The sequence below is a fragment of the Theobroma cacao genome, chromosome 9, assembly GCF_053813885.1.
Source record: "Theobroma cacao isolate CCN51 chromosome 9, ASM5381388v1, whole genome shotgun sequence".
In the NCBI taxonomy this organism is placed as follows: Eukaryota; Viridiplantae; Streptophyta; class Magnoliopsida; order Malvales; family Malvaceae; genus Theobroma; species Theobroma cacao.
The window spans coordinates 33147146-33219234 of record NC_142647.1 but is presented as its reverse complement, the minus strand read 5'-3'; the positions used below and the strand labels follow the sequence as shown (position 1 = coordinate 33219234).

Below are 72089 nucleotides of genomic sequence, written 5' to 3'. Positions count from 1 at the left end.
GATTCCAATGTCCTTTCACACCACAATGGAAACATTTTCCTTTGATGTTGTCTTTTAAAGTAGTCTTTTTTTTTCATAGGCCTTTTCTTTGCTCCCATTAAGGCCTTAGAAGTCTTTTTATTCCCAGTTATCTTCTTTTTACCCTTGGGTTTAGGCTTAGAAGTGGAAACTGCATGTGCTTCAGGTTTCTTTTTCAAATCAAGAACCTCCTCCACATTTTGGAGATCATTCATTAGCCCATTTAAGGTGTAATCCTTAGTGTGTAGTTCCTAATCTAATTTGAACTATGAAAATGACCAATTTAAGCTATGAACGATCATTAATATTTACGTTTTCGCATCTATCTCAGCACCATTTAGTTCTGCCTTATTGACACAAGAGATCATTTTTAGTGTGTAATCTCTAACTAGCTCCCCAGGTTTCTGCTTAATGTCCTTAAAAGCATTGATTGCTTTTATCTTACCAGACCTTGTTTTTGTACCAAACATCTCATGTAGGTGCAACATTATGTCAGCAGCATTAGCCATCCCTTCGTGCTAGTTTTTCGATATATTGTTCATAAAGGCCAATATATAGCATTTGTAACACCCTGTACCCACGTATAGGAGCCAATAAGACCTTATCAACAAGACTAAGGGTCAATTGACGTAAAAAAAAATTGAGTGCTAAAGAGTGGTGATGGGTGTAGGGAATATTTTAATATAAAATATTTTACATACGAGAAACTAATAATTAAATAATAATATTTTTGTCGAGGATGAATTAGTAAGTTAGAAGGCAATTTGGAAATGAACCGAGGCAAAGTGGGGCACTTTGAGGCCCAAGTGGAGAATTTTAGAATAAAATAATATTTTATTAATAAAATATTAATATTTTATTTATTGTCAAAATTAGTTATAAAGGAGGAGTATATGATTAATCTAAGTGGGGGAGAAGAAGTAAGAATGAATTTTAAGGAAAAACAACGTAAGTGAGGCCCACGTGCCTTTATTAAATAAAGGAAGAACGGGTAAGTATATATTTAAATATTATGGTGACATCTTGGTAAAGTGCAAATTTTATATTTTATTTGTACAAGTATGAAGGAAGAAAGATAGAAGGAAATTGGAATTAAAAGAAATGATTGAAGGACCAAATTATAAAGGATGAAAAGTATGAAGGGTCAAATGATAAATAAGGAAAGTTGAGGACTTATGTGCAATTACAATATTTAAAGCTAAATGGAAATTAACTAAAAATTAGATTGTGTGGTAGGATGGAATATGCATGTAAATTTACTATTACATGCAAAAGTATGCATGCAAGGAGAAAGTTAGTGAGGAACATGTGGGACCCCCACCATGTGAAGTAAAAAGAAAAAAAAGCTTAAATCTATTTGCATGTAAGGGGATTGGTGCATTAGGTGGCCAAATGAGAAATAAGATGGGAGAATGCATGAAAGACCATTGGGTACAAATAAGGTGGGATTAAATGGAAATGAATTAAAGAATAGAAGGATAATGAAGAGTGAATATTTAACCAATGTGCAAGAAAAGAAATTGGTGCATGAAAACCCATTGATTGGCAAGGTGGCCAAATGAAAATAAAAGGTGAATTGGTGCATGTATTGTGATTAGTTTCAAAGGGTGGCCAAATGAAATAAGAAGAATAAGAATGCATGTGTTTTGATTGGTTCATGAAGGTGACCAAGTAAATAATTAAAAGAAAGAGAAAATAAAAGGAAAATGGCTCGGGAACTTAAGCAAAAACCGTGCCTTTGGGAGAATAAGAGAGAGAAAGGTGAACTAACTTTGAGAAGTTGAGAGAGGGTTGGCCATTTAAAGAATAAAGGGGAGAAGAGCAAGCTTAAGAAGTTCCGTTTGAGAGGAAGAAAAAAAGAAACAAAAGAAAAGGAGAGAAAAGTGGAAAGCTCGGGTAGTGAGGGTTCAAGGGAAAATCGTGGGAGAAAGGAAGGGTTTTTTGCCTTTTTCTTCCATTTAACCCATACTTTGATGTTTAGAATCTCAAAGGTTCACATGTTTTAAAGAGTGATTCAAGGGCATTTGAAGAAATATCAAGTGGGTTTCAAGATTCAAGGGAAAATAAGGTAAGGATTTTGGTTTTAACTTGAATAATCTTTGAAAATGGGTTGGTAACTATAAGAAATGTTTTGTGGCAGCAAAGATTGGCTTGATTGGACAAGATTTGGTGACATGCAAGCTACCAAAACCATGGGTGCATGGTGGATTCAAAGTGAACGAGAAGTGGTAAGCATAATATTGTGTTTTGAGCCACAGTTGGTAAGATCTTTGAAGAAATAACTTGTGAATCATGTTGCCAATTTGGTGATTGGAGCATTGGAAGGATATTAAGGTTGCATGCAAGGCCTAATCCATCACAAAGGTAAGGCATGCAATGTGAAATGATTGTGTGATGCTTTGAGTATGGTTAGGAAACAATTATGCTAGTTGAAAGCTTGAAAAAAATGAAATTTGTGGATATGTGTTGTTGTGAAAGATTGAAAATCTTAAGAATGTTTATAGAACATGAATGGAAATTGATGTTGTGCTTAGTGGCGGCATGTTAAAAGTAAATATGGTTGTTGAAAGAATCTAACACGCATGAGCTAGTTAGGAATATTAAGTTTGCTTGGTATGTTATTTGAAAGGATGAGGAGGAATAATATGAATGGTGGATTGAGAAATAAAGCATTGAAAGTTTGATAGATAATGATGCATTTAAACTTGCAAATAATTAAGTAAAATGGGAATGATTATTGCTGCCATATATATGGTTAATGTTATGAAAATATAAGATGGATTTGGATGAAAATTGCTTGGAAAGGTTGAAATGGGCACTTAATGACATAAATAAGTTGCCGGTACACATAACGTAAAGAATTACGCAAGTAAGAGCTATGAATTACCTTAGTAAAAAATATGTCAAAATGTACATGAATATGTAAAGATTAAGTGAGAAAGAATGATGATTCTAGCATGATGTAAGTTGTTATAATGATGATTAATGTTTGAATGAGGAAGAAAAATGGGAATGATAAACACTAAGAATATTAAGCTTGGTTTATTGCTAAGAAGTGTGCAAGTGGAAAAGGAACATCGTGGTGATTAACTAAAGGAGAAAATGTAATCGAATAAATGGCGCAGTGATATCCTACCATTGAAAGGTGAGTAAAGGGTGTCTATTTCAAAAGATTCAATATTATACGTAAAGTAATTTATCAATGAATTATTTAATGACATTGTTGAAAGCATGGGTTGTTAGAAATTAATAAGTGATTTGTATACTTGATTTGGAGAGATTTACAAACTGTTATTGTGGAAAGCATAAGCTGGTAAAAATGCTAGGCGATTGTGGATGCAATAATGTTTAAAATTGTTTTGGCTATATATATATAGGTTATATATGTAAAAGGATTTGAAAACCGTGAAACAAGCTTTTTACCACGATTTATATCAAAGTATGCCTTATTGATTTTTGTGATGTGCATTCATGAACAAATTACATATATTCACCATGCTGACTTGATATTTAAAATTCATGCAAAGGTTTTACATTGCAAAGTCTTACAAAAAGAGGTATTATGATGTTACCATGATTGGTACTTTTGAAATAAATTTGTAATGAGCTTTTCAGAACCTAATTTTCTTTTAAATGGTTTTACCAAACCGGGAGATTCGAGAGTAGGTCGAATGTCACATCGAAAAAGTATGACCCTTGGCACAAGTACGCTCTAGCTAAAGAACCTTTGGGTGTCGACTGGCTATTAGACGTAGCTGGGGCCATGGTCTGTGATATGTATATGTGGCTAGGCCACAAGTGATATATGCGGTTGCGATCGCTTGATTTCTCTGATGTTAGCCAACATCGTCAAGACTGCCATGGTTGTGGGAATCTAGTGGAGCGGTGCTCCTGGATTGTTATTATGTCAAAGTGGGTCCACGAGCGATTACTATTATCTACTCGAGAGTGATATCTTTTTGGGGTTTTCACATTCGTAGTTTTTTGCATGGTGAGAAATAACAGTTTTTTCGCAGCTCCCCTACTTATACAATGACATTGGATTTAACTTTTCACGTACAAGGTGATTTACGAATTTGCATATGAGCTTTGTTAATGTTAGATTTTACGGGAGCATGCGTGACTATACTGATTTGCTTCAAGCAAGTTGTTACATGATTTTTTCGGCATAGATATTTAGATGAATTGGATTGATACTTGATTTAAACGATTATCTTGCATTAAAATTTCTGGTTTTACATGTAAGGCACAAATTACCTTTTTGAACTAATTTGTTTTCATATATTTTTATATTTTTAATATTCAAATTTCCTATCCTTGGCTTGTTTCTCATCTACGCCTTGCTCACAGAGCCGATGATCACTAAGTATGGAAATAAGATTTTTCAAGGGTTATTATGAGGAAGGTTATGGAGCTTTCATATCAAGCTTTCATGGAGGATGAAAGCAACGTGAAATGAGAGGAAGAAGGAGAAGAAAAGCTGCTGAAGCATGAAGAAGCTGCTAGAAGAAAAAGATATTTATAGCTCAAGCTTATCTAACTCCACTTAAATTACGAAAATGCCCTCAACTAGTTAGCTTGTTCTCCTCCAACCCTTTATGCAATCTTTTTACTCTTTTGACACTGAAACAAAAGTCCATAATGGTTTAGAAATGCTCGGGTTCGAGGAACTTAAAAATTTTGACTCGAGATGAAAAATGACCATTTTACCCCTACCATGAAAATTATCATCATTTTTATTTCCTTTGTCATTTTACCCTTATTTTATCATTCATTTATGCCTTAGGCCTACTTAGGCCATAATATTGTTTAAAATCTTACTTTTATGGGCTTTTTAAGGAATTGACGAAATTACCCTTAGTCCATATTGTCGCGTCTATTTCTAATTACGAGTCTATAGAGGTCAAAGTCTCACAAGAAACTCCTGTTAATTCACTATACTCGTTCACCAATCCATGTTATTGCTTTAAACCATATACTTTCTTGACATGATTTGAACAATAAGCATAATAAATCAATTTGACCTTTAATCCATATGATCATATGTAAATACATCATAGTCTAAAATCTCTAATTGAATGTTTGTATTGAGACTAGTATTCATTTACAAAAGAAAACAAAGTACAATGACTTGACCTCTAGCAATAGAGCGACTCGAATAAGATGCTATGAGCTGCCTTTACCTATCTATGGTGGACAATGATTACCAATGAATGCACTCTAAGCCGATCGTTTAGACTTGTGGGTGTTTTGGTAGTTGAGGTTGTTCATTCACTTTAGAGCGATTAGGGTAGTGAACATAGATAGCCACCTAAATGGCAAGGGGAAGCTAGCTAAGAGAAAGCTTTTAGAATTTATAAGTATTTGAATTGACATAATGGTGATGCTAATGTGATGGTAGGTTCCAACGAAGCCCTATCGCCCCATTTGGACCATTAGGAAAGTTAGAGTCAACTAAAGGTTCAACAAAATATCGGTGAGTGAACTTGCATTTCAAAATCATTTTGGGAGATATAATTGTATTTGTATGACACATTTGAATGATTTATTTCAACTTTTCTTTAAAAATGTGTGCCGGGGAACAAGCCCTTGATAAGATATTTTGATGTTGTGAAAATGTGAAATGTGTAAAAGGACAGACCTATGTGCTCATATACTGTGTTGATATATATATATATATATATATATATATATATATAAGAATAATGTTGTGTAATGATATTGACCTAGCTATGTGCGAGTAGGAGAGCGCATAAGCCGATTCTGACTCGGCTATGTGCGAGTAGGAATGCGCATAAGTTTATGATGACCTAGCCATGTGCTAGTGGGAGTGTATATGAGCTGATGATGATGGGAGGGTGTGCATGATGATTGATATATATATATATATATATACATACATACATAGATGTGTGTTATCAAAAGCTCATGAACACGGTATAGGGTTGTAATGCATGTGAAAATTTGACATGTTGAACTTTGGGAATTTATTTGTGTTTCATGTTGCTTTTGTCATTTCAGCAGGATGGCCTTTTCTTGAGGCAATGGAGACTTTTTCTTAGTGCTCTGTTTCTCGCTGCAATAAGAAACTCTCGAGTTTTGAGGGGTTTTACCAGACTTGGTTCTCGCTACAGCGAGAAAGTTGTTGAAGCTTCTCGCTGCAGTGAGATTCATTCTTGCTGCAGTGAGAAACTTTCTGTTTTATGGCGTGAATTTCGTTGCAGTGAGAAACTTTCTATCTTGCTTATTATCTTATTCAATTGCTGCCCTATTTTCCACTTATTTGGACCATAGTTAAGCATGGACTTCCAACATTAAGGAATTAATGAATTAAATTTGAAATAAGGAGGTTTGGTGAGAAACCCTCGGCCAGCTAAGAAACCGTTGACCAGTTGATAATTGGAGACCAATATCGCTACAGCGAGAATGCCTTTTTGCTATAGCGAGGACCCGTCGTTTACTTGACTTGAATTGCATGAATGCTATTAAAGTTTTCACTCTTCAAATCCTTTATAGAGCATGGACCCTTTCCATTAAGTGATTTACTCATCTGGGGTTTACATGAGGGGTTTTGATAAGAACAAAACCAAATTGCATTGTTTAAAGATAAATGCATCATAATTTCTTTAAATTTTCCTTACTGTTGCTTGTTCCCTTCTTTATTCACTCACTGGGTTTATACTCATCGTTTTTAACTTCATGTTTTCAGATAATGAGGCAGTCGGTAACTAGGTCAAGGTGTCCTCGTAGATTCGTTTCCTTGGTAGGTATCTCAACATTTAATAGCTGTAGGTCGCTTGGATCTCTCTGCTGGAAGTCGAGTATTCTTTTGTTGTGTATAGACAAACTAATGTAAATTGTTAAAATATATGTATTAGACAATATATGTACACTTTGATTGGTATGCCACTATGAGTTGGCAATGTTTAGTATTTTTTTTATTCAAAGTTATGAAATGTGACTTAGAAACTTTTGATGGAATGATGAATAGGTCATATTAATAGGCTTGCTTGGGCTTAGTGGACTATGTCCATTGGGCCCATGCTCCGATCTTGGCCCAAAATTTAGGTTGTGACATTTCTAATAAGGCTTGTTCGGGACTTGACGGGTTCTCTCGAAAGTCTCGGATGTCGGTAGTGATTGAGGAGCAGTCGTTACAACATTTAGCCAGGTCATTTGCATCATGCCACTTCTTATGAGATTCAATATCTAGTGGAGTTGATCGGGAGTTAATGCTTCAGACTCATGGTAAAAATAATCCATGTGATCTTGTCATAATTAAAAACGATTTTAAGGTTTCTTTTCAACAGCACACAGTAGGGAGTTGTGTGTCATGGTCCACAGATCCCTGACTAGTCTAGCCTGTATGGACTATTGAGCTAGTCCACATGTAGGGGTCCATCAACTGTCACTTCGGCAGCTAAGCAAAGTATTCTAAGGCAACTAGAATACTTTCCAAAAATAAAGTCTCCCTTGTTGATTACTTGCTCATCAATGCAACATAGTTTTAGAACTTTATTTTTCTTATACTCCAAGGAAGTTTAGGTTAGATAGTTCCCTATTTACTTTTACTTGTGCACAAAGTTTAGGTTAAGTAAGGTATTCTAAATAGCAACCTTAGGAGTCATTAGAAAGCAATCAAATCAAGTTTACCGAATCAAGCAATTTACTTTGTGCTTAGATCTTAGGTACTTTTGGTTTTCTCTTATTGGAGCAATAATACTATTTATTCTCCTCAATTTCTTTATTCATATTTATTTACTTTACGTTTTTGCACCAATCATCGAGAAACCTCATTTAGGCTTTCTTAGTCTTACGAATACGAGATTACAGCATCGCACGGAACTTGGCCAAAGTTCCAAACCCTTGACTGTTGGTATCAGAGCAATGTTTTTCAGAGCTGGGTATCACACAATTTGAAGATTGAGAAAGAGAATGACATTAATTTGTCACCGGACCACATCCCGCTTGAACACCTTGGCTCAAGATATTATGAGTGTTGTAAAAAGGGAAACTGTGCACACACGTGCATCGAAGCATTACGAGTTTAAGGACATTTTACAAGCATTGGATAATCGCAAATCTCATCGTGAGACGGTTATCAATCACAAGGTGTGGAGCAACCTCAAACCGGTCGAAGACAACGTTGAGCAACCGGGGTCCAATATTGATGAGCTTCACAAAGGATGGTACAACATGGTGGATTCATTAATTTGCCACGATGTGGGGCTAGATGAATTAATGGCATACAAGTACTAGGAATACATGTTCCGTGACTTCCTTTGTCAAGCCCAGCTCTATTATATACTTGCCATGTCATTCATGTGCTTGATAGCATGTCTGCATACTTGGATGCCTCGAAAAATTGTTAAAAGTCGATATCGTACCTAGTAGTACAATTAAGTTGATTAAAACCTCGAACTAGTTCAAATAGAGACTTTAGGATGTATTTGAGAGTTATTGAACCTTAGAATGTCTTCAAATGGTGATTTGGAGTTCGAGGATTAATTTGGAATCCAATCAAGAATTTTTATAATGTCGGGCCAAAATGGTCATTTTGCCACTCGAGGGAAAAAATTGGAATGTTGGACGAGATTTTTGATCAAGTTTGACTATTTGGAGCATAATTTGAATTTGAGAAGTGAAAAATTCCAATTCTGACATTTTTTCGAGCATAAGGGCAAACCGGTCCTTTGACGTGTCTATGAGGACGTAATTGGAATTTTTAAAATTTTACACTACTGTGACACTTGTCAAGCCCATGAATTTCACCTATTATCATTTTTATACTTTGGATAATTAAGGTATTATATATGGTGGTAAGAAAATGCTTAATAGTTAAGTTTTAACAATGAACCATTCACACGTTGACATGTGTCAAGCTTTAATTCTTTTATAATTTTCTTTATAAACCAACAAAAAGTTCTCCCAATTCTTCTTTCATTGCCGTGCAAGCCAAAGAAAAGGGGGGAAAGAATAGAAACAACCCTTGAGGAAGAAAATTCAAGAGAAATTCATCAGTTATCGAAAAACGAAGTGATCTAAGGTAAGATTTTACGATTTTAGCTTAAGATTCACCTTTCCCATACTTTCTTTTTCATTTTCTGTGGTTGAAACCCAAACTTTCATGAAGGAAGTCATGTTGGCTTTTAGTTTGATTTCATGCTATCTAGGTGTTTTTAGTTGTTTTGTGATATTCGGTATGAAAAACAAGCAAGAAAACTACATGTTCTTCACTAAACCCTCATTGGGCGAATTTAATAGGGGATATATTGATGATGAATTTTGTTATATTTCATATTATTTAGCTCGTATTTGATTATTTATGGTGTCGAATATCGATAATGGTTATCGAAAAGTATAGTGCCTTTAGTAAACAACTTGAACGACAACGAGAAAATCATGGTAAATGGACTTGAATTTGATTTTTAATGATATATACGAACTTATTGGACTGCGTTGACACTGATTAACACGTTAGTTCGAAATTGAAATGAGTTTTGAATGTGATTATTTAAGTTACAATCAAGTTCATTGAGGTACTTTGGGTGTATTTGGAGTACCGAAAGTGCAATGAATCTATTTGGAGTTGAATTGGATGTTTTGGCAAATTAAACAATGTATAGTGCGAGTTAGGTCGAATACAATTTCAGTCCAATAACAATTGAACCTACGTAGAACACCATCTTTAAGTGATTATTCGAACATTTCTCATTCAATTTCATGCATTCATATAGAACCTGGAATAGTTTTATAACAGTTTGGCACAAATGTATTGAATTACTTGTTGTGTATTAGGTATAGGTGGTGAGTCCTCTAGTAAGGGTAAGGATATCGTACCCGAGGACCAGAAGTAGGAGTACTTCCATTATTGTGAGTAATCAGACTATTATCTTAACTATCTAAAGTAGTTTATACTCATTTTCATGATTTTAAAGAATAATGAACTTAAATTGTAAACTACTATGTTTTATAACTGAAGTCTAGGTTAAATGAAATGAGATTCATAATTTGGTTTGAAATTGAATCCTGGTTTTGGAAATTGAGTAAGTGGAGACTATATACTTGTGTTATATATATGTTTTGACTATTGTTAGTTATGCCGACCCTGCTTTGTAATAAATGTATCGGCATAACGGGATTTGCATATGACATATGGTTTGAATTGATGGCTTATGACAATGTGATGGTATGAATGGCTGGATTTGTGTTTGTGTGGAATATATGAACTGTTTTGTTTTACCTTGACAAGCTAGGTAATATCATATTAGCCATGTCATACTGTCAAAATTTTTATTAATTTGGTGGGGTAATTGATTGGCTTACTGCAGTGGGCGGGTTTTCGTGGACCGACCTATTAGAGGGGCAAGATAAACTCCGTCATATTTTACCTTATTATGAGAGGCACGGAGGGTATCTCCTAAGGTAGTTTAGAGTTCACTTCATGCCGAACCACCACGTGAGGGTGAAACTCAACCAACGCCAAGGAACGACTGTGTTTTTAAACGTAAAAACATGTTTTATGTGTATATGTTATTTTCACAGCCTTGACGGACTCGGTTGGATGCCCTACGCAAGGTGTCATAGAGTATGTCACGACCTGGAACCTCCCTTGGGCCCATGACAACCGCCGCGACATACCGATTGACACTCATTACCCGAAATGCCAACCGGAACCCCGCAAGGCTTACATATCAGTTTCTTTCCTTTTTTGTGAGCAATCGTTGTTAAACATTCCATTTAAAACAATTACTAGTCGTTTCCGGCTCAAATAAATCCAAAGAAATTTTTTTTAAAAAGGATTTGTAGACAAATATCACTATTCAAAATATTGATTAAAATATAACATTTTCATATAAAACAATATTTATAGAAACACGTGTAAGAAATATTTTGTAATGTGTAATTAAAATAAATTCATACATACAAAAATTTACTAAATTATAATGTACAATAATGGTTACAATGGTAAGTGGCCCAAAATACACCCAGTGTTGGTGCTAGAAACCTACTGTCTATGTGGTAGAGATGTCAACTGGAATCCTCGACAAAATAAGGTATCTACAAGCTACCACAGACCTGAAAAGTTTGGAAAAAAGGTGGGTGAGATTTTACAATCCCAATGAGTAAATAGACATTATCATAAATATCTAAAGGCGAGTAAAATGGAGGCAAGTTTAAACAACACATTACGAACCATTTCATAATGTTTTTAATTTATTTCTTAAACCATAAAATATTTGTAATTTACCAAAACAGTTGTTAAGGCTTATGTTTTTTATTAAAAACAAGGCTCAAGCCAAAACTAATCCTCAAGGATACCTTGGCCGAGGCATTTAACCGAGTCCGCCAAGGTTGTTATAACATTTACATGTGAAACACATTTTTATTTTTAAAACAAGCCGGTTCCTTGGCGTTGGCCGAGTTACACATTCACGTGGGGGTTCGACGTGAAGTGAGCTCTAATAGTACCCCAGAAGTTACCCTCATCGCCTCTACAATCGGAGTAACTATATAATCGGGTTTACCGTGCCCCTCTAATAGGCATCCACGGAAACCCACCAATTTTAATAAAATTTCGACAGTATAACGTGGCTTTTATTTATTTATCCAGCCTGCATAGTAAAAACAGCTTACATAAATTTCCCAATACACTTACAAAATATAGCCACATATACTCATATCTCATAAGCCATTCGTAGGAAAGTATATAATTTTCAAGACAGTTAACAACCTCCAATTACTCAATTTCATAATCAATCCAATATATCTTTATTTATCACATTTATTTGTAAAACATCAAAAATCTCGTTTTAATCTCGTTTTCATTTCATAAAATACATAAAGAGCATTTAAAAATAACCTCTAGATAATTTACAATAGTAATAAGTTTATTCATCGTTTGTACAAACTAAAAGCTTTCTAGGTGCCCCGATAACTACTCATCGAGTACGATTTCCTTGCCTTTACAGGAAGGTTCTCCTCCTAGACACATTGCAAAAATTTACTTAATTCATCACATTAATGCTAAATCACTATATATTTGACTTCAATCCTATACTAATGCATGGTATGAAATGCAATAGCCAAAAACGGCTTAAACGCGGTATTAACCTATTTTTGGTACTTTACCCGATAAATTGCTAACGCACTCCATTTGAGCTCTAAATTGTCCCATTCTCTCTCCAACATTTCTAACCATTAATTATCATCCAATATTCCTCTAAAATCACCAAAATCAGCTCACTCTCTTCCTTGAAAAATTTGGTCAAAAATGGGACATTAACTCGGTAAATTTTCCACTTTGTTTTTCTATCACATTTAACCATTTTTCATCATTTTCTCTTCATTTCTCTTAGAATAAAAATCAGATTATCATCATTGTACCTCATTGCAGATTCGGTCAAGGGTGGGTATTGTGAAAATTTAATGCTTTCTTGCCCAATTTAATTTCTAAACACATTTAACTAACTAAAACTATCAATTTAACTAAAAATCAAAACCTAAAAATTTCAATTTCTTCCCCCTTGAAATTCATCCAGCCCTTGATGTCACTTTTAGATCTCTCTCCTCAAGCGTGCTAAATGGAAACAAAGGCATAAGAAAGGTAGAAATCAAGCTAAAGTCGAAAAATCTTACCGTTAGACGCGTAAACGGGCGAAAAACGTGAATTGCCTTTTGAATTTTTCTAGTTTCCCTTTGTTTTCTTTCTTTTCTTCCTTTCCTCTCTATTTCCTCTCTTGTTCTTCCTTATGGCCGGTCATCACTTAAAATGGGGTTTAAATGGGCTGACTTTTCATTAAAATAGTATTAAACCATTAAAAATGCCATGTGTCACTTTCCCATTAGTCCGTTTTTAAAATTTCATCCATTTGTTTCCCAATTTTCACCATACAGTTGTCCCACATATCCATAGCGTAGATAAAATTCTCAGACTTATCCAAAGTCTTGGTGGAGTAATTTTTGAAATTTACACTTTTACCCACGTAAAAGTCATAAATTACATTTTTACCCCAAAAACTGAAAAATTGCCCATAGACATATTTTTCATCCCTTATACTCATACCATTCTCCAATTTGTCAAATGTGATCTAAATTCTCTCAAAATCTCAAATTTTGTCCACGGGTGGAAAAATTACGATTTTGCCCATGAACATCAAAATTTTCAAATTTTCCCCAAATGAACCCTCGAACTCCGAACAATCATTTTTAGTCATTCCTTGACTATAAAATGTTAAATTTCATCCTAGGATTCCTATTTGAACTCGTTCAAGGTTAAATCAATTCAAGTGTACCGTTAGGTACAATACCGAGTTTCGTCTATTCTTAGGGACTTTTCTAGCATAATAACATGCTACTCAGTGCATATATGTTATGACATGTATTTATAGGGTCGGGTTTTACAATTCTACTCTCCTTAAAATAAAATTTTGACCTTAAAATTTCACTTACCAGATTCGACAAATAGATGCGGGTATTGGCTCCTCATCTGATGCTTTACTTCCCATGTCATTTCTTCCATTCGAGCATTCTTCCACAATACTTTCACCATTGGAATGCTCTTGTTCCTCAGCACTCGATCCTTTCGATCTAGAATACGTACCGGCTGCATCTCAAACTTCAAATCGTCATGCAACTCGATTAGAGGTGCTTCGAGGATGTGAGAGGGATCTGGTACATATTTCTTAAGCATGGAGACATGAAAAACGTTGTGGATCCGATCTAACTCCGGAGGTAATTCTAATCGATAAGCCACTAGTCCAATTTTCTCAATGATTCAGAATGGTCTAATATACCTCGGGTTAAGCTTTCCCCGCTTCGCAAATCGAATCACACCTTTCATTATCCAACAAGATATCATAATTTACCATAATAATATAATCAAATAAAACGTAATACCACAAAGCATTCAAATTATTACCTTTCCAAGGAGACACCTTAAGAAAAACTCTATCATCGACCTCAAACTCCAAGTCTTTTCTCCGTTTATCTGCATAGCTCCTCTGCCTATCCTGGGCTACCTTTAGCCTTTCTCATGTAACCTTGATCTTGTCATTAGTTAAATCGATCAATTCCACACTAACTAACTTTCTTTCACCCACTTCTTCCCAACAAAGTGGAGTACGACATTTCCTTCCATATAAAGCTTCGTACGGTGCCATACCAACGCTAGACTGGAAGTTGTTGTTGTAAGCAAATTTCACTAACGGCAAGTGTCTATCCTAACTCCCAAGAAAATCCATGACACAAGCCCTCAACATATCTTCCATAGTGTGGATAGTCCTCTCTGACTGACCATCCGTCTGTGGGTGAAAAGCAGTGCTAAATTTCAATTTGGTTTCGAGAGCTTCTTGAAATTTCGGCTAGAATCGAGAAGTGAATCGAGGATCTCGGTCTGACACTATAGAAAGGGGAACTCCATGTAGCCTCACAATCTCATCTATATAGAGCTGAGCCAGCTTCTCAATAGAGTATGTACTATGGATTGCTAAAAAGTGAGCGGACTTAGTCAACCGATCTACGATCACCCAAATCGCATCCTTTCCTATCTGTGTCCGCGGCAGTCCCAAAACAAAATCCATAGTTACATGCTCTCATTTCCACTCAAGAATAGGTAAAGACTGAAGTGTACCTGCTGGCCTCTGATGCTCCACCTTAACTTGCTGACATACGAGACATTTTGCTACAAATTCTGCTACGTCTCGTTTCATACCCGGCCACCAATAATTCTCCCTGATAGTCCTATACATCTTGGTGCTTCCAGGATGTAATGCATAGGCAGATGAATGGGCTTCTTCCATGATTGCCTGTCTTAGCTGGTTTCCCTCAGGAACACAAACTCGGTCTCTAAACATCAATACGTTATCCTCTCCGAATTTGAACTCACTGACTCCTCCATTGGTAAGTTTTTGAATTTCTTTTCTTAACTCATCATCAGACCTCTGAATATCCTAGATCTGATCAAGTAACGAAGGTCGCACTATGAAGCTTGCCAATAAGGATCCATCCTCACCATTTCTCAACTGGACCCCAAGAGATTTCATCTCTAATAATGCTGGAAAATAATAACTATGAAGTGCTGCTAAAGACGATGAAGACTTACGACTTAAGGGATCAGCTACAACGTTCGCCTTTCCTGGATGATAGTCTATCACCAAGTCATAATCTTTTATCAACTCCAACCATCGCCTTTGCCTTAAATTAAGCTCCTTCTGAGTGAGCAAATATTTTAAACTCTTGTGATCTGTAAATATCTGACAATGCTCACCATACAAGTAATGCCTTCAGATTTTTAAAGCAAACACCACTGTTGGTAACTCTAAATCATGGGTAGGGTAATTTGCTTCATACCTCTTTAGCTGTCTAGAAGCATAAGCCACAACTTTTTCATCCTGCATCAATACGCACCCCAACCCCAACTTTGAGGCATCACTATATACTACAAATCCTTTACCATTAACAGAAAGTGTTAAAACGAGAGCGAAGGTTAACCGGTTCTTTAGCTCTTGAAATCGATTCTCACAAACATCATCCCACTCAAACTTAACTCCCTTACGAGTTAGATGGGTCAAAGGAGCTGCTATTAAGGAAAACCCTTGAACAAACCTCCGATAATAACCGGCTAATCCGAGGAAACTACGAATCTCTGTCACTGTCTTAAGTTGCTCCCATTGTAAAATTGCCTTTATCTTCTTGGGATCAACATATATTCCAGCTCTCGATACTACATGTCCCAAGAATACCACTTCCTGAAACCAAAACTCACACTTCAAAAACTTTGCATACAACTGTCTTTCTCGTAAAGTCTATAATACTATACGCAAGTGGGTAGCATGCTCATCATTATCTCTCGAGTAAACCAGGATATCATCAATGAACACAATAACAAACTTGTCCAAGTAAGGGTGGAACACCCTGTTCATGAGATCCATAAAAGCTGCCGGTGCGTTAGTTAACTCGAAAGGCATGACCAAGAACTCATAATGACCGTACCGAGTCCTGAATGCTGTCTTGGGTACATCCTGTTCTTTAATCCTCAACTGATGATACCCAAACCTCATATCAACCTTAGAAAACACTGTAGCTCCCTGTAATTGATTGAAAAGATCATTAATCCTCGGCAACGGATACTTTTTCTTAATGGTCATTCTATTAAGCTGTCGGTAATCTATACATAATCGAAGTGTGCCGTCTTTCTTTTTCACAAATAAAATCGGTGCTCCTCACGGAGATGTACTAGGGTGTATAAAACCCTTGTCCACTAACTCTTGCAATAGTACTTTCAACTCCTTCAACTCTGCCGGAGCCATTCTATATGGAGGAATAGAGATAGGGGTAGTACCCGAAACTAAATCAATGGTGAATTTTAACTCACGATTGGGAGGAAGTCCTGGTAATTCATCAGGAAATACGCCAGAGAACTCACTTACTACAGGGACATTCTCTAACTTAGGTTCCTCCCTCGATATATCAATCACATGAGCCAAGTATGCCGGATATCCCTTTCGTACCAATTTCAAAGCTTTGAGGGTCGAGATTACACAAAACGGTAATACTCGATGCTCCCCCGTAAATACCACTTCTGCTCCCTCTGAACTTTGGAGAATCACTTCTTTCTTAAAACAATCCACCTTTTCTCGATGAGTGGACAACCAATCCATACCCAAGATCAAATCAAAGTCCCGAATCTCCAAAGGGATTAAATCACCCATGTATTCTTCTTCCCCAACTTTAATACCACAGTCTCTATAATACGTATTTCTTACTAATCGTTCGCCTAGAGGAGTATGCACTACAATCTCTTCCTCTAATGATGACAGGTTCCTATCTAAGAATGATGCAAATGATATGCTCACGTATGATCTATCGGAGCCTGAATCTATCAAAACATGTGCATCTCTATTAAACACAATCATAGTACCTGTCACGGTGCTAGGTTAAACTCGGGCTTCTTCCTTAGTCACTGTAAAGACCCTGGTCGAAATCTGGGGCTGCGATTTGGAAGATGGCTACTTTGGGGTATTACTTCCCATGCCTGACTGTATCACTCAGCCCTGTCTAGACTATGATCCAGAAGTGTCTCTCCACTGTATACTAGGACGAGTTGGAGGAGTAAAAGTAGTTACTGTACCCCATCTCAATTGAGGACAATCTCTCTTGATATGCCTTTTTTGGCCGCATTGAAAACACTTTACAGGCTGTCTACATGACCCAACATGAAATCCTCCATAATTACAGCATCTGTCCAATCCTCCTGAAGTTCCCCCCTGTCTATTCATCACTGGCCGATCAAATCTAGAAGATCTCGACTGTGACTGCTGAGATGGAGGTCTAGTGGATGCCACAGACGCTGAGGTAGTACTTCCTGCAGTAGATGTCGAATATTTGCCTGTCTTTAAAGACTGACCCGGGAACGTAGGCAGATTCCTTCTCTTTGCAAACTTAGCTCAGATCCGTCTATTCTCAGTAGCGAGCTTCTTAGCCAGTAAGGCCATCTGCACGATTTCCTTATGTGGCTCCCTACCAGTCATTGTCATCCGTTCCCTAATCTCATTACGGAGCCCTTCCTCAAAATAATTGGCTTGGTCCTACTTAGATTTCACCAGATCCGGTACATATAACATCAACTCGTTAAAATGAGTCTCATACTCCTCTACAATTAGATTTCCTTGTTTCAAGCTCAAAAATTCTCTTTTCTTTTCTTTATGATGAAAGTAAGTAAAATACTGACCATTAAATTCTCTAAGGAAGTCAGACCATGTCTAAGGAGTAGTGGAACGAGACTTCACCAAATTCCACCAAGTACGAGCCCTCTTCTCTAGTAATCTAGTATCCACCATTAGCTTCATATCGTCATCTAATCTCATATCAAAAAGAGTCTCCGAAACTTGATTAACCCAATCCTTAGCCGCGGTCGCATCCAACTCATTAGCAAACGAGACGCAACCCAACTGTCTAGCTTCCTTCAATTTCTTAGAAATGGAGACGTCTAGTGTCTAGGGTGGAATAGGAGGTGGTGGTACTGGGGCTGTTACAGGGGAATCAGCGGGTAGAACTGGACCAGCCTGAGCCTGGCCCGTAAGAGCAGCGAGAAAAGTCCCTAGTGCTTGAGCTACCTCGGGTGACATGGCAGGTACGCCAGGAGTAGCAACAGGTGGTGAAGGAGGTACAGGAATGTCAGTAGACTCAGCAGTAAGAATTGCTCTAAAAGAAAATGCAGCCGACTCCTCTTCTATGGAATCCGACTCACTCTGTCTAGGGCGACCTCTTCCCCTACCGGTAGATCTAGTGATAGGTGGTAGCTCACGTCGAGGAGGCATAATGATCTACAAAAAGAACGGAATTGGTTTAGACAACTTAAGACTCTATATGCAACTCATTAATCTTAACTGGGCCACACTAACATTATAAATTATTTTAAAATAACTTTAAATCCAAGAACTTTAAAAATCAAAAGCTTCTTCCAAAACCATAAGTTTTTAAACCAAAAGTTCTGGTACCAACTGAATTGTCATGACTCGGACCTCCCTCGGGCCCATGACAACCGTCGCGACGTCCCGATTGACACTCATTACCCTAAATGCCAACTGAAACCCCGTAAGGCTTACATATCAGTTTCTTTCTTTTCCTGTGAGCAATCGTTGTTAAACATTCCATTTAAAACAATTACCGGTCGTTTTCGGCTCAAATAAATCCAAAGAAATTTTTTTAAAGGATTTATAAACAAATATCACTATTCAAAATATTGATTAAAATATAGCATTTTTATATAAAACAATATTTATAGAAACACGTGTAAGAAATCTTTTGTAATGTGTAAGTAAAATAAATTCATACATACCAAAATTTACTAAGTTATAATGTACAATAATGGTTACAATGACAAGTGACCCAAAATACACCCAGTGTTGGTGTTAGAAACCTACTGTCTATGTGGTAGAGATGTCCACTGGAATCCTCGACAAAATAGGGTATCTACAAGCTACCACAGACCTGAAATGTTTGGAAAGGAGGTGGGTGAGATTTTGTAATCCCAATGAGTAAACAAACATTATCATAAATATCTAAATGCGAGTAAAATGGAGGCAAGTTTAAACAACAAATTACAAACCATTTCATAATGTTTTTAATTTATTTCTTAAACCATAAAATATTTATAATTTACCAAAACAGTTGTTAAGGCTTATGTCTTTTATTAAAAACAAGGCTCAAGCCAAAACTAATCCTCGGGGAAACCTTGGTCGAGGCATCTAACCGAGTCCACCAAGGTTGTTATAACATTTACATGTGAAACACATTTTTATTTTTAAAACAAGCCGTTCCTTGGCATTGACCGAGTTACACATTCACGTGGGGGTTCGACGTGAAGTGAGCTCTAATACTACCCCAAGAGTTACCCTCCTCGCCTCTACAACCGGAGTAACTATATAACCGGGTTTACCGTGCCCCTCTAATAGGTAGTCCACGGAAACCCGTCACTGTAGTGACCAACCCACCAATTTTAATAAAATTTCGACAGTATAACGTGGCTTTTATTTATTTACCCAGCCTGCATAGTAAAAACAGCTTACATAAATTTCCCAATACACTTACAAAATGTAGCCACATATACTCATATCTCATAAGCCATTCATAGGAAAATATATAATTTTCAAGACAGTTAACAGCCTCAAATTACTCAATTTCATAATCAACCCAATATATCTTTATTTGTCACATTTATTTGCAAAACATCAAAAATCCCGTTTTAATCTCGTTTTCATTTCATAAAATACATAAAGAGCATTTAAAAATAAACTCTAGATAATTTACAATAATAATAAGTTTACTCACCGTTTGTACAAACTAAAAGCTTTCTAGGTGCCCCGATAACTACTCATCGGGTACGATTTCCTTGCCTTTACCGGAAGGCTCTCCTAGACACATTACAAAAATTTACTCAATTCATCACATTAATGCTAAATCACTATATATTTGACTTAAATCCTATACTAATGCATCATATGAAATGCAATAGCCAAAAACAGCTTAAACGCGGTATTAACCTATTTTTGGCACTTTACCCGATAAATTGCTAACGCGCTCCATTTTAGCTATAAATTGTCCCATTCTCTCTCCAACATTTCTAACCATTAATTATCAGCCAATATTCCTCTAAAATCACCAAAATCAGCTCACTCTCTTCCTTGGAAAATTCAGCCAAAAATGGGACTTTAACTCGGTAAATTTTCCACTTTGTTTTTCTATCACATTTAACCATTTTTCATCATTTTCTCTTCATTTCTCTTAGAATAAAAATCAGATTATCATCATTTTACCTCATTGCAGATTCGGCCAAGGGTGGGTATTGTGAATATTTAATGCTTTCTTGCCCAATTTAATTTCTAAACACATTTAACTAACTAAAACTATCAATTTAACTAAAAGTCAAAACCTAAAAATTTCAATTTCTCCTCCCTTGAAATTCGTCCAGCCCTTGATGTCACTTTTAGATCTCTCTCCTCAAGCATGCTAAATGGAAACAAAGGCATAGGAAAGGTAGAAATCAAGCTAAAGTCGAAAAATCTTACCGTTAGACGCGTAAACGGGCAAAAAACGCGAGTTCCCCTTTGAATTTTTCTAGTTTCCCTTTGTTTTCTTTCTTTTCTTCCTTTCCTCTCTATTGCCTCTCTTGTTCTTCCTTATGGCCGGCCATCACTTAAAATGGGGTTTAAATGGGCTGACTTTTCGTTAAAATAATATTAAACCATTAAAAATGCCATGTGTCACTTTCCCATTAGTCATTTTCTAAAATTTCATCTATTTGTTTTCAAATTTTCACCATACACTTGTCCCACATATCCATAGCTTAGATAAAATTCTCAAACCTATCCAAAGGCTTGGTGGAGTAATTTTTAAAATTTACACTTTTGCCCCCGTAAAAGTAAAAATTACATTTTTACCCTAAAAACTGAAAAATTGCCGATAGACATATTTTTCATCCCTTATACTCATACCATTCTCCAATTTGTCAAATGTGATCTAAATTTTCTCAAAATCTCAAATTTTGTCCACGAGTGGAAAAATTACGATTTTGCCCCTGAATATCAAAATTTTCAATTTTTCCCCAAATGAACCCTCGAACTCTGAACAATCATTTTTAGTCATTCCTTGACTATAAAATGTTAAATTTCATCTTACGATTCCTATTTGAACTAGTTTGAGGTTAAATCAATTCAAGTGTACCGTTAGGTACAATATCGAGTTTCGTCTATTCTTAGGGACTTTCCTAGCATAATAACATGCTACCCAGTGCATGTATGTTATGACATGTATTTAGAGGGTCGGGTTTTACAAAGTAAAGTTTTGGTACGAGCCAAGTTTTTAAGAGAGTCATAAGCCTTGTTGAATTTTTTCTTTTTGAAATGTAATTTTTTTATATGGGTTGAAATGAGTTTTAATGTTATGAATCATATTATGATGAGATGTTTTAAATTGTCTCCATTTACTCGACTTTAGATGTTATAGATGATCTTTACTTACTCATTGGGTTTATAAAAACTCACCACCCTTCTTTCACCCATTTCAAGCTCAGGGCAGTCTATAGACCGTCGATTTTGTAGAAGGTTTACTTTTGGATTTGCACCCTTAGAAATCGTGGGTTTACAGTCGTGTTTATTTTTGTTATTTTGGGGCTCACATGTCATTGTAGAATATTTTTGTATACCTTGGCGCAATGTACTATTATATATACGAATTTATTTTGTTATTACTTTTTATTAATTGTTTACGTAGAATTTTATAAATATTGTTTTATATGAAAATGGAATATTTATTTAATATTTTTATTTAGTTTAATTAGCTATAATTTCACTTTAAATGGATGATTTAGATACCTAAATTTATTTTTAGATATGAAATGTATATTTTTCATTTATATATTATATTTTTAGCAGGTTTTGAAATTTTTGGGTAAAAGGACCAAAATACCCTTATGCGGTAGAAATTACTTTTTGATTGTCTTTGATTTGAAAATAGTCTATATTCCTTAAAAATATGATGTTTAGTAACTGCTACTCACAAGGGAGGCAGAGAACTGATGCTAGAGCCTTGTAAGGTTTCGGTTAACATTCCGAGTAAGGTATGTCTATTAGGACATCGCAAGGGTTGTCATGGGCTCGAAGAGAATATCGGGTTGTGGAATCCTTTTAGGGCAAAGGACATATGATTCACTGAGTTTTGACATTACTTACACGTAAAGCTCAAATTCTGTGTGTGTTGAAAATGGAGACACTGCACACATAGGAGCCGTGTACTTAAATGACATTGGCCAACCACGAGCCAATAATGCACATGGTAAAAAACATCCTAACTTGGAAGTGTTCTCGAGACACTTGGAGAAAAACTACCTCAAACACACCCATGACGCTTGTAGGGAGCTTGATGAAGACTTGTGGTTGGAAATAAACCACGAGGCAACGAGGGCATTGCCTAAATCAAGTAGGGGAAAATGTCACGATCCGTAGATTCGTGACTAGTCCAGCTTGTGTGGATTGTTGAGCCAATCCACATGCAGGGGTCCATCAACAGTAGCCTTGGTAGCCAAGCATAATATTCTAGGGCAACTACAATACTTTCGAAAAATAAAGTCTTCCTTGTTGATTTCTTGCTCATTAAGGAGGCATAGTTTTAGGATTTTACTTTTCTTGTACTACAAGGAAGTTTAGGTTAGATACTTCCATATTTACTTTTACTTTCGCATCAAGTTTAGGTTATGTAGGCTATTAAAAATAGTACCCTTAAGAGTCATTGGAACGCAATCAAATCAAGTTTACTGAATTAAACAATTTACTTTGTGCTTAGGTCTTACGTACTTTGTTCTTCTCTCATTGGAGCAAGAATACTTATTTATTCTCACTAATCTCTTTCTTCATATTTATTTACTTTATGTTTCCACGCTAATCATCAAGAAACCTCGTTTAGGCTTACTTAGTCTTACGAACATGAGACTACAGCGCTACACGAAAATTGGCTAAAGTTCCAAGCCCGTGACACTGTGCTGCCTAGTAGCACACAACAAGGGATTGTGCTACCCAGCAGCACACCCCACCCCACCTTCCTTTTTTTGTAATCAAAAAAATATTTTAATAGACGAAAAAATATTTTTTATAATAACAGAATTTTAATGTAAGAAAAACTCATTTCCTTAAAAAATTAATACAGGAAAAACTCTTTTTTCTTTAAAAAAATTAATAGCCATAAAAAAAATCAAAGGGAATAAATATTACCTAATTACCTTTTTCTTTTGGGCTTTCAACTTCTTTCTCCATCAATGAACCAAATATACCAAGTAATATTAGAATTAAATGGCTGTTCCTAGTTACATAAATTTAAAGAAAAAAAATAAAATAAAGAAGGAGACATGGTGATGATAGGCCACCCTTCTTGTTATATAGCCAAAAGAACAAGGTTACATGTAAAATTTTCTAACACAATTGATGTGGAAAAAATCTTGAATCATGCATCATAACATATAACCATACATTGATCACATCAAGATAGTTAAATATGTGCAAAGGTGCCAAGGGAATAAAATGGCAAAACCAAGGGAGAAGGAACCAGGAACCAGGAAGGAACTCAGGGAAGAAAGAAAGCAAAAATGAACTAGGAGCAGGAGCTTAGAGAAATAGAGGATAGGAAGTAAAAACAGTCTAGAGGCAATTTCGAAACATCTTTTTGATTAACTGCTATCTGTGCCATGGTAGCACTTGAACACTTAATTCTAATATTGTTGTTTATATGGTAGTGTGAGACATGAATGCTAATATGTCTATGATGTTTGATTGCTGAAAATTGAATGTTTGTTGATATTTTGCTATCCATGATATTTTAACTGTTATTAACAAAATCTACTACTGCACCATATTTGACTGCATGCTGATAACTGTTGCTGTATGCTGATAATTGGATAAATTGTGCTTATAAATGATTATGGACGCAGTGTATTGTGTATTGACTAAATCATGAAAGGATTGGACAAACTCTAATGGCTATATGTTGTTAACAGACTCTGCTGAATTTTCTATGAAAATTTGTCAACATTCATTGCTGTGAATCACTCCAAAATTATGCACATATGTATTCTCTAAATGTACAATGTCATTTTCTGTATAACAAGAATAAAACTTGTTGGAATAAAGTAAGCAAAATATGCACGCACTAAAGGAGAGCATATTCTTAGGGGTAGCAATCCTCATTTTCTGCAGAAACTAAAATGAGTAAAAAGATACTATACTGCTAATCAAGGAATGTTTTGGCATCATCAAAAAGGGGGAGATTGTTGGCTCAATTAGTTTTTGATGATAATAAAACATTCCCATTCAATTGTGTCTAATGCCTTTCCTTAAGTGTGCAGGAAAATTAATGTATGAAATTAATAAATCAATTTTTCAAAGTGAATATCAAAAGAAAAGAAAAGGGAGATAAAAATAATGAGACATAACTGATTAACAAGGAGGAAGCTCATTAGTTGAATAAGAAAGAATGTTGGTTGGCCAAGATTCAAATTGGAGAAATGGTGGGCTGAAAAGATTCAGAAACAGAACCAACTCAGTCGACCAAGAAATTGGCTAGTCAACTAAGTGCTTACTGCCAGAGACAGGGAGCAGAAAACAGAGACAACTTAGTCAACTAAGATATCTATTAGTCGACTAAGAGCATTTTGCTTGCAAGTTTGAAATCTGCACTAAAAGACAGAGTAACGACTAGAACCGACTCCTAACTGTCTCCAAAGGCTAAGAAACTGTCAAACTACCATCAGAGATGTTTCTCCAAGTATAAAAGAGTTTTCCAACAGTTAGAAACTAATTTTTAGAAGCATTAGAGATATTTGAACCACATAAGAGTTGAAAAACTAGAAAATCTCTCTTGTTCCTACTGCACCTTAACGCCTATTCTTTGTACTTGTAATATGCACTCAACCGTGTACCACTTAGATCAACTTGTGATCATAGGTACTTTCTTTTACTTCTCTTCTTGTATTCTTAGAGTGAGGAAGTCACTCTAAGGGGTTATTCAAGCTTGGGATAGCTTGATTGTTATAGGTTGTGGTTGAGCCTTGAAAAAACCACTTTGAGTTTTAGTTTAGCCCATGAAAAACTAGAGTAAAAGGTTTTGGCTGAGCCTTGTAAAAGTCATTGTAAAGCTTGATGAAAGCTTGTGAATTTCACCGGTTCTTAATGGATTTGTTGGAAAAATCCTTGGTTGGATAATCAAGGTAGTTGTTAGAAGTCTTAGATCGAACCACTCTAAATTCTGCTATCTCTTATTTACTATATTTTGTTTAATTTTCTTTCCTTCATTTGTCTTGCCCTTATCTAGAGTTTAAGACAATATTTAAAAGAGCCAAATTGTGCTATTCACCCCCCTTTTAGCACATATTATTGGGACCAACAAGTGGTATCAGTGTTAGTTCCCTATTATTAAGGCTTAACATCCTTTGGGAGGATCCAAATGTCTCAACTAAAATTAGTAGTGGCTGAAGGACAAACAACAAATAGACCATCTATGTTTGATGGCTCTAATTACCCTTATTGGAGCATTACGATGTCAATCTATATTAGAGCCATAGACTATGAAATGTGGGACGTCATAACTGATGGACCCTTTATGCCGTTAACCATAAATGTGGTGACAAATGAGTTGATGCCCAAGCCAAGGTCTGAATGGACCGAGGCTGAAACTAAGAAAGTTCAAATAAATTTTAAGGCCATCAACACATTACATTATGCCTTAACCCCCACTGGATTTAACAAAGTCTCAAGTTGTACAATAGCTAAACAAGTGTGGGAGAAACTTAGAATAATCCATGAAGGGACTTCTTAAGTAAAGGAGTCCAAAATTGCTCTCTTAACACATAACTATGAAATGTTCAAAATAGAGCCTGGTGAAGACATCACCAGCATGTTAGATAGGTTTACAAATATTACAAATAAATTGAGTCAGCTAGGCAAGCCTATCCTTGAACATGAATTAGTAAAAACACTACTTAGGAGTCTACCAAAATATTAGAAGGTTAAAGTGACTGCAATTCGAGAGGCAAAAGATCTAAATGTTATCATCTTATATGAGATTTGTGGCTCTCTCCTAACTCATGAGCTAGAGCTTAAAGAGGAAGAAGAAGAAGATATGAGGGAATCAAAGGAAAAGAAAAAGAGCATTGCACTTAAAGCCAACATCTTTGAAGAAGAGCTGGAAGAGTTGTCATGTGATGATGATGAAGAGTTAGCTCTGGTTGCAAGAAAATTCAAAAAGCTTATGGGAAGAAGAAACCGGAGGTTAGCTAGAAGAGGGTTTAGAAAAGATCAAGGTGCTTCATGGAAAATCAGAAACAAAAATGATTCCAACAAAAAGGAGGAGCTGATCTGCTACGAATGCAAGAAACCTGGCCACTTCAAGTCCAAATGTCCATTGCTGAAAGATGAGACACCAAAGAAGAATAGGAAATCCAAGAAAGTAATGGTGGCTGCTGCATGGTCGGATAGTGACACATCAAGCTTTGAAGCTGAAGATGAAAAATCTGAGGAAAGAGCCAGCCTCTGCTTGATGGCACAAGATGATGAAATAGAGGTATCCTCATCCCCCTATGATATCTTCATTGATGATTTACAAGATGAGTATGACAGCCTTTATGATGAATTTGAAAAACTTTTTTCAAAATATAAAATTCTAAATAAAAAGGCTACATCTCTCGAAAATGATTCGAAAAAAGTGAGACAAGAGTTCAATTCTGTTTTTGAGTAAAGAAATTTCCTACAAGTTGAGTTAGAACACTCAAAAACAGATTTTGAAGTTTTAAAGCAAGAGCTAAAAAATAAATCTAAAATTTTGCAAAAATTACTTGATGAAAACATAGCTCTCAAATGTTTAAAAAATGAATCTTCAAAAGACATGCAGACCATAATAAAAATTTTGCTAATGCATTACCTAGATGCTATAATTGTGGTAAACATGGTCATTTATCATATGATTGTTTTAAGAAAAAAATGTGCAGAAAATTAAAACAATTTGGGTTCCTAAAGGATCCTATATCGCAACTAACACTCAAGGACCCATCAAAGTATGGGTACCTATAAAGAAAAACTGAAATGTTGTTTTGTAGGTTGAGTTGCACTTGGAGGAGACATGTTCAAGAGCTCAACTCAAGAAGAAGCAGCCTTGGTACATGGATAGTGGTTGCTCACGACATATGACTGGAGATGAAATGTTATTTGCTTAGCTGGACAAAAGAAAGGGAGGTACCGTATCCTTTAGTGATGATTCTAAAGGTAGAATTCATGGGATAGGTACGGTTGGTAAGAACTCCCAAACTCAAATTAGTCATGTGTTGTTAGTAAAGGGTTTAAAGCATAATTTATTGAGTATTAGTCAATTATGTGACAAAGGATTTAAAGTACGTTTTGATTCAAATAAGTGTGAAGTAATAGACATAGGTACAAATAAAGTCTCATTTATAGGAAAGAGATTAAAGAATATGTATGTTGTTTTTCTTGAGGATCTTGAAATATGCCTTGTTGCAAATGCTGAAAATGACAGTTGGTTATGGCATAGGAGATTAGGACATGTAAGCTTGCATATTATGTCAAAAATGATTAAAAAGAACTTAATTGTTGGGCTGTCGGATTTAAAATTTGAAAATGAGAAAATATGTGATGCTTGTCAACTAGGAAAACAAGTTAGAACATCCTTCAAGACTAAAAAGATTGTGTCAACATTTAGACCTCTTGAATTATTACATATTGATCTATTTGGTCCAATAAGCACAACTAGTTTAGGAGGAAAATCTTATGGCTTTGTAATAGTTGATGACTACTTTAGATATAATTGGGTTTATTTTCTTACTCATAAGAATGATGCACTATCAGCTTTTATAAGTCATTGTAGGAAAATGGAGAATGAAAAAGGACTAGCCATAGTTAGCATAAGGAGTGATCATGGAGGAGAATTTGAAAATGATGAATTTGAGGAATTTTGCAATGAAAAGGGGTTGGATCACAATTTCTCTGCACCTAGAACACCATAGCAAAATGGAGTTGTAGAGAGGAAAAATCGAACCTTAAAAGAAATGGCTAGGACTATGCTATGTGAGAATAACTTATCAAAATATTTTTGGGCTGAGGCAGTGAACACAACAGCTTATATACTTAATAGAGTCTCAATAAAACCCATGATATCTAAGACACCTTATGAACTCTACAAGAGTAGGAAACCAAATATTTCTCACCTTAGGAGCTTTGGCTGTAAATGTTTTGTATTGAACAATGGAAAACAACCCTTAGGAAAGTTTGATGCAAAGAGTGATGAAGCAATATTTTTAGGATATGCATTAAACTCCAAGGCTTATAGAATTTTCAACAAAAAGACTCTAAATGTTGAAGAATTGATCCATGTAGTTTTTGATGAGTCCAATACTTTACAAAAGGAAATTTATGTTGATGATGATGATGTAGAAATTCTAGAAAAATAAATAGAAGAAATGAGCTTAGAGAACAATAAGAATACTGAAGAAAGCTCACCTAGAAGAGAAGATGAAACTCAATCTCTAGAAGATTTGCAAAGAACAGAAAATCAGCATAGTGATCTTCCAAAGAGTTGGAGATTTGTAAAAGATCATCCACAAGATCAAATAATAGGTGATATTTCTCAAGGAGTTAGAACTATGAGAACAACTAGGGAGACTTGTGAGTTTTCAGCCTTCATATCACAAATTGAACCTCAAAACTTTGAAGAAGCTGAAAATGAGGAAAGTTGGATAATAGCGATGCAAGAGGAATTTGACTAGTTCAAAAGAACTCATGTATGGTCACTAGTACCTAGACCTTCAAATCACCCTATTGTTGGCACAAAATGGGTGTTTAGAAATAAGGTAGATAAACAAGGAAATGTAGTTAGAAATAAAGCTAGGTTAGTAGCCGAAGGATACAACCAAGAGGAAGGAATAGACTATGATGAAACCTTTGCACCGGTTGCTAGAATTGAAGCCATAAGGTTGTTGTTAGCTTTTACATGCTTCATGAATTTCAAATTGTACTAAATGGATGTAAAAAGTGCATTTTTAAATGGATTCATTCAAGAGAAAGTGTATGTTGAGCAACCACCAGGTTTTGAAGAATTTGAAAAACTAGATCATTTTTTCAAACTTCACAAAGCCTTGTATGGATTGAAACAAGCTCCTAGAGCTTGGTATGAGAGGCTTTCAAAATTTTTAGTTAAAAAAGGGTACGTTAGAGGCAGCATTGATACTACATTGTTCATTAAAAGATATCTAAATGATTTAATTATTGTGCAAATATATTTGGATGACATTGAATTTGGTGCAACTAATGAGGCTTTATGCAAGAACTTTGCAAAAGAAATGCAGGGTGAATTTGAGATGAGCATGATTGGAGAATTGAAGTACTTTCTTGGTTTTCAAATTAAGTAAAGTGAGGAAGGAATCTTCATCAACCAAGAAAGGTACACTTCAGATATGCTTAAAAAATTCGATATGCTGAAGCTAAAGCCAATCTCCACACCAATGAGTCCATCCACAAGACTTGATGTTGATGAGAAGGAAAAAATGTAGATCAAAAGCTATATAGAGGTATGATTGGTTCACTACTTTACTTAACAGCAAGTAAACCAGATATTCAGTTTAGTGTGTGTTTGTGTGCTAGATTTCAGCCACAACCTAAAGAATCAAACTTAACAGCTGTGAAGAGAATTTTTAGATACCTCTTAGAAACTCAAACTCTAGACATATGGTATTCTAGAAAATCAACTTTTAGCCTAGTTGGATATTCGGATGTTGATTTTGCTGGCAGCAAAACTGATAGGAAAAGCACTAGTAGAACATGTCAATTTATAGGTAGTATGCTAGTGTCATGGTCCAACAAAAAGCAAAACTCAGTGGCTTTATCTACAATAGAAGCAGAGTATGTATCATTAGGTAGTTGCTGTGCCCAAATATTGTGGATTAAACAACAATTAGAGGACTATGGGTTATCAATGCATAACATACCAATATACTATGACAATACAAGTGTAATTAATATTTTAAAGAATCTTATGCAGCACTCTAGAACAAAACACATTGAAATTAGACACCATTTTGTTAGAGACCATTTAGTGAAAAATGACATTAAGATTGAATTTGTGAATACTTTGCATCAATTAGCAGATCTTTTTACAAAATCACTAAATGAAAAGAAATTCTGTGAAATTAGAAGGAATTTAGGTATGCTTAGTCAGCAAGAATTGTAAGAAAATCTTTGGCTTATGCACTTGAAGCAGAATGCATTTGGTCGACTAAGATGAATCTTAGTCAACTAAGAGTGTTCTGGTAGCATTAAATAATAAGACTCAATCAATAAAATAAGAAAGGAATAAAATAATATAAAGAATGTGTGTACCGGGTAATAAAGAAAAAAGATGCCTAAAGTGAATAACCAAAATTTAGAGGGAGTTTTGAAATTTTGAACAAATAGAATAGGGCAATATTTAAGGGGGAGGCGGACAATTTTTGGGAATTAACTGCTAACAACTTCTCATTTTCTCTCCCCTAAAACCCGAATCTCTAAAACTGAAACCAATCTCTTCACATTTTCCTCTGAAATCGATTCAAACCCTTACCATTTAAACAGAATGCCATTCAAAAAAATCATTGATTCAAAATGGGAAAAACCTCACAAAGTAGAGAAATCATTGAAAAGAAGAAGAGAAAGAGACTAATGGAAGAAGGATCAGAAATAGAAGTACTGAAAAGGAAACAGAGAATCGCGTCTACTTCAGTGAAAGAGATATCAGAGAAATTGAAAGAAAAGAAGCAGAAAACAGAAAAGAAGAAAGACAAGGAATCCACACTCAATAAGGTACTAGTTCTTCATTTTTTAAGTTTAGAAATAGGATGCATGAACTAAGGTTCAAAAAAATCGAGAATGCACCTATTACCTATGGCAAATATATTGACTGGAAGAGTTTTGATGAGAATTTAGAACTACAGACTAGTTTATCTGATTATTTTAATGAATTGAAACTAAAAGGATATAACACTTTTAAGAATAGATCTTACAGTGCAAGTCCAGTAAAGGAGTTCTATTCCAACATTGCTTTAGAAGTAAAAGAATTAGAGGATTTTGATGATTATGTCGAAAATGCTCTAAATGTGTGTTTGAATGGGAAAGAATTTGTTATCACTGCTGATGATTTAGGTAGCTTACTTAAAATCGAGTGTGAAGAAGGTGAGTATGAGTTCCCAAAAAATACGATCCCTCATCATTATGGGAAATTATCACCGGGAGAAAGGAAAAGTATTCTTTAAAAAGCAATTCAAGTATGATAATCAGCCCTCAGATTAAGATTCTACACTATTTTGTTGTGGCTAACATCTAGGGCAAAAGTGGAAGTCTAAGTTACATTAGCCTTCAAGATCTTTGGCTGATGGAACATGCCTTCAATAGGGTTGCTTTGAATGTAGGTAGATTTATGATTGAGAAAATGAGAGGTACTTGTAAACTTGAGAATGTAAATCTACCTTATGGAAATGTCATCACATCCTTTGTCCAGAAAAAGGGAGTTTGGGCCAAGAGGTATGAGATGGACATGGTGAAGACCAGAGATCAAGCCTTTTACTATGGCAGTTTGATCAAAATGGGGTACAAGCTGGATGGAGAGAAATTCACTAGAACACCTAAAGTCTTTGCTATACCAGCACCGAACGAGGCATCATCCTCCCAATTCTCTAGTGAAATGATTTTTAATCTTTTGATGAGGATAGACGGTTAACTCATGATCAAGGAATGAGATTGCAGAAGATTGAGGAGAGGATAGTTGAACTTGAGAATGAATTGAAAAGAAAGGAGAAAGTGCCCTCAAAACCTGCTACTGCAGGCTCATTTGAAACTCCAAGTGTTGCCCCAGCACAGTAAGGTGCTGAAAGCTCAACCTTGCAAGTAGAAGGGTCTTCTTCTTATGGTGCAAATCATGGCATTCAAGTAGAAGATTCTTATCTTGGAGTGGAGCAACCAACTAAGGCACCATCTTTTGAACACTAGAGCAAGGACAAATCTGATCAAGGGACAAAAGTGATAGCTTTCAAGGTTGAACATGTTTATGAGAAACATCAGCCTTCCCCTCCTAATAGAGAGGAGATATCCATCATGGAAATCTTCCATCAAATAGTAAGAAAAGAGCAAGTTCAGAAACAAGCTGCAATGGAAACTACCAAGGTAGAAACTGGTAAAGAAAAGGTAACTAAGAAGCGAGATGCACCTGCACAAGTTTTTAAAGGAAAAACAATATCTGGCAAAGAGAAACAAAAAGTCACTACAGCCTTATAAGAAAAGGAAGCCACTGCAACACCGTAGATGAGGAAGAAAACTATGCCCACCAAGATAGCCTTTCTTAAGAGAAGAAAGTCTTTCAGGTTGGCAAAAAAATCTAGACCAGCTCAAGTATCTTCACCTCAGGATCCAGTCAATGTCTTTGACAAGTTCTCACCATAACTTTCCCCAAAAAAATCATCACCTTTACGAGAACCCCTTCCTTTTCCTCTTAATTCTTTTTATGGCATTGAATCCTCACCCTTCGACACCTTAGATGACTAGAAACCCCTGATTTGATACTGACAAAAAAAGGGAGTAGAATGGTAGAACTACGGGAGAAGGTACTAGGAACTAGAAAATAATTAAAAAAAATATGTTATGGTGGAGGAACCAAGAAGGAACTCAAGGAAGAAAGAAAGTAGAAATGAACCAGGAGTAGGAACTTAGAGAAATAGGGGATAGGAAGCAAAAACAGTCTAGGGGCAATTTTGAAACTTCTTTTTGATTAACTGCTATCTGTGCCATGGTGGCACTTGAACACTTAATTCTAATATTGTTGTTTATATGGTAGTGTCAGACATGAATGCTAATATGTCTATGATGTTTGATTGCTAAAAATTGAATGTTTGCTGATATTTTGCTATCCATGATATTTTAACTGTTGTTAATAAAATCTGTTGCTGCACCATATTTGACTGCATGCTGATAACTATTGCTGTATGCTGATAATTGGATAAATTGTGCTTATAAATGATTATGGATGTTGTGTATTGTGTATTGACTGAATCATGAAAGGATTGGACAAAATCTAATGGCTATATGCTATTAACAGACTCTGTTGAATTTTCTATGAAAATCTGTCAACATTCATTGCTGTGAATTACACCAAAATTATGCACATATGTATACTCTAAATGTGCAATGTAATTTTCTGTATAACAAGAATAAAACTTGCTGGAATAAAGTAAGAAAAATTTGCACACACTAAAGGAGAGCATATGCTTAGAGGGAGCAATCCTCATTTTCTGTAGAAACTAAAATGACTGAAAAGACACTATGCTGCTAATCAAGGGATGTTTTGTCATCATCAAAAAGGGAGAAATTATTGGCTGAATTAGTTTTTGATGATAATAAAACATTCCCATTCATTTGTGTCTAATGCCTCTACTTAAGTGTGCAGGAAAATTAATGTATGAAATTAATAAATCAGTTTTTCAAATTGAATATCAAAAGAAAAAAAAAAGGTAGATAAAAATAATGAGACATGACTGATTAATAAGGAGGAAGCTCATTAGTTGAATAAGGAAGAATGTTGGTTGGCCAAGATTCAAATTGGAGAAATGGCGGGCTGAAAAGATTGAGAAACAGAACCAACTCAGTCGACCAAGAAATTGGCTAGTCAACTAAGTCCTTACTGCTAGAACTGCTAGAGCGAAAAACAGAGACAACTTAGTCAACTAAGATATCGATTAGTCGACTAAGAGCATTCTGCCTACAAGTTTGAAATCTGCACTAAAAGACAGAGTTACGGCTAGAACCGACTCTCAACTGTCTCCAACAGCTAAAAAACTGTTAAACTACCATAAGAGATGTTTCTCCAAGTATAAAAGTCTTCCAACATTAATAAACTAATTTTTAGAAGCATTAGAGAGATTTGAAGCACATAAGAGTTGAAAAACCAGAAAATCTCTCTTATACCTACTACACCTTAACGCCCATTCTTTGTACTTGTAATCTGCACTCAACCGTGTACCACTTAGATCAACTTGTGATCATAGGTACTTTCTTTTACTTCTCTTCTTGTATTCTTAGAGTGAGGAAGTCACTTTGAGGGGTTATTCAAGCTTGGAATAGCTTGATTGTTATAGGTTATGGTTGAGCCTTGGAAAAACCACTTTGGGTTTTAGTTTAGCCCGTGAAAAACTAGAGTAAAAGGTTTTGGCTAAGCCTTGTAAAATCCATTGTAAAGCTTGGTGAAAGCTTGTGAATTTCACTGATTCTTAGTGGATTTGTTGCGAAAATCTTTGGTTCGATAATCAAGGTACTGGATGTAGGTCTTGGACTGAACCACTCTAAATTTTGCTGTCTCTTATTTACTCTATTTTGTTTCAGTTTCTTTCCTTAATTTGTCTCACTCTTATCTAGAGTTTGAGACAATATTTGAAAGAGCTAAATTGTGCTATTCACCCCCCCTCTAGCACATATTATTGAGACCAACAGAATGTTAGACTATAAGATGACAACCGATTTTGTCTTTTTTTTCTTCCTAAAAATTAATGGCTATTTTCTTTCAAAAAATTTCAGCCAAGAATGGGAGAGAGGAAGAAAGATACGGCAAAGTTTGGAGAAGGAGAAAATAAATGATGGTTGAAACGTTTTCAAGAAAAAAGTATACACATTTCTTTTTTTCCAATATCTTCTCTTTTTATTAAAACTCTTACCTCAAAGGTTTAATTAAAGTCAAACACCTTTTAAATGATCTTGACCATCCATTTAGAGTTATGGAAGCATCAAACATACTCCACAATTATCAAAATTAAAATAAAAGAATAAATAATTTAATTTTTAATTATCATTTAGAGTTCTTGATAAAATAAAACTCCTTGTTGAATAATAACTCTTATTTTACTATTATCCATCTTTATTTAAAAAGAATTAATAATAAATACAAGAGTGATAGTCAAACATGGAGTCTCCTATTATCAACATGGATGTCTAGATTCATTTTGTAAGAATCCTTTTAGCATTTTCTTAATTTAAGACAACTCTTGTCTTTAATTAAGACAAAAATATTTTATCTTATTTAAATTGAGATAAATATGTTTTCTTGTCTAGATTAAGATAAAATATATATTTCTTGTCTTAAATAAAGATAAACATTTTTTCTTGTCTAAATTAAGATCAAATAGGTTTTCTTGTCTAAATTAATACAAGCATGTGAAAGCTGCCATTTTTGTACATAATTTAATTAATCAAATTAAAACATGCATTTCAACTTAAACAAGTTGACTTCTACAAAGCTAAGTGGGAAATCTATTTGCACATAGATATTCCAAGCTCTATTATACTTAGAATTATTCTTAAAAATAATTCAAGCATATTAACCATGAAATCACTTCACCATAGATTCATGGTTGCACTTTTGGATTAACTATAATTATAAAAAACAATTCAATACTTGATATTAAATATTAGTTGTCCAATTGCAAACCTTATATTGTGAACCCTCATAACTATTCAACGACAAAAAGTGAAATTACCATTTTACCCTATATTGAATATCTTTGCATGGAAATATATCTAATTGCTTTGATTTGATGATTAATGATTATTATTGGACTTAATGCTTATTTATACTTGATGATTGTCACGACCTGGTACTCCCTTCGAGCCCGTGACAACAGTTGTGATGTCTCGATAGACATTCATTACCCGAAATGTCAATCGAAACCTCGCAAGGCTCTTGCATCAATTTTACATCTCACCTATGAGCAATAGTTACTAAATATCATGTTTTAAGGGAATATAAACTATTTTTAAATAAAAAACAAACAAAAGTAATTTCTACCACATAGGGGTATTTTGGTCATTTTTACTCAAAATTTTTGAAACCTGGTGAAAATACACCATACGATCGAAAAATATACATTAAAAATAATTTTAGTAATCTAAATCATCCATTTAAAATGAAATTTTGGCTAATTAAACTAAATAAAAATATTAAATAAAATATTCCATTTTCTTATAAAACAATATTTATAGAATCTTGCATAAACAATTTTTGCAGCATAAAAGCAAAATAAATTCATATATATAATAGCACACTAAACCAAGTATATGAAAATATTCTGCAAAGACATGTGGGCCCCAAAATAACCGTAAATATACAAGACTGTAGACTTTCGATTTCTAAGGATGCGAATCCAAAAGCAACCCTCGACAAAATCGGCTATCTACAGACTATCCTGAGCTTGAAATGGATAAAACAAAGGGGTGAGTTTTTACAAACCCAGTGAGTAAGCCAAATTCATCTATAACATTTAAAGCTGAGTAAATGGAGAGAATTAAATCATCCCATCATAATATAGTTCATAACATTCAAAACTCGTTTCAATTCCTATAAAACAATTACATTTCATCAAAATAATCAACAAGGCTTATGATTCTCTTAAAAACTTGGCTTCTGCCAAAACTCATACTCGGTGACACCTTGGCTTGGACATCCATCCGAGTTCGCCAAGGATGTTAAAACGACATATACCCATAAAACATGTTTTTACTTTTAAAATATAGCCATTCCTTGGCGTTGTTTGAGTTTCATCCTCACGTGGTGGTTCGACGTGAAGTGAACTTTAAACTTACCTTAGGAGATATCCTTCGCACCTCTCATACTAAGGTAAAATATAATGGCGTTTATCGTGCCCCTCTAATACGCTGGACCACGAAAACCCACCCACTGCAGTAAGCTAAATACATAACCCACCAAATCAATAAAATTTCGACAGCATAACATGGCTAATATAGTACTATCCAACCTGTCAATGTAAGACAAAACAATTTATATAATTCACAAAACCACAATTTCAACCATTCATGCTACCACAATTTCATAAGCCATCAATTCAAATCATGTATATATATATATATATATATAATATGAATGTATAGCCTCCACTTACTCTATTTCGAAAATCAACATTTAGTTTCAGAATAGTTTATAAATCTCATTTATTTAACCAACATTTAAAATGTAAAACATAATAATTTACAAATTAAGTGCCTTATTCTTTAAAATCTTAAAACAAGTATAAACCACTTTAGATAATTAAGATGAACATCTGATTACTCACAATAGTAGGAGTTTGGAGTACTCCTATTCTTGGTCCTTGGGCACAATATCTTTACCCTTATCAGAGAGCTCACCACCTATACATAATACATGACATGTAATTCAATATATTTGTGCCAAACTGTTATAAAACTATTTCAGGCTCTATATGGATTCATGACATTGAATGAGAATTGTCCGAATAATCACTTAAAGATGGTGTTCTACATGGGTTCAATTATGATCGGACTGAATTGGCATTCGACCTAACTCGCACTATGCCTTGTTTAATTAGCTAAAGCATCCAATTCAACTCCAAATATCTTCATTACACTTCTAATATTCCAAATACACCAAAGTACCTCAATGAGCTTAATTGTGACTTAATTCACAGTAACCAAAATTCATTTCGATTTCGATATCCGATACCATAAATCATCAATTACGAGCTAATTAACATGAAATACAAAAAAATCTATCATCAACATGTCACCTAATAAATTGAGCCAAAGAGGGTTATTGAAGAACTTGTGATTTTTTTTCTTGTTTTTCCTTCCAAACATCACAAAATGACTAAAAACACTAGGATATTATGAAATGTAGCAAAATTCATCACCAAAACTTCTCTCTCTAGATTTGGCCAGCAAAGGTTCCCTCTTGAAAACTTGAATTTCAGCTATGGAGAATGAAAAAGAATGCATGGGAAAGGTAGATCACAGGCTAAAATTAAAAAAAATCTTACCTTTACTTACTTGATTCCTTGAAATCCAGCAATTTCTCTTGAATTTTTCCTTCCTAGGGTTTGTTCTTTTTTTTTTTCTCTTTGTTCCCTTGCTTGGCCGACCATAAGAGTGTGAATGTGAGGGTTTTAAGTGAGTTTATATAGGCAATTAAAATAATATTAAAGTTTGACACTTGTCACCTTTTAATTGGTCCATGTTTAAAAACTTAACAATTAAGCATTTCATTCCCACCACATATAATCTCTCACTTAAAAAAATAATGGGTGAAATTCATGGGTTTGACAAGTGTCATGGTGGTGTAAAATTCTAAAATTTCCAATTTTGTCCTCATGGACACTTAAAATGACCGTTTTACCCCTATGTTTGGAAAAATATCGAAATTGAAAATTTTCATTTCTTAAATTCAAATAATGCTCTAATTAATCAAATTTAGTCAAAATATCATCCAACAGTCCAATTTTGCCATTGGGTGGCAAAATGACCATTTTGCCCTTACGTTATGAAAATTCCCGAATTAACTCCAAATCAATCCTCGAATTTTGAATCATCATATTAAGACATTATAAGATTCAATAACTCTCAAATACATCGTAAAATCTTTATTTGGCCTAGTTCGATGCTTTAATCAACTTAATTGCACCACTAGGTACATACCAACTTTTAACGATTTTCTGATACATTCACTTATGTAAACATTCTATCAAGCACATGAATGACATGACAAGTATATAATAGAGTAGGGCTTGACAATGATTGTCACTAATTACTGTTGCTTGAGTTTAAATGCTTAAAGCTCACACTTCTTAACCTTTTTGATAGAACAAAAAAGGGAAGAAGGTTTATGAGCACATTTAAATGCTCTTATATTAGTTGAATCTTTCCTAAAAACATTTTTGAACTTTAAGCATAAATTGAGTGGGAGAATTTTCAAAGTTCATATTCATTTCTTAAACTCTTCTCACTTACACTTAAATGTTTTCAATAAGGGCACAAAGATTAATTAAGTTAGGGGGGTTTCAAGAAATTTTAAATGTAATATGCTCATGTTTTTGTAATATCAAAAAGGGGGAGATTGTTAGCCTTAAGTTAAATCATGTATTGATTTGACAAAAATCACATGATGTTATCTTGAACTTAATATTAAGTATTCGAAATTATCTTAAATATGTTTAATCCCCTAAGGTTACATAATTGTTTAAAAAGCCATACATCATTAGAAAACTTCATATAAGCTTCCAAACAATGTATATTCAGCTAAGAAAGCAAGAGCAAATATGCATTGAAATGTCATTTGAATGTAGGAATGTCATGACCTAAACTTGAGGCCATGACCGATACATGAGCCTAGCAAGCAAGCCCACTAGACTTGAGCAAGCGTTAAAGTTCATATTCAAACATACATAGGCCAAGGGATTCAATCATCAAATATTCATAGTAAATTCAAATAAAATACAACATCCTTGTCTTAATTTCCATACAAATATAAATAGGGCCATATGTTGGCCATCCAAACAGGTTCATACATATCAACCTTTAATACACAATATAATATGGCACTTAATGCCTACACACATTATCACAGCCTAATTCCCAGGCCCTGACTGGCACAAGAGCCCAATAGGCATAGCCCACCAGACCCAAGCAAGCCTCTCTTTCTTTAAGATCTATTACTCAAAATTTTAATGAATGTTCTTTCGAAATTAGACCATGAGAACCAAGTATATATATATATATATATAACATCCCTAAAATTGGGTTATCAATCTTCAACCCTAACTGACAGGGGTAATCAATCAACATACAGAGTGCATAACAATCTCATAATTTACATTTAAGTAAATATATACACTGATAAGAGATCTTGACTATCAGCGGAGTGACTCTAGGTGTGGGTGCGCTACAGGATACTATGGTACCTAACAAATGGCGAATACAAATGGGCACTTCAATTTAGGTCCCAACTACCTCCGAATTTGAAAACATGAAGTTAAAAAAAATGAATATAAACCCAGTGAGTGAACATAAAAAGGGAACAAGCAAACGATACGGAGAATTTTTCGAAAACATGATGCACTTGTGTAAAAACAATGCAATTTTATATATTATCAACAAAACTCAATGCCGTGCTATTTTTCAACTCATTTTAAAACATTTAGGAAATTCAAGCAAGGCAAGCATAGCAGAGCGAATCTTGCTACAGCGGAAAGGCATTCTATAGCAATAGTACAATCACATTTTTTATTTTCATAACTTGTCTATAGCATATATATATTTATATATACACACATGTACACCACCGCTGCCTTACTTAGTTCATGTGCACTCCCTACATGCACAAGGCAATATCATCATGTGCACTCCCTACATGCACATTTCAATATCTTCACACGCACTCCCGCCCACATCATTACCGGCATGTGCACTCCCACACTGGACAACACCGGCACCATCACGTGCACTCCCACACCGCACGTGCACGGTTAAGCTATTATACAGCATTATCACTCAAAGCATAACATACATATCTACATAATATAAGAACACATGGTTTCATTATATCACATATTTTACCACATAAAAACATTTCATCAAGGGCTTGTTCCCATGCACGTTTTAAAGAAAAACCAATAAAATATTTGCAAGTGGTTCAATCAAGTATATAATCATTTATTCCAAAACATTTTAATGCAAGTTCACTCACCTTAAGATAGTGAGATATTACATCGCTATTAGTTTAGAGGTGTATCTAGCTATTTCTACTTGTTGGTCGCTCGTTATTTCCTCCAGCACGCCACCACAGTCTACTATCTTTACTTTTGTACTTCCACTTGGTTTTAGATTTGGATTTCACCCAACAAAATTCATAATTTCCTCACACCCATGGTCACCATAGCTTATGTTTCTTGAATCTTGAGACCCACTTGATAGTTCTTCAATTACTCTTGAATAACTCACTACCCAAGTGTGATACCCTAACTTCTATAGGCTTGTAACTAAGTATAGATGTAATAATATGGGCTAGGGGTAGTTTCGTCATTTTCTCTAATAAGCTTCCAGAAGAAAGTTTTCTGATATTTTAAGGCCTAAATAGGCATAGGACAGTATAAATGATGTGTGCTTATGAAAACACGAAGAAAACTAGAAGTTTTAACAATTTTCATAACACGGGCAAAATGGTCATTTTTCACCTCAGGTTAAAATTTTAAGTTTTTATAAACCCGAGCATGTTTAGACCATTATGGATATTGTCCTAGTGTTAAAAGAGTAAAAAGATTGCATAAAAGATTGGAGGAGAGTAAGTTAATTGGTGGAAGGGTATTTTTGTAATTTTAAAGGAAATGATAAGATTGCCTATAAATACCTTGAATATTCAGCAGCTTCTTGAATTTTCCAGCAACTGGTCTTTTTCTTCCTTTCTCCTTTCTCACGTTTCTTCAAACTCCATGGAAGCTTGACTTTTAAACTTCCACAACTTTCTCTCTCTAGCTCTAATTTTCATGCTTTTGGTGCACCCTTCCATAAACCCTTGTGCTATTTCATCTTCTCACTTCAAAAACCTTGAAATATCTTGTTTTCATACTTTATCTCACTAGTTGGGCATTCTAGAGAGAGAAAGAGAGAATCATTCCATTGATTTGGAAGCTATTAGAGGAGAATCCAACTACAAAGAAACCCTAAGGTGAGTGATGCACCAAGTTTGATTTTAGCTACAGAAAATGGCTAGTAATTGTGATTTATGAGCTGTTTTATTGTTTAGTATGTTCATTACTTTTTAGTGATTAAGATAGTGAACATAGATAGCCATTTAAAATGGCAATTGAAAACTGGCTAAGAGATAGCTTTTAGAGTTCATAGTGTGTAAATTAATCTATTGTTTATGTTAATGTGATCCTAGGTTTTTAAGGAAGCACCATCATTCCAATTGGATCATTAGGGGAATTTGAGTCAACTAAAGGTTCTACAATCAATTGGTGAGTGGACTACCTTCAAAACTGATTTTGGGAATATGATGGATTTGACAAAGTGTTTGAATGATTTTATACAATTTCTCATGAAAATGAATGCCTTGGGAACAAGCTTTTGAGAAAAGGTTTATGTTATGAAATGTGATTATTATGGATTTCTATGTGGCTGCATTATGTTGATATACATATATGCTTGAGTATAATGTTGTGTAATTATATTGACTCAGCTATGTGCGAGTAAAGAGTGCGCATAAGCCGAGGATGACCTGGTTATGTGCGAGTAGGGAGTGCGCATAACCCGGTGATGACCCAACCTTGTGCGAGTAGGGAGTGCGCATGAGCTGGTGATGATGATGATGATGGGATGGTGTGATGATGATGATGGGTATATATGTATATATATATATATGTATATATATATATATATATATGTATGTAAATATGTGTGTTATAGGAAATTGATGGATAATGGGTTATGGTTGTAATGCATGTGAAACTTGACATGTTAAACCTTGAGAAATTGTTATGTGTTTTCATGTTGGTTTGGACCTGTTGGCAGGGTGGTTTTTCCTTTGGGAGAAAGGTAAATTTTGCATTGATGCCCTGTATTTCGTTGCAGCAAGAAACTCTCGGATTTGGAGGGGTACACTGGCTGGAAACTTGCTGCAACGAGGATGCATTTTCGCTGCAGCGAGAATGACACTATAGCTTCTCACTGTAGCGAAATGCATTTTCTCTGCAACGAGAAACTTTTTGTTTTCTGGGTTGCAATTTTGCTGCAGCGAGAAACATTCTGTTTCTAGGTAGAAATTTCGCTGCTGCGAAAAACTTTCTGTTTTGGTCTCTTATCTTGTCCAATTGCTGCCCTATCTTTCACTTCGTTGCTACCATATGGGAGCATGGACTTCCAACATTAAGGATTAAAAGAGTTAAGTTTAAAATGAGGAGGTTTAATGAGAAACCCTCGGCCAGTTGAGAAACCTTCGTTCGGTTAATAACTAAATTCCAACGTCGCTGCAGCGAAGATTCGTTGTTTTATTTGACTTGCTTGTGCAATATTGAAGCTTTCGTTCTCCCAATGATTCGCTATGTATGGGTTCATGATTTTCAAATGATTAATCACTTAAGGGCTTGATAAGGGGTTTTATTAGGAATGAACCAAATTGCATTGTTTTGAAACTAGTGCATCATGATTTTAAATTTTCCTTTGTTGTTGCTTGTTCCCTTCCTTATTCACTCACTGGGTTTATACTCACCATTTCAAATTCAGGTTTTCAGATCACGAGGCAGCTGGTAACAAGGACGAGGTATCCTTGTAGACCTGTGTCCATCTTTTGGTAGGTGTCTCAGCATTCAGTAGCTGTACATTCATTCAAGTCCTTCCGTTGGAAGTCAAGTCTTCTTTTTGAGATGTATAGGCGAACCTAATGTACATTATTAGAATACATGTTATAGACAGTGTATGTATATAATAAATGAGAAATGCCAATACGAGTTGGCAATGTCTATTACTATTTTGATTTTAAGTTTTGAAAAATGACTTAGCAGTTTATGATGGAATGATGAACACTTCAGACTATTAGGCTTGCTTGGGCTTAGTGGACTACGTCCATTGGGCCCATGCGCCGGTCATGGCCCTGAATTTGGGTCGTGACACCAAGCCTCTCACTTTTCTCTCATTTCTTTCCTTGGCCGATTATCTCCATTTTTCTTTTCAAATGCTTGGTGGCAAGGTGAAATGGCATGGGAGCATGAAAATGGCATTGGGTGGATGAAAATGGCGTTGGGAGCATGAAGGTGGAGGAGAAAATATCTTTTGGCTGAAGATAAGAACCAGCCATGGGATAAGGATGAAGAGTCAAAGCTTCTAAACTAATGGTAAAATTATTATTTTACCCTTCAAGGTTTTCACCCTTTTTAATTGTATCCTCCTACAATCTTTTAATTCCAATTTTCTTTCCATTTTTCTTCCTTAACACTTGTATTAATAAAATATCAAGTTTATGCTTCAACGCGGTATCACCGCAATATTTCAATAGTTGCTTACCGCGCTAGCTTTATTTAATAAAGAGACGCGGGCCCCATTAACGTCATTTTTCTCCAAAATTTCCTCCTTCTTCTCTTCCACTTAGATTGACCATATACTCTTTCTTCATGAAAAATTTCTACACTGAATAAAAATTAATATTTTATTAATAAAGTATTATTTTATTCTAAAATTTTTCACTTGTCTCCTTGGCACCTAAAATTTCTTATTATGCCCTGATTCACTTCCGAATCACTTTTTATATCGTTAATTCATCCTCAATAAAAATATTATTATTTAATTGCTATTGCTTCGCTTGCGAAATATTTTATTCCAAACTATGCCTTTCACCCTTCATCACTTTTAAACACTCTAATTAATCTCAATTGTCATCCGATAACCTTTATTAGCCAACATATCAAAGTACGGGATGTTACACACATTATCCATAGTGGAAGGCTTGAACTAACTCAGCGAAGTGACTAAAACGGGGAACCTACCAGATGCCAATATTGGTATATTTTTGGATGACCTTTACCACAAAGCTTTGTGGCCTATTTATCTGCACATGGTATACAAATGGGTGAGTACTATAAGACTTAGTGAATGGTGCAAATAAGCAAAATCATATGTGATTATATAAAATAATATATGCACCTTCCATGCAACTAGATGTTCTAGCAAACATTTTCAAGTACAAGGCATATCATCCCTAAATTTCCAATATGAGGGCATATCATCCCTAAATTTCCAATATGAGGGCATATCATCATCCTCAATGTCTCCAAAGGTCATCACATATATCGTTAAACTTGCCCTCAAAGTCAATCAAAGTTATTCAAATCATTCTCCATGGCACACTCTAGTTGTTGGAGTATCACATCATAATCATATCACATTTATCTAAGCCTTTCCATGGCTATCTCACATCATATATAAATAAAATCAATGAGTGGTCTTCCCTTAGACATAGTTAGATCACGCACATGGCCAACCGACGGAAAATCAAATCATGCTCAAGGCAAAGCTGCTAGCGGAGAAATAGATCATGCGCATGTCAAAGTAATAGGCGAAGAATAGATCACGCACAGTGCTGAAGCAGTTGGTGGAGAACAAGTCATCAATCGGAGTAAACTCCTGACGTCAACATCACCTGGAGTAATCTCACGGAAGGCATCAAAGCACTGCAGGAGGCAATCACAAGCGAGATTACTGCCACTATCCCTACTTACTACCATCGCTATAAGCACACAAATAGTTATAGGGGACAAAAATCCACTCAACCACAAATCATATCAACATCTAGAATTCATTCCTAGGACGGAAACACAAATCCACAAATAAGGCCATTATGCCTTTGTCATTCACAATTTCCTTATCAAACCTCAATTCACATTTATTGAGCTTTAATCGTCTTAAGCTCGATTAAGTTCTAAGAGCCTCTAAGTCTCCAAGGTATCATTCAATCAAATCAACTCAAATTTCATTCACCTAGGGTAATCTACTCCTAAGGGTTCATCATAGCCTTTAAACATCCTAGTTTAGGCATGCATAAAACATAGGTCACCAATGTGGCTCATATCATGGCACACAATCACACATAATCCACGTATATACATATACATAGGTATTGCTCTGTAACTTAGGTTCATTCGTCTAGGAAAACATATTTCATTCTAACATTAGTGTAATGCATCTTTAATGTGTTATGCATTACATGCATATTAAACTAAACCCACACATAGTAAGCTCTAATCCTTAGCCTCTAATCATCATCTAGCCTACCAATGAGATAATTTAATTCCGTTTCCCCCTTCAAACACATCAAAACATCAAAATGTTAATTATTTCTGGCTTTCAAAAAATGACAGCTTTTCAAACAATTAACTAAATCTTAACAATCGAACTATTTAAGCTCAAATCCATCAATAATGAGCTAAACCCATACCTTGGAAGTTAGATTGCACAAGTCTTAGCTCCCAAATTGCTCAATCCAAGCCAAAGAGGGAAAAATATCAAATTTGGAGAAAAGTCAGATTCAAAGTTGTTAACTAATTAAATTAGAAAATAATCACTAAAAATGTTAAATCTTACCTCCAAAATAGTTTCCCAAGCTCCAAGTAGCTTTAAATCATTTCAAAATCTATTTAGGGCTTTATGGTTTTGGGTTTCTAGAGAAAAAAAGGGAAAGAAAGTGCTGAGAAAAAAGGTTGGGCGAAATGGCCCGAAACCCTTTTCTTATTTTTACCTTAATTTATCGATACATTTGCCTTAATTTCGAATGAATGTATCGATACATTGGCATAATGTGTCAATACATTTTGAGCAGAATGGCCTTGGGTGCTTTTTGCTTTAAATGTATCGATACATTTAGACAATGTATCAATACATGTTCATCTTCAACCAAATTTATCGATACATTCTAAAATGTATCAATAAAATATTCTTTCTAGGGCCTTTGTTGTTCATCTTGCTATGAATGTATCGATACATTAGGGTATGTATCGATCTTTTACCCGTGTATGCCACTTTAAGCTTCCCTAAAACTCCAAAAATCCAAATACAACATTCCAATATTATTCTCGATTGATATTACACCTCAAATCATGCATTTAACTCAATCCCATACACATAAATTCATAAACATAACATCAAATTTTAATAAAAACCTCAAATTATGGGATTTATCACATATGTCCTTAAATTTGCCTACCTAAGTGTCAATATGTACACTCTTAAACACTAGGCATACAAATCATATCATCAAAGTCCTCAAGACTCCACATATGTCATAAATCATTCTTAGTTTACATAAAAAAAATTGGAGGTGTTACAAAGAACAAAGAAAAGAAGAAATAGTTGAAGAGAAGTGCCAAAAAGCTAAGAAAACTTAAGACACAAGTCAAGAGTCAATCCTAAAGAAGCTCAACTCGATCCAAAGGTAGAATGTGAGACCTTGACCTTTACAAACTCGTAGCTAGAAGTAAACACTACATCACGGACTAGGGGTAATTTTGTCATTTCTTTAGTGAGCCATAGAAGTATGCTTTCAAACAATATTAAGGCCTAAGGCATAAATGAATGATGAAAATAAGGATAAAATGATGAAGGAAATAAAAATAATGATGATTTCCAAGGTAAGGGTAAAATGGTCATTTTTCATATCGGGTAGAAATTTTTAAGTTTTCGTGAACCTGAGTATTTCTAGACTATTATGGACTTTTTCTCAATGTTAAAAGAGTAAAAAGATTGCACAAAGGATTGGAGGAAGAAAAAGCCAACTTGTTAAGGGTTTTTTTGTAATTTAAGTGGAGTTGGGATAAGCTTTAGCCATAAATATCATTTTCAAGCAGCTTCTTCTTTTTCTTCTTCTTCCCATCTCACGTTTCTTTCACCCTCCATGGAAGCTTGTTATGAAACCTCCATAACTTCTCTCCAGTTAGCTCTAATTTTCATGCTTTTGTGCATTTTTTTATAAAACCTTTTGTGCTCTTTCACTCTCTCAGTTTAAAACCCTTGAAAAGTCTTACTTCCATACTTCTTCTCACTAGCTAGGTGTTTTAGAAAGAGAAAGAGAGAGCTTCTATAATAACTTGGAAGAATTTTGAAAAGAAATTCAATTACAAACCCACCAAGGTGAGTGAACTTGCATCAAAATGTTTTGGGATTAGGGCATATGTGTTTGATTAAATCCATTGAAATATTTTATCTTTCTTTCTCTAAAATATGCATGGGAACAAGCTTTTAATGAAACGTTTTGTGTTGTGGAATGCGATTGTGATGAATTCATGTGCCTTGTGTTATGTTGATATATATATCTAAATATATATGCTATGTATTGATACTAATATTGTTTATAATTAAAACTGAGCATGTGCACGATGTGGGGGAGCACATGCCGGTGATGACGGGTGTGGGAGTGTGGATGATGATATTGTCTATGCATGATGTGGGGGATGCACACGGCGATATTAGTTGTGCACGATGTGGGGGATGCACATGATGACTCTAGCTATGTGTGCGATGTGGGGTTTGTACATGAGCTGGGTGAGGCAAGTGCTGATTAAGTCCTTGTGTTTGTAGGTTCTCAAGTGCATAAAGTTGAATGATGATGAATTATGCAATGGAGACAAAGTGCAGAGTTTCATTAAACATGTTGTAGTAATTTAGACAAAAATCACACTACAAAAATCCAATCAACGTGATTCTTAGACCAAAGGAAAGCTAAGAGGCAGAATTACAACTTTAATGTTTACCACTTCACCTAGATTAGCCTCGATATAAGAGCAAATCACATTGCAAGATGAAGTACTATAGTAGTTTGCATCAAGGCAGCATAAAGAGCAGCAGTGCCACAGCCTTGTAAATTTCAGGGTTGTAGTGCCCAAGAGAAGTTGCATGGTAACCATACAAAATAAGAGAAGCTAGTGCTAGAGCACCTAAGGAGGAGTGTCGCAGCACCAAATGGAAGATGAGCAAAAAATTTTATAAGTTAAAAGCACCACGACAACCTTGGAGCAAGGTTGCGAAGCTCTGATGTGGATTATGAGAATTCAACCAATTGGGAATTGAGTTTTTTAGGTTTTTTGAGGCTATAAATATGTCTTTTTAATAGTTGAGAGAAGGGGTTGAGAGAGGCAATGAATGATAGTTTTTGAAAGAAAAAAAAAGCATTTCAATGATAGAAACTAGAAGAAATTGAAGGAATCAAGGATCAAGAATCGAAAGAGGCTTTGATATTACTTTACCTTTCATTCCCTTCTTGTTATTTTGTTGTAGAAATGATCTTTTCTCTTTGAATTATTTATGTCTACTGTAAAAATGATGATTAACTAATTTTAGTTTCTAGAATTGTGTTTATTTCATTATGTAGTTTGAATATTTGATTTTTCTTTGCTTGGTATTAATGAAGATCGCATGGTTTATTCAATCCTGCACTGATTGCTTTTTAGTACCTAATCTCTAGTTGAAAAGTATTGGGTCTCTAAATGGAACTCAATAGAAAGAGTTTCGAATAGACCGTTATTTTAAATAGCATTTATTTGATTCACTTCAGTGTGAGGTGATAGTTTTGTGTTTAGGATAGACATATACCTAAATACCTTAGGCAACCAAATTAGAACATGAACATTATGAACTTGTTCTAAGTAATTTGTATAGACATATGAGATTAATTTTGAAAAAGTATGTGTGCATGATCTTGACAGAGACGTGTACATAATGCGGCTTCTAGATTAGCCATGTATTCCATTAATCTATGTTAAGGAGAATAGCTAAGTTTAGATGAAATATTGAAAGATAACATAATCCTAAATCTTAATTTAATATTTGTACTAGTAAAATTATATTTTATTTTATTTACTTAATCTTGAGATCATTTTTTGTTTAATCAACCTTTCAAAATAGAGTGCTTGAATAAGATTACTTTGTTTCAATTTTAATACTTAGTGAAAATAGGTACAAATCTCTATGGGAAATGATACTCGACTTACCTTTGTGTTACTTGTACGACCACATGCAATTGCATGTATTAATTTAACCAACAAGTTTTTTGGCTCCGTTGCTAGAGATTTGTTTTCTTTTTTATATTTGTTGATATTAAATGAAATAAATTGTCTTAGACCAAGCTTTTCCTTTTCTTTTGTGTTTTTTTTCAAGTGTGTTCTACATTGTATGCACAGAGCATGAAACTTAGAGACTATCTAATGTGACCTATAGATTGAGCGTTAATTTTGAAGATCAAGATGAGAAAGTCAACAAGATTCTAGTTCTTCTAATACAATGGATGAACAACCAAGAGAGCGTCAAGTCCAAGAGAGGGTAGTTGAAGAGAATCAATTATTAAAGGGCTATGTTGTTCCTTTAGTCCAAGGTATCCCATCAAGCATCAAAAGGTGAACCATTCAAGCAATAATTTCGAGATCAAGCCAGCCATCATCACTACGATCTAGATGTTAGTCTAGTTTCAAGGTATTTCGAATGACGACCTAAACACTCACATTTCTAATTTCTGAAAGATATGTGACACATTCAAGCACAACGAGGTCATAGATAATGCCATTCAATTGAGAATATTTCCATTTTCATTGAGGGATAGAATAAAGGTGTGGTTGAATTCTTTAACCACAAGCTCAATCACAACATAGGATGACCTTGCCTAGAAGTTCTTGGAAAATACTTCCCTCTAGAAAAGATAGCAAAAATAAGGAATGATATCACTTTGTTCATATAGTTTGCTAGTGAGATATTATATGAAGCTTAGGATAGACATCAGGACTTACTTCGACGTTGCCCACATCATGGTCTCTAAAAGTAGATTCAAGTTCAAACATTTTACAATGGCTTGCACAGTCAAGTTCGAGATACAATTTATGAAGTTACAAGAGGAGCTCTTATGGGAAAGACTATCAATGAAGCATACAACTTTTTGGAAGAGATGGCATCAAACAATTATCAATGGCCATCAGGACGATCCACACATAGGAGAGTAGTCATGAGATTAATACCATCATGACATTAATTGCACAAGTAGCTGCTTTAACCAAAAAGTTTGATTCCTTTAATACTAATCTTGTTCAAAGTCCTTTTATAATTTGCGACAATTGTGGAGATGGACACGCTAGTGATCAGTGTCCAATTAACAACATTGAAATAGTTCAATTCATTGTAAGTAGACAGCAAAACAACCCCTTTGCCAACACTTAAAAACCATCCAAAATTTTCATGGGGAAACAACCAGGGAGCATCAACTTCAAGACCAAATGTACCATTTGGTTTTCAACAACAACTGGGAGCCCCTATTCTTGATAAGAGGCTATCCATGGATGAGTTAAGGATGCAATATATGGCCAAGATAGATGCCACGATCCAAATCTGAGGGTCCGTGATTGTCGTAGGAGCCCAACAAGCAAGCTCACTAGACTCGAGTAAGCCTCAAAGTTCACAACCATATAACTCATAGCCAAGGGATTCCATAATCAAATATTCACAATATAACAAAATATATTACATTATCCCTAGCATATAATTCATACAAATATTTGTAGGGCCATATGTTGGCCATCCAAGATGGGTTTGTACATAACAACCCTTACACAAGTTCATATGGCACATCATGCCTACACACGCAACAAATTAAGTGCAGAGCAGAAGATCATGACTAATGCAACTGCGTGACATAATGGATGGGAACCTATCAGATGCCAAAATCGATCTGTCGTGAGGTGACCTTTACCATATAGCTCTGTGGCCTATTTATCTACACATGGTACACAAATGGGTAAGTACAATAATACTTAGCGAGTGGTACAGATAAACAAAGTAATGTGTAATTATATATATATATATATATATATATATAAATACTGCACTCTCGGTGCAACCACATAATCCCACAAACATCTCCAAACATAGGGCATATCATTATCCCTAAATTTTCAAAGTGAGGGCATATCATCATCCTTAATGTCTCTAAAGATCATCACACATATCATTAAGCTTACCTTCGAAGCCAATTTGTCACTACCCAAATCCTGAGCCATGATCGGTGCATGGGCCCAATGAGCATAGCCCACTAAGCCCAAACAAGCCTTTTTTTTTTTTGTAATCTTGATCGTCATTTCAGCAATCATTCCTAAAGTCACATTTCGTAACTCTCAGCTATAAAATATTCAATGATATCTATGGCAATCAAATACTTACACTTATATCATCCAAAATAATATCACCCATTGCCAACTCATAGTGGCATTATCAATCAAAATATACATATATTGTTTATACTATGAATCTTAGTGATTTACATCACGAATACGTATATGCAGGCAAAAGACTCTTGACTATTAGTAGAGTGACTTTGGGTGAAGGTACAACTACTGAATGCCATGGTACCTACCAAAAGACGAATACTTATGGACACTTCAATCTAGGTCCCAACTACCTCCGACTCTGAAAACATGAAGCTTAAAAGAGTGAGTATAAACCCAATGAGTGAACATAGAAAGGGAACAAGTAAACGATATGAAAAGTTTTAGAAAACATGATGCACTTATGTTAAAAAAATGCAATTTAGCTTAATTTCTTGTAAAGCCCCTTAATTCAACCTTTGATTATTTAATCCCTTAGGGTGAAGGATTTAGGATCAACAACAAAATTGAAAAGAATGGAAACTACAGCAAATATCCAAGCAAGATAAACAAGATAGAATTTTTTGTTGCAATGAAAATCAATTTGGAAGCAATTAACAATTTCAACATTCAACATTCATTGTAATCACATAGTATATCTCTCTAACCTCTCTATGATATGTGTAAACATGTATACAACTACCGGCTCATCAGCTCATGAGCAGTTCCACACCGCACATAGCTAGAATCATCATGTGCACTCCCACAGTGCACAAGGCAATATCATCATGTACACTCCCACACCACATCATCACTAGCATGTGCACTCCCACACCACACACCACCGACACCGTCATGTGCACTCCCACACCGCACATGCACGGTTATAGTTATCATCAACATTATCATTCAAAGCACAACATACATATCCACATAATATAGGAACACATGGTTTCCTTATATTACACATTTCATAGCATAAAAATATTTCATCAAGGGCTTGACCAATAAAATATTTCAAGTGATTCAATTAAAAACATATGCATTTATCCCAAAACATTTTAATGCAAGTTCACTCACCTATCTTTGTTGATTATTTGATCAACTCCAACTTCGACTATTGCTCCAAATGGAGATGTGGGGTCTCATCGGAACCTATCACACACAATAGCATCACAACCAACCCAATTTACTTGAATATTATTCCAAAAGTTGTTTCCTAAATCAAACTTTACTAGTTATTCCTAACTAGTTTCCAATTACTGTTTGACTAGTCATTAATTTGCACCATTCTAGTCACACTAGAAAGAAATAAATATCCTTCAACAGTAGAACAACCCACAAATCTAATTATTGACCATCATCAACAACTTAAAAATCAACCTTAACTCATTACTCACCTTGGTAAACTTGTCGTTGAATCCTTTAGTGAGATTTTAAGAGAGAAAATTCTTTTAAGGGTTTTCTTAAGCTATTTTGAAGAGTCTTTCTCTCCCTAAAATGTTCAGCTAGTGAGAGAAAGTGCATAGGAAAATTTTTTTGAGGGTTTTTGAGGTGAAAAAGTGAAAGAGAATGAATTACCCTATGAAAAAATGTACCAAAAACATGAGATTTGGGGTTATTATGAGAAAGTTATGAAGGTTGTAAGGGTTGCCTCCATGGAAGATGGAAAACTTGAAATAAGGAAGAAGGATGGGAAAAAGAAGAAGCAGAAGCTGCTGGAAGTGAGGATAAAGTGTTGGAACTTTAGATATTTATCTCTAAAGTTAGTCAAACTTTCACATAATTTACAAAAATACATTTTTTTGTTCTTTTGGTGCAGTACTTTAACTTTGACAAAGATTTTGACCACCTTTCAATCAGAACTGGGCAAGGTGGTAAACATCAAAATTGTAGCCCTACCTTTTAGCTTTCTATGTTAGCTTTAAAATTATTATAGTTTTGATTATGACAAAATGATCAAATTTGCTTGAACATTGCTTAAGTAATCTTTGACAATTTCTTGAAATGATTTAACTCCCATACATTTGTTCTTACATAGACACAAGCTTGACTCTTGAAGTTATTGAACTAAATCTATAAGCTTGTATGACTTAAGTATATGAGTGCTTATGATTCCTATTCATTAAAGTCTGATTTAAAGATTAAAGGAAAATCTAGATGCACTCATTACGGGAGAGTTTTTAATATCTTTTTTAATGATGGCAAAAAAAAAAAGAAGAGAAGGAAAACTAAGTTAAATTGAGTGTGATAGGTTTTCATGTTTAATTTATATGTGTGATGATTAGTTATGATTTTATTGAATATTATGTGCTAGTTATTATGGATATTCAATATATCTTGCTTAGCTAATGTGGGCATTATATATCTTGTTTACCTATTATGGATATTATAAATAGTTTATTGTAAAATCTTTAAAGAAAACTAGATGCATTGACTAGAGGGGAGCAACTCATTATGCATAAAGATTTGAAGTATTTATATTGAGCATAGACATTGCACTATTAATCTAGGAGTGTTTTGTCATCATAAAAAATAAGAGATAGAGAATGTTGACTCTATATGTTTTTTATGATAGCAAAATATTCCCTTTCATAGATGTCTAATTATATTATTTAAGTGTGTAGGACAAAAATTGTATGCCAAGAATAAATCAATCATTCAAAGACACATATCAAAAATCATATGAATAAAGAGCCACAATTGATCAACAAGACAAAAGTGTAGTACCCCGTACTTTGATATGGTGGCTAATAAAGCTTACTTGTGAAACCTCGACCTTCATAGATGCATAACTCGAGGTGGAACTTATGTTTAAAGGTTTAATTTGAGCTAATGATGCTAGTTTTATGTTACTTATAATTATCTTATGTCGTTATAGGAGTGGGATCAAAAATAATTTTAATTGGTGAAGAAAGATGCATAATGAATAGTAGCCCTATTTGCATATATGTCTCCCACTATAGAAGTTCAAATAACATGATTTTTAAACCATTAGAAAGCTAAGAGGCAGAGCTAAAACTTTGATGTTTACCACTTTTCCCAGTTCTGGTGGTAAGATGGTCAAAACCTTTGTCGAAGTGAAAGTACTGTGCCAGAAGAATCGAAATTGGTAGAATGTTTGAGTGCCGCGGCGCTGGAAATTAAGAGCCGTGGCCTTCACCGTAAAGTTTACAAATAATAAGATTTTGGGGTTTTCAAAGCTAGAACTTTTGAGGGCTACTTAAGGGACTTCTTTAAGAGGATTTTGGACCTTTCTCTAGTGTCAAAAGAGTAAAAGATTTCACAAGAACAAGAGGAAGACAAGTGGCATTGCTAAGGGCATTATTGTAATTTCATGAACAATTAGATAAGATTTAACTATAAATATCTTCATTCTCCAGCACCTTCCTCAGATTTCCAGCACTTCATCTTCTTCTTCCTCCCATCCCACATTTCTTCACCTTTCATGGGATTACTCTTTAAGCTTCCATAACTCTCTCAAGTTAGCCTTCATTTTCATGCTTTTGTGCATTGTTTTTTATAGAACCTCTTATGCTTTTTCACTCTTTCACCTTAAAACCCTAGAAATGTCTTAGATCAATACTTTCTCTCACTAACTAGGGTTTTAGAGAGAGAAAAAAAGACTTTCTATAATAATTGGGAATTCTTGAGTAGATATTCAATTGTAAATCTAGCAAGGTGAGCATTGAAATTGACTTAATATTTTAGTTGTTGAGAATGATTAATAGTTAGATTTATGAGTATTTTGTAATTGAGGTAGTTTATTCATTTTGGTGTGATTATAATAGTGCAAATAAATAGCCACTTGATAGTAGTTGGAAGCTAGTTAAGAATAACTAGTGGAACATGATTTAGGAGATAGCTTTTAGAATTATGGTTATGTGATTGAGTTGATTGTGATGCTAATGTGTGATAGGCTCCACCGAAACCCCACATCACCATTGGGGGCATTAGTGGAAGTTGGAGCTGCTTTAAGAATCAACAAAGACAGGTGAGTGAACTTGCATTAAAATGTTTTGGGATATACACATTTATGTTTGATTGAATCCCTTAAAATATTTTATTGGTTTTCTTCAAAACTCTCATGGGAACAAGCCTTTATGAAATGTTTTCATGCTATAAAATGGATGGTGTGATAAATCCATGTTTTTTTGTATAATATTAATGTATATATATATTATGTCATAAATGGTACATTGTGTGACAAAAATGCAACCGTGCATGTGCGAGGTGAGTGTGCACCTGTTAGTGATGACGATGGTGAGGGAGATGGATGATAATATTGCTTGTGCACGATGTGGGGGGATGCACACAATGACTTTGGCTATGTGCACGATTTGGGGGGATGCACATGAGCTGGGGGAGACGATGACTTCGGCTATGTGCACGATGTGGGGGGATGCACATGAGCTGGGTGAGATGATGACTCCGGCTATGTGCACGTTGTGGGGGGATGCACATGAGCTGGGTGAGACGAGGTGTCCGGCTATGTGAATGATGTGGGGGGATGCATATAAGCTGGGCGAGATGGTGATGTATGTATTTATATATATATATATACATTTACTATATAGAGATGTTTGGACTTAATATGTGCTTGCAATGACTATTGAAAACTTGAGTATTGTCAATGTGTTCAGTTTGTTATGCAATGTGGCATGAGTGGATTTTCTCGGTGGCAGTATAAGCCCCTTGGATTTTGTCTGGCCAAAATTTTGTTGCAGCGAGAATGAAACTTTATGTTCTGCTTATCATTTGGCTGGTTTTTGCCATATTTTCCACTTCTCCAATTTCATATGGAATATGAATTCTCTATCGTCACATGATTTAGAAACCAAGGGTTCAATTGAGGGTTTTAATAAGGACTTAAGCTAAAGTGCATTATGATTTCAAACTTTTCCTTATTATATTGCTTGTTCCCTTCCTATGTTCACTCACTGAGTTTGTACTCACGTTTTTAAAATTCATGTTTTAGGTTTCCTGAGTTAAAGGTAATTGGATCCTAGGATGAGGTGCTCCTCCCTATACATTGCTCGGTAGGTTTACCATGACATTAAATGTTAGCAACCACACCCAGAGTCACTCCACTGGCAGTCAAGGTCTAATTATGTATATATGAATATTTAATGTGAAACATTAAAAATCATTTGTTAATCTATTTATGAATTTATTGGTGGATGATGCCATTATGAATGTATGATTGGGTTTTATGAATCATTTTCAAATAAACGGTATTTGAACATTTCGAGCTTTGGATTCTAAAAGAATAAGGATTAATGTATAAGATCAATTAAGTAGGCTTGCTTGGGCTTAGTGGGTTGAGCCCATTGGGCCCTTGCGTCGGTCATGGCTCAAAAATTGGGTTGTGACAATGTTGGTATCAGAGCTGTAGGTGTAGTTGAATCTTGGGGAATCTCGTGTCAGTTAGCGGAGTTGTTGGAGTTAATGTAGAGTCTTGTTTAAGATTTGTGACTACAGCACAATTCATAGACATGAGATTATATGAACTCCTATTCCTAGTAACCTACCCTTTTACTAATGTTACATAAAGGTTATAAGTAGTGCCGTTGTCCGAGTTTGAGATGCCACTCAAGACACGGGCTGATGTTGGAAAGATTTTAAGCAAATGCTCCTAATGAGAGGGTAATGTAATGATATATCCCTCCGATTAAGGATAGAGGAAGGTGGAGTTGGACTAATAGGTCCGTAATAAGTTAGTCATTTGTTGGAATTATAATTTGAACCCATAATTGTTAATGGGAAGACAATTAGATGACTATGGTTGCATTTGAGGTCAATATAGAGGAGCACGTATAATAATGGTAATTAGGGGCATACTTGACCGAAACGAATAGTGATGGTTGTAATTTACTTGGAGTTTACAAATCTAAGCCTTGAGGGAGGTGTAAACCAATAGTTATGTGCACGGGGGTGAGTGCACTATTTTAATTAAGCTTGACATGATCCTATATAAAAAAAAATGGTGTGGGCTTTTGAAATATTTTATAAGCGTATAAGCGTCAAATATGTGTATAGTAGCTTAGATGGATCTGGTTTTGATTTCAATTAAGTGATTGCGAGATCCCAAGTTTTGATTTGAATTATTATGGGTTATACTTATAAGTACATGAAAGGATAGTAAACAAATTTGCCCTAAGGAAGAGCTTGAACTTTGTTATGCTTAATGTGAGGTTAAAGGATTAAAGGACTAGTTGTGGATTTGATGGCTTAAAGTTAAATGATTGAGAAATGTCAAATCAAGTCCAAATGCCATATGGAGTTCTATATTTGAGTTTGATATACGAATTGCTTTAGCGATCAATTTAAAAGTTTATTGGGTTCAGTACGCAATTTATGATAAAAATGATCAGTTTTGAATGTGATCTTCCCAAAGGTAAAGGATTTGGGAAATATCAATTCTTGGATAAGTTCTAGGAGGAAGTTTCTATATCCTAAGTTTAAGAAACTTTGATCTTATGACCTCAAAGGCGAGATACAATAGTTAAGTAAATTATTCACTTTATGAATGTAATGGGTTAAGAACTAAAGAGTAAAGTCAAGATCTCGATGATAAGTGGTGTACAATTTGATATATACGTAACCAAGAGTTATTGGGAGACAATTACTTAATCAAATTGTACTAAATGTTATGGTCAAGGAATATGATTGCTAGTAGTGCAATCAGCCTAAATGATGATTTTGGCATACCATAAAATGTGAAATAGATATACTGAAATTAATGTTCCGATTGCATATTTGTCATGACCCGGAACCATCCTTAAGTTCGTGACAACCGCCGCGATGTCCCGATAGGCACTCATCCCCCGAATACCATATCGAGACCTCGCAAGGCTTTCGTATCAGTTTCTTATCTCCCCTATGGTTAATCATTGCCAAATGTCGTATTTTAGAGGCTTTTAAGCCTTTTTCCAATTTCAAATAGTGGAAAAATAAATTTCACTTCACAGGGGTATTTTGGTCATTTTTCGTTAAAAATTTCAAATTCCACCAAAATGTAGTACTTAAGCGAGAAATGCATATTTCAAAATCGAAATTAAATTTGAATGTCTAAAACATGATTTAAAATAGAATTATAACCATTTAAATAAAATAAAAATATTCGACAAAATATTCTGTTTTCTTACAAATTAATATTTATAGAGTATTCTGAAAATGATTTTTAGTAGCATAAAAGTTAAATATATTTATACAAACTATAATACGGAAAACCAAAGTATGAAATTTAATTTACAGTGCTATATGGGCCCATAAATGAACAAAAGTAGTAAAGACATTAAACCTACAGTTTTTGAAACAGTGTGGCTAACTATAGTTCTAGACGATGTTTGCTATCTACAGGCTAACCCGGCCTGAAATGATGGGATAAAAAAAAGAGTGAGATTATAAAATCTTAGTGAGTAAACAAACAGCATCTAAATAATCTAAAGGCGAGTAAAAGGAGAAAATTAAAAATAATTCATTTCAACAAATTTTTCATAACACGAATATTCATTTCAACCAAATAATCAATATGGCTCGTGATTTTCTCAAAACTTGGCTCATGCCAAATCCTATACTCGGGGACACCTGGACCAGGGGTATCCAACTGAGTCCACCAAGGCTGTGAAAAATTTTATATAATCATAAAACTGGTTTTTATTTAAAAAAAAAAACAGTCGTTCCTTGGCGTTGACTAAGTCTCACTTCATGTGGTGGTTAACGTGAAGTCCACTCAAAAAGCCCACCTCAGGAGATACCCTACGTGCCTCTACGATCGAGGTGAGAATATAAAGGAGTTTACCGTGCCCTTCTAATAGGTTGGTCCACGAAACCCCGCCACTGCAGTAGCTAATCTTTAATCCACCAATTGATCAAATCTCAATGGCATAGCATGGCAATTACATTACTAACCAATTTATCAAGGCAAAACAGACAGTTTATATTTTTCAACACAAGTATAAATTTAGCCAATCATGCCAATTTATCACAAGCCATTTAATTCAAATCATAATTTACAATAAATCATATGGTCTCCAATTACTCAAATTTTCAAATCGAACATTCTATTTTCAAATCAATTTATAAAAAATTCAATTTATTTTATAATTCCATTTATTTTATAAATTCATATTTTTCTCATAAAACAAGAAATTCATCATTTAAAATAATTTTTCAAATCACAAAATTTAATAAAAACTACTTAAGATAATTTTGACGATAATAGGTTTACTCACAGGTTTCAAAAGTTTAGATTTCAGGTGTACTCAGCTTAGTGATCCCCAAGCGTAATTTCCTTGCCTTTGTCGAAGGGCACACCACCTTGACACAGTATAAAATCAAGGAATTTACTACGTCGCCCTTAAATTGAAATAACTAATTTAGATCACTAATGCATCGTATGAAATGCAAAAGGTCTAAATTTTGCCTAAACATCGTATTGACCTATTTTGATCTTTTACCCGATAAATTGAAATACGCATCCAATTTAGCTCCAATTGATCCCATTTCTTTTTCTAATGCTTCAAATCATCAATGTCCGGCCAAATAACCCAAAAATCAGCAAAGCCACATTCATATTCGTTCTTGGAAAAATTCGGCCAAAATGGTACATCATTGTCATAATTTTTCCTACTTGATTTTCTTTCCATACTTCATTAATTTCCATATCAAAAACCATGATTTCATCATCAAATAACTTAAAATAACATCACATTCTTCCTCACCATTGACTTGAAAATTCAGCTAAGGCTAGGTAATGGGAAAAATGAATGTTTTTCTACATATTTTGTTTACTAACATGCTAAACTAACACTAAACACTAACATATATCAAAATCAAATCAATCCAGCAATTTTCTCTCTCTAGACCCATATGACCAGCTATGAAATAACCCTGAAAACATGCAATTTAATCATGGAAAATAAGGAGAAGTGCTTGGGAATAAGAAAACTCAAGCTTAAGAGAAAAAATCTTACCTTTTTCACTTATTTTCCTTGAAAATTCACACTTTTTCTTTGATTTTTTCTCTCTAGGGTTTGGTTTTTTTATTTTCTCTCTCTTCTTGCTGGTTTGGCCGACCATGGGGTGGAAGATGGGCTGGTTTTGTGCCTTTTAAAAGGAAAAATAATAAATTAATAAAGGTATGACACGTGGCACCATGTCATTGGCCTGTTTTTTTTTTTAATTTTAACTTTTAATTTTAATTTTCCACCACTCCTTTATTCCATCTTTATCCATTCCCACCATAATTAAATTCCACAAATTTGACAAGTGTTGGTGGTGCAAAATTACCATTTTGCCCCCGGTATGGAAAAATTACCGTTTTGCCCCTATACTCTAGAAATACTGGGAATTGAAAATTTCTCACTCCTCAAACTCCAATTATGTTCTAAATAATCTAAATAATAAATCTTGATCAATTATTACCAATTTTTTTTTAAATTCTCGTTTTCTCCTTCAATGACAAAATGACCGTTTTGTCCCTAATCGGTCAATTCTCCCAATTGACTCCAAACTGGACCTCGAACTCCAAATCATTGTTTTTTTTGAGAAATCCCTGGACTGTGAAATTTAAAATTTCATCTTAAAATTCCTATTTTAATTAGTTCGAGGTATAAATCAACTTAGTTTTACTTTTAAGTACAATACCGATTTTTACCTATTTTATCGAGATATTCTAGTACACAAGCATGATGTCAACTATATGTATGACCTGACAAATAATTTAAGGCTGGGCTTGACAACACTACCCCCCTTAAAATAAAAATTTTGACCTCAAAATTTCATTTATCAATCTCAAAGGACTAATGGGGGTATTATCTTTTCATCATATCTTAAGTTTAAATCTTGAACCACCAAGAACCATTTTTCACTTGAGCTGATCATAATATCAATCCCTACACATGTGTATATGCCTCATAATTCCATTAGTGCTTCAAAAATTTATCTTGACTTGATCATTACATCATATACAATACCACAATTCCTAAGAGTCATCCTTTTTTTTTTTTCCTCGATTATCTTTCATGTAATGTAGAGGCATGATTCATGCGCATCCTTAACATTTTCGAACTCCGTTTTCCACAATATGTTATTAAGAAAGTTTCATTACAATATTCCCTATAAACTCATTTACTATATTATTCTTGAAACCTTTATTTACATTCTCATCACTTAATATTTACATATCTTATTACTATCTTATACCTATGTCTAACTTTTCACTCATTCTCTCTAGGTTGGACTCGTGCTTCATCTTTCGCTATAGCAAAAACCCTTGTCGAAGTACGAGTCTGTGGTCTAGGATGTGGATATGCCGGGATGTTACTCTCCACGTCAGACTGTATAGTCACTCCCTGTCTCGGTTGTACTTCAGTGGAATCTTTCCTTTGTATATTCGTACGAGCTGATGGAGATGGAACAACTACAGTGGCTCATCCTAACTGTGGGCAATCACTCTTATAGTGACCTAGCTGATCACAATGAAAGCATCTTACAAGCTTCCTACATAGTCGGATATGATATTTCCCACAATGTCTGCATTTGTCAGAACCTCCGGAACTCTTCTCAGAAGTAGTCATCTCAGACCTACTAAATCTCGGAGGCCTCTGTTGTGTCTGTGAAACTAAAGGTCGAGAAGATGTTATTGGGGCAGAAGTAGTACTTCTTGAAGCCATTGAGTCCTTGCCCTTTTTTGGCTGCTGACTAGAAGATCCACTCGGATTCCTTCTCTTTGTAATTTCAGCTCACATTCTCCTATTTTCATTTGCGAGCTTTTTGGCCTTTAGAGCCATCTATACCACTTCCTTATGTGGCTCCCTGCCTATCACTGTCATTCGTTCTCTTATCTCATTACGGAGCCCTTCCTCAAAATAACTAGCCTGATCTTGTTCCGATTTCACTAAATCAGGCACGTATAACATCAACTCATTAAAACGAGCTTCGTACTCCTCTATTATTAGATTCCCCTGCTTCAAATCTAAAAATTCTCTCCTCTTTTCTTTCTGATGGAGGTGGGTATAATACTGACGGTCAAATTCCCTCAAAAAGTCTAACCAGGTCAGTGGAGTAGTAGTTAGAGATTTTACCGAGTTCCACCAGGTACGGGCCCTCTTCTCCAATAATCGCGTAGCCACCATTAACTTCATGTCATCCTCTAATCTCATGTCAGAGAGAGTTTTCGAAACTTGGTTAATCCAGTCTTTGGCTACGGTAGAATCCAACTCGCCCGTAAAAGAAATGCAACCTAGCTTCCTTCAATTTCTTAGAAATAGAAATATCCAGCATCGGTGGTACTGTAGGAGTAGCTGGAGGCACTATAGGTGGAACTTGACCAGTTTGAGCTTAACCAGCCATAGCGATAAAAAAAGTTGCCAATGCTTTTGCTACCTCAGGAGGCATGGCAGGAATGCCGATAGGTGGTGGAGAAGGTGGAGGATGTGGGGGACTCTCTGCCTGCTTAGCAGTAGGTGCTGCTCGAAACGTAGATATAGTAGATTCCTCCTTTATAGGACTTGGTTGATTTTACCTAAGACGTCCTCTTCCCCTCCCAGCTGATCTAGTGTGGGGTGGGAGTTCTCTTCGAGGAGGCATGGTAGTCTAGAAAAGGAAACGAGGCAAGTTTAGTCGACCTTAGACTTTATATGCAGACACTCACATGTGACTCACTTTAACCTAACTTAACTCGGGGCCACACTAACACTACAACTTTTAAAACAGTTTCAAAACCAAAGACTCTGATCTTTGAAATCAAAAGCTCTGATACCACAAGTATTGTCACGACCCGGAACCATCCTTAAGTTTGTAACAACCGTCGCGATGTCCCGATAGGCACTCATCCCCCGAATACCATATCGAGACCTCGCAAGGCTTTCGTATCAGTTTCTTATCTCCCTTGTGGTTAATTGTTGCCAAATGTCGTATTTTAGAGACTTTTAAGCCTTTTTTCGATTTAAAACAGTGGAAAAATAAATTTCACTTCATAGGGACATTTTGGTCATTTTTCGTCAAAAATTTCAAATTCGACCAAAATGTAGTACTTAAGCGAGAAATGCATATTCGAAATCGAAATTAAATTTGAATGTCTAAAACGTGATTTAAAATGGAATTATAACCATTTAAATAAAATAAAAATATTCAACAAAATATTCTATTTTCTTACAAATTAATATTTATGGAGTATTCTGAAAATGATTTTTAGTAGCGTAAAAGTTAAATATATTTATACAAACTATAATACGGAAAACCAAAGTATGAAATTTAATTTACAGTGCTACGTGGGCCCACAAATGAACAAAAGTAGTAAAGACAGTAAACCTACAGTTTTGAAGTAGTATGGCTAACTATAGTTCTCGACGATGTTTGCTATCTACAGGCTAACCCAGGCTGAAATGATGGGATAAACAAAAAGGGTAAGATTATAAAATCTCAGTGAGTAAACAAAGACCATCTAAATAATCTAAAGGCGAGTAAAGGGAGACAATTAAAAATAATTCATTTTAGCAAGTTTTCACAACACGAATATTCATTTCAACCAAATAATCAATATGGCTCGTGATTTTCTCAAAACTTGGCTCATGCCAAATCCTGTACTCGGGGACACTTGGACTAGGGGTATCCAACCAAGTCTGCCAAGGCTGTGAAAAATTTTATATAATCATAAAACTTGTTTTTATTTAAAAAAAAAAAGCAGTCGTTCCTTGGCGTTGACTGAGTCTCACTTCACGTGGTGGTTAACGTGAAGTGCAGTCAAAAAACCCACCTTAGGAGATACCCTATGCGCCTCTACGACCGAGGTGAGAATATAAAAGAGTTTACCATGCCTCTCTAATAAGTTGGTCCACGGAACCCCTCCATTACAGTAGCTAATCTTTAATCCACCAATTGATTAAATCTCAATGGCATAGCATGGCAATTGCATTACTAAACAATTTATCAAGGCAAAACAGACAGTTCATATTTTTCAACACAAGTATAAATTCAGCCAATCATGCCAATTTATCACAAGCCATTTAATTCAAATCATAATTTACAATAAATCACATGGTCTCCAATTACTCAAATTTTCAAATCCAACATTCTATTTTCAAATCAATTTATAAAAAATTTAATTTATTTTATAATTCCATTTATTTTATAAATTCATATTTTTCTCATAAAACAAGAAATTCATCATTTAAAATAATTTTCACAAATCACAAAATTTAATAAAAACTACTCTAGATAATTCAGATGATAATAGGTTTACTCACAGGTTTCAAAAGTTTAGATTTCGGGTGTACTCAGCTTAGTGATCCCCAGGCGTAATTTCCTTGCCTTTGTCGAAGGGCACACCACCTTGACACAGTATAAAATCAAGGAATTTACTACGTTGCCCTTAAATTGAAACAACTAATTTAGATCACTAATGCATCGTATGAAATGCAAAAGGTCTAAAATTTGCCTAAACACCGTATTGTCCTATTTCGGTCTTTTACCCGATAAATTGAAATAAGCATCCAATTTAACTCCAATTGATCCCATTTCTTTTTCTAATGCTTCAAATCACCAATGTCGAGCCAAATAACCCAAAAATCAGCAAAGCGACATTCATATTCGTTCTTGGAAAAATTTGGCCAAAATGGTGCATCATTGTCACAATTTTTCCTACTTGATTTTCTTTCCATAATTCATTAATTTCCATACCAAAAACCATGATTTCATAATGAAATAACCTAAAATAACATCACATTCTTCCTCACCATTGACTTGAAAATTCAGCTAAGGCTAGGTAATGGGAAAAATGAATGTTTTTCTACTTATTTTGTTTACTAACATGCTAAACTAACACTAAACACTAACATATATCAAAATCAAATCAATCCAACAATTTTCTCTCTCTAGACCCATATGAGCAGCCATGAAATAACCCTAAAAAAATGCAATTTAATCATGGAAAAGAAGGAGAAATGCTTGGGAATAAGAAAACTCAAGCTTAATAGAAAAAATCTTACCTTTTTCACTTAATTTCCTTGAAAATTCACACTTTTTCTTTGATTTTCTCTCTCTAGGGTTTGGTTTTTTTTCTCTCTCTTCTTGCTGGTTTGGCCGACCATGGGGTGGAAGATGGGCTGGTTTTGTGCCTTTTAAAAAGGAAAAATAATAAATTAATAAAGGCATGACACGTGGCACCATGACATTGGCCCGTTTTTTTTTTTTAAATTTTGACTTTTAATTTTAATTTTCCACCACACCTTTATTCCATCTTTATCCATTCCCACCATAATTAAATTCCACAAATTTGACAAGTGTTGTGGTGGAAAATTACCATTTTGCCCCTATACTCGAAAAACATCGAGAATTGAGAATTTCTCACTCCTCAAACTCCAATTATGTTCTAAATAATCTAAATAATAATTCTTGATCAATTGTTGCCAATTTTTTTTTTTTAAATTCCCGTTTTGTCCTTAAATGACAAAATGACCGTTTTGTCCCTAATCGGTCAATTCTCCCGATTGACTCTAAACTGAATCTCAAACTCCGAATCACTATTTTTTTTGTAGAAATCCTTGGACTGTGAAATTTGAAATTTCATCTTAAAATTCCTATTTTAATTAGTTCGAGGTATAAATCAACTTAGTTGTACTTTTAAGTACAATACCGACTTTTACCTATTTTACCGAGATATTCTAGTACACAGGCATGATGTCAACTATATGTATGACTTGACAAATAATTTAGGGCTGGGCTTGACAATATTTGTGATAGAAAATTTTTTTTGCAAATTGTGGTTTCAATGATCATGAAATATATGAAGGTTATCAATATATAGGCATATACTTGAATGTGGAATGTTTTGTGATTCACATGCATAATGTGGAAGGAGATATTCTATGGAGGAATTTGGTCTTACTGATGGTTACATGGTTATAAGTTTGGCATGAGATTGAAAATGCTCTAGCATATATGTGGAATGCATTGAGACAGGTTAAAGGCCCTATATACATCAATAAAGCCATTAAAATGAATGATGGGTAAAATAAGGATATTGTTATAACAAACATAAGAGCTTAATAAGGCCCTATATACATCAACAAAGCCATTAAAATGAATGATGGGTGAAATAAGGATATTGTTATAACAAACATAAGAGCTTAAGGATAATTAATGCAAAAATACTAAGTTAGTTTAGTTCGGTTCAAAATAAGAGGAGGACACCTTGGAAGATCTTAAAATAATGCCCATTGGGGTCAATGAGCTAAAATGTCATTTGGCATACATTGAATTGTTAAAGTTATGAGTGGCTTTGAGATTAAGCCTTTGATTATTTAAATCCTCAATGAAATCTTATTAAAGGATGTGTTTGAACGTTTTGGGAAGTGAATAAAAAAACATAAGAACAATATACTAGTTCGACTTACCATGAGAGGTCGAATTTTGATGGCCATAAGTGACTTGTGAACAATCAAGCAGTGTATAAGTATATGCTCATAAAAGGGAGCTATGATTGGTAGATAAAGGTGGAATCTTAGAATTTCATTGTCATAGTTATGAGATTATATTTTTGTATTATATGGCATAGTGTAGAACTCCAACAGTGTGATAATGTTCACTGCTTTAGGCATTGAACTATAAGTTATGGACTTGCATCCACCTTGTGGACACCCTAATGAGATAAATTTGAGAGATTTCTCACACTGAGAAAACATTAAATTTCAAAGAACAAATGGCTATAATAGTCAAGATGGGGCTCGTGACTGATATGTCACATAAGTATAAAGATATGTTGCAAATATAAGGATTCCTGGAAATATTGGTCTAAGGCAATGATTATCTTACCATTATGTAGACCTTATGAAGTTACGGTCTCGATATACTGTAGACACAAGGCATAAATTGTGAAACGCGCCTTCTTTCGCCCCACAAAGTTTGAATTTATTTTGAGAATTATCAAGGTAAAGTGCTTGATAAGGGTAGGCAAAGGTTGAATTGTGTTACGAACGTTTAGAGAACGAGGGTGATATGTTTTGATTAAATAATACTACCCTTGGTGAGGGAATAGAAATACGCTATGGGAATTGTAGAGATCCACTTAGAACAAGAGTTGATGATTTAAGATTTTAATTAATCTTATATGAGAAAAGACTTTGGTAATGAGCTATGACTTAGAGGCATGACAATAGAATATAAATTCTGGCTAAGAAAATCGACTATAGAACATGTGATGTTTGAGGATGTTGCCAATTAGTGGTTGACTTTCGTATGAGAATGGACTATTGAAATCAGCTTTGTGTATTCACTATAAATGATGAGCATGATCTAATCAACTATAAGAAGAAATTATTCTAAACTTGATTGTCAATTATTTTAGTTTTAAAGATGGCTTATTGAGCTTGATATGCCTAACGCTACTTGAAGTCAAAATTTTTGAAAATATATATGGATATATATATGTTGCATATGGGTGAAAATGAACTCAGATGGAGTTGGTTATAATTTGATTTGATGATGATATCCTATCAGCGATTATAACATTAGGTAATGACTAAGATAATCCATCGGTGATCTTGACAGTGAATAAGTTGATTATAATTTGTTATCCTAAAGGTAAGTGTTTATAATTTTAGTATGAGTTCATAAAGTTCTATTATATCATAATCAAACTTAATGTTCTTGATATATTCTGAGAAACTGTGCATCTAAACTAGCTTGATTGTGAGATGGAAATTGTGAGGCTATTATGAAGTACACAAATACAGAAGTATGACATGAATTTAAAATCCTAAAGAGCAATGGAGAATGATGTATTAGTTTTGATATAGCTCCAATATATAGTTATGATATATGAAGATTTGGGGAAAAGATTATAGCTTATGCGTGAAGGAGTGCATTTGAATTCGTGTAAGAAAAAGTGTGAAATCTGCCTTGATTGGCATAAAGCCCATAATTGAGAATGAATGATTATGATTTTAATTTTCTAAGGTAAAAAGGGCTAAAAGAAGTTAATTTCGGAAAGGTCTTAGTAAATGATTCCTTGATTTTAAACTACACTTAAGGAAAGATCAATGTCCAATATCATCCTCAAACTGATAAACTAATGAGGCCATGAGATCTGACATTTGGAGTAGATTTGAGGAATTTCAAGTTAGATATGTTGTATGTGGTTGACGACGAACAAATTAGCTATGACATTGGAAATATAGAGATGATTAGTAATCAAGACAACACTAGGAATGGAACTTTAAAGGAAAAATTTTGAGCAACTTTAACCTTAAGTGGTTGGGTTATTGATTAAAGAGATTGGTTAAGATCATAAGGAGGTATGTGGGATGTCATGGTTTTTTGAAATGCCTAGTGGTATAAGTTGAGATTTATCTAGTGAGCACTCGATCATGAAAGTATTGGAGTTTGTTTTTGAGGATATGGTTACTAGTGGTTACTAGATTTCAATCATCCATGATGTTAAATATATTTGAAATAAATAAAGCGTGTTTTGACCCTTACGTATTATGAAATGCTTGAATGTGGGAAAGTTTGATAAAAGATCAAGGTAGAGGAGTTGTGGATGGTTAAGTAAACATGTATAATTGATGATTTAAAGATGATTTGATTGAGGTGTGACCGAAATTAATAGCATATTTGAATTCTCTTCATAAGATGAAGAATGATATTGTTTTGATCCAACAAAAGTAGTATCCATGATTAAATGTATTATGATATTGTCGAATTTTCTATAAAGATTGAAAGTCGATATAATACATAAACCAAGATCTTATGTTAAGAATGCTCAACAAAAGTGATGTGGTAGAATTTTAGAACTTTGACTATTCACACTATGTTGATTTGAATTCAAGGATGAATTCATTTTAAATGGGGGAGACTGTAGCACCCCGTACTTTGATATGGTGGCTAATAACACTTACGTGTGAAACCTCGACCTTCATAGATGCATAACTCTAGGTAGAACTTATGTTTAAAGGTTTAATTTGAGCTAATGATGCTAGTTTTATGTTACTTATAATTATCTTATGTCATTATAGGAGTAGGATCAAAAATAATTTTAATTGGTGAAGAGAGGTGCATAATGAACAGTAGCCCTATTTGCATATGTTTCGGTTTTTTAAGTATATCTCCCACTACGGAAGTTCAAATAACATGATTTTAAAACCATTAGAAATATAAGAGGTACGGCTATAACTTTGATGTTTACCACTTTTCCCAATTCTTGCGGTAAGGTGGTCAAAATCTTTGTCGAAGTGAAAAGACTGTGCTAGAAGAACAGAAATTGGCAGAATGTTTGAGCACCACGACGCTGGAAATTGAGAGCCGTGGCCCTCACCGTAAATTCTACAAATAACAAGATTTTGGGGTTTTTGATGATAGGACTTTTGAGGGCTACTTAAGGAACCTCTTTCAGAGTATTTTAGACCTTTCCCTAGTGTCAAAAGAGTAAAAGATTTCACAAAAACAAGAGGAAGACAAGTGGCATTGCTAAGGGCATTATTGTAATTTTATGAACAATTGGATAAGATTTAACTATAAATATCTTCATTCTCTAGCACGTTCCTCTGATTTCTAGCACTTCATCTTCTTCTTCTTCCTCCCATCCGATATTTCTTCACCTTCCATGGGAGTACTCTTCAAGTTTCCATAACTCTCTCAAGTTAGCCTTCATTTCCATGCTTTTGTGCATTTTTTTAATAGAACCTCTTATGCTCTTTCACTCTTTCACCTTAAAACCCTTGAAATGTCTTACATCAATCCTTTCTCTCACGAACTAGGATTTTAGAGAGAGAAATAAAGACCTTTTATAATAGTTGGGAATTCTTGAGGAGATATTCAATTACAAATCTAGCAAGGTGAGCATTGAAATTGAGTTAATATTTTAGTTGTTGAGAACGATTAATAGTTAGATTTATGAGTGTTTTGTAGTTGAGGTAGTTTATTCATTTTGGTGTGATTAAAATAATGCAAATAAATAGCCACTTGATAGTAGTTGGAAGCTAGTTAGGAATAACTAGTGGAACATGATTTAGGAGATAGCTTTTAGAATTATGGTTATGTGATTGAGTTGATTGTGATGCTAATGTGTGATAGGCTCCACCAAAACCCCACATCACCATTCGGGGCATTAGTGGAAGTTGGAGCTACTTTAAGAATCAACAAAGACAGGTCAGTGAACTTGCATTAAAATGTTTTGGGATATACACATTTATGTTTGATTGAATCCCTTAAAATATTTTATTGGTTTTCTTCAAAACTCGCACGGGAACAAGCTTTTATGAAATGTTTTCATGCTATAAAATGGATGGTGTGATGAATCCATGTGTTTCTATATAATATTAATGTATATATCTATTATGTCATAAATGGTACATTGTGTGACAAAAATGCAACTGTGCATGTGCGGGGTGAGTGTGCACCTGCCGTGATGACGGTGGTGAGGGAGATGGATGATGATATTGCTTGTGCACGATGTGGGGGGATGCACATGACCTGGGTGAAACGATGACTCCGGCTATCTGCACGATGTGGGGGGATGCACATGTGCTGGGTGAGACGATGACTCCGGCTACGTGCAGGATGTGGGGGGATGCACATGAGCTGGGTGAGATGAGGTGTCCAGCTATGTGCACGATGTGGAGGGATGCACATGAGCTAGGCGAGATGGTGGTGTATGTATTTATATATATATTTATATATATTTACTATATAGAGATGTTTGGACTTAATATGTTCTTGCATTGACAATTGAAAACTTGAGTATTGTCAATGTGTTTAGTTTATCGTGCAATGTGGCATGAGTGGATTTTCTCGGTGGTAGTGAAAGCCCCTTGGATTTTGTTTGGCCAGAATTTTGTTGAAACGAGAATGAAACTTTCTGTTCCACTTATCATTTGGCTGGTTGTCGCCATATTTTCCACTTCTCCAATTTCATGTTGAATATGAATTCTCTATCATCACATGATTTAGCAACCAAGGGTTCAATTGAAAGTTTTAATAAGAACTTAAGCTAAAGTGCATTATGATTTCAAACCTTTCCTTATTATATTGCTTGTTCCCTTCCTATGTTCACTCACTGAGTTTGTACTCACGTTTTTAAAATTCATGTTTTAGGTTTCTTGAGTTAAAGGTGATTGGATCCTAGGATGAGGTGCTCCTCCCTATACATTGCTCGGTAGGTTTACCATGACATTAAATGTTAGCAACCATGCCTAGAGTCACTCCGCTGGCGGTCAAGGTCTAATTATGTGTATATGAATATTTAATGTGAAACATTAAGAATAATTTGTTAATCTATTTATTAATATATTGGTGGATGATGCCATTATGAATGTATGATTGGGTTTTATGAATCATTTTCAAAGAAACGGTTTTTGAACATTTTGAGCTTTGGATTCTAAAGGAATAGGGATTAATGTATAAGATCAATTAAGTAGGCTTGCTCGGGCTTAGTGGGTTGAGCCCATTGGGCCCTTGTGCCAGGCATGGCTCAAAAATTGGGCTGTGACAAGAAGCCTTTAGTCGATTAATGAAGAGTTAGTTAGCTAAGATTTAAATCAAA

At 34.7% G+C, this 72089-nt stretch overlaps 1 non-coding gene across 1 annotated transcript; it reads right to left on the bottom strand.

Annotated features, from left to right (window-relative positions):
- Nucleotides 1-50118: 50118 nt before the first annotated feature.
- Nucleotides 50119-50225, bottom strand: LOC148760866 (small nucleolar RNA R71). The gene has a single exon (XR_016028765.1). It is a non-coding gene; the product is annotated as a small nucleolar RNA R71 (small nucleolar RNA).
- Nucleotides 50226-72089: the final 21864 nt, after the last annotated feature.